The 72,089-nt window shown below is 44.3% G+C and overlaps 1 protein-coding gene and 1 pseudogene across 2 annotated transcripts; one reads left to right on the top strand and one right to left on the bottom strand.

Moving 5' to 3' along the window:
• Nucleotides 1-35,052: 35,052 nt before the first annotated feature.
• On the top strand, nucleotides 35,053-52,474 carry CD83 (CD83 molecule). 2 transcript variants are annotated; one of them, XM_068557836.1, is made up of 5 exons: nucleotides 35,053-35,089; nucleotides 35,182-35,297; nucleotides 47,495-47,705; nucleotides 49,836-49,942; nucleotides 51,325-52,474. In XM_068557836.1, the coding sequence occupies exons 1-5, from the start codon at nucleotides 35,053-35,055 to the stop codon at nucleotides 51,448-51,450; spliced, it is 597 nt and encodes a 198-aa protein (XP_068413937.1). In that variant the 3' UTR covers nucleotides 51,451-52,474. The 2 variants fall into 2 exon arrangements, with proteins under 2 accessions (XP_068413937.1, XP_068413936.1); XM_068557835.1 differs by having other exon boundaries at nucleotides 51,322-52,474.
• A 4,958-nt stretch (nucleotides 52,475-57,432) lies between these two features.
• Nucleotides 57,433-58,089, bottom strand: LOC137773817 (RNA-binding protein 7 pseudogene; annotated as a pseudogene).
• Between the last annotated feature and the right edge of the window lie 14,000 nt (nucleotides 58,090-72,089).

The raw sequence follows: 72,089 nt of genomic DNA, 5'->3' as shown, positions 1-72,089 counted from the left end.
ATTGTTGGCTGACTCTTGATTAAGGACCATGCATCCCATAAATTAATCAGAGTAGCGGTCTATCAGAAAAGCAGCTATTCATTGGTTAAAACATCCTCATTTTATAGACTACAACCACCATTCAAATCCAGTACATGGGCATCATGTGTTGTACACACAGAGTATATCTGAGGTGGCTAAACTTCTACTAAATGAAGATGTGATACATAAAAATACACCCCCACTGTGTTATAAATTGAATCTGAAGCTAAATAATGCCAGCTATGACAATTACCTCAAAAGATTGTTCTGGAAATTAAGCTAGGATGAAGTGTGTGAAAGAGCTTATTGAAAATAACAGTTATAACCACTCCAGTTTAAGTGCCGACTATCTGCTGGTCTCTGGGCCTGGACACTGAACAGACCTCATCGCATTTCCTTCTCCCATTAATCCTTTGACGAGGAATTAACTCACCCCTCATTCAGGCCACACTGCTAGGAGGAGGTGACATCAGGGCTGAACCCAGCATGGCCTCACCCAGATTTCCTGCCCATAAACCTTGCTATGCTCAAGAGCCATACAGCCGGATGATATTGTTATCAGATAAGGTCCTCTGAGAATTTAGAAAGTTACTCACAGGATTATTTGGGAGACCCAAATAGCTTTAACAAATTGCTTAAGGAAGTATGAGCTGACAGTTTCTTTTTCACTTATGAAAACTTCCGACACCACTAGGGACATTTCATCTTTCTGTTGGCCTTGTAGTTGTCATGATAGGAAAACATTTTTGTGTTGGATGATGAAAAGGTCATTATTTAAAGTAAGATTTCTAATTTCAACTCTTTCTATCTTTATATCTCTAGGATATATTAAGTGAAAAAAAAAAAAAAACAAACAAGCTCCTAGAGCAGATAAAATGCTAAACTATATATAATGCTGGGGCTCAGAGCAGGCTGCCCTCAAATATGCCAGAGTGGCATATTGATTATTTTGAGTTAAAGTTACTTAAGAAACATCCAGTGCAAGAAAAAACACTCTGACCACACCCCGCCCCCCTTTCTTCCTGAAATTGGGAAATAAATCTCCCATGTGGAGGTGTCCTCCCTTTTCCAGGAGGATAGAAAGTATCCTTATCACCAGAGTTCCGGAATTCAAGGATAAGAGAGCTTATAAACAAATTTTGTTACTTCTTGGCTAATTTGCTACCCCAAGCACAAGCCCCTTTGTTTTGTTAAATCTTCACAAATAATTGTTTTGTTTTGTTTTGTTTAAAAATGATACATAAACAGCCTGCTTTTCTCATTTCAGAGGTCCTATTTCTATGAGATCTCTGTACACACAAATTAAATTTGTTTTTTTTTTTTCCTGTAACTTACCTTGTATCAATTTAATTATTAAGCCCAGTAAAAGAACCAAGTGGGCTGGAGGGAAATTGTACTGCTCCCCAACGATAAGAAAGAGGGGAAACACACAAACACAGAGTCCTATTTGCTTAATTTTTTATGTAGTAAGATAAAGCAAAAACTAACAAAAATGGTTACTTATGGGGAGAAGGGATAGGTTGGAGGAGGAATGGAAGCCGGATACTCTGAATTCACCTTGGTTTGTTGGTTTGACTATGGACTTATATAAACGTTTTATATAATTACCAAATAAAATTAGGGTGGGTCCTAATCTAGTATGACTGGTGTCCTTATAAAAAGGGAACATTTGAAGTCAGACATGCACACGGGACGGATGCAGTGTGAAGATGAAAGCAGAGATTGGGGGGATGGTGGTGCTTCCACAACCAAGGAAGTCCAAAGATTGCCACAGACCACGGGAAGCTGGAACAGCTTCTCCCTCCCAGCCCTCAGAACAGACCAACCCTGCCACACCTTGATCTTGGACTTGCAGCCTCCAGAACTGTGAGACATTAACTTTCCGTTGTTTAAACCACCCACTTCGTGGTACTTTTTGTTATGGCAGCCCTAGCGAATTAAAGTAGAAACCTATTGACTAAAAGACACTCCAGAGGCAGGTTGACAAAAAGTTCTGCGTGACTCTTGTTTGGATCCTGATTCAGACCAACCAACTCTATAAAAATACTCAGTTGGATATTCGATGATATTAAGAAATCATAGGGTCTTGGGCTTCCCTGGTGGCACAGTGGTTAAGAATCCGCCTACCAATGCAGGGGACACGAGTTTGATCCCTGGTCCTGGAAGATCCCACATGCTGCAGAGCACCTAAGCCCATGCGCCACAACTACTGAGCCTCCGCTCTAGAGCCCGAGAGCCACAACTACTGAAGCCCGCGCGCCTAGAGCCCGTGCTCCGCAACAAGAGAAGCCACCGCAATGAGAAGCCCAAGCACCGCAACGAAGAGTAGCCCCTGCTCGCCGCAACTAGAGAAAGCCTGTGCGTAGCAACGAAGACCCAACACAGCCAAAAATATGTAAATAAATTAATTTTTTTAAAAAAGAAATCATAGGGTCTCTTAGGGATAACGTATTTTGGATATGTTTGAAAAGATTCATAATTTAAAGACATGTATTGGAGTATCTTTGGATAAATTGATAAAATGCCTGGGATTTGCATCCAAGTAAGCCCTCAGGGACAAGAAAAATCAGTGAGTTTAGGTGTAGATAGAACAAGATAGCCAGCAGGTGATCATTCTGGAAGGTGGATTATAGGGTCAGGCGGTAATATGCTGGTAAACTGGCTGGGGAAACGGGAAGCTCTAATTTGAAGCATTTGCCAATGTCTATGGTGTTCCTACCGTGGCCTATTTCAAGCTACCAAGGGTTTAACAGGCAGCTTGCAAAATTCCTAAATAGTTAATATTCAGGTCTTGGGAGCTGATAGTAGGAACTGGCTCCAGCATGGCACTGTTCCATTTTCTCTATTTTTATAAATAAAATAGTCCATAATTTTTTTAAAAAATAGGAGCACAACCTGGATAACATTTATACTCTTCATTTTATCCTGGAGTTTGGTGTTGGAAAAGAGAACTTGGCCTTGGAAGTCCCAGCTGAGTCTCAGTTCTACAATTTACTAGCCGTGTGACCTTAGATAGGTCACTTAATTTTCCTGAGCCTGGTTCCTCGGTGAAGAATACTATCTCATAAAGTTGTTGTGAGGATTACTTGAAGTAACATAAATGGCTTTAAAAATGTCAAATATTGTTATCATGGTAATTATCGTTGTTGACCGTCAGGTCGAAGACTCAAAGGAAGTAAATGAGATTAAGACCTGACAGTAGACAGCTATTAGCATTTTCTATAATCCTTTGAAAACCATTAAACCATTCCTGAGTCATCAGCAAGAACTTTTTAAGGGGATGTTTTGTGAAATCGCTAATAGAGGCATTGGCAGCATGGCAAGGACATTCAAGGGACCATGAGGCCCGTGACAGTGGCAGCAGGAATCCTGTCCACTAGGAAGTCTTGATAAATGGAGTGTGAAAGACCTAAAGGTGGAGGCAACCTGGATTGAAAAGTACTCTCCAGGACTGTGGAGTTGGGTGGGAAAAGAGAGGAGTTTAAAGGGTGAATCCTTCATACAATGCAGAGGACCACACACATTCCAGTGCACGTGGGGGAAGGAGTCACACAGGGGTTGAGTGGAGGCTGGAGGGACAGCAAGGGACATGGAGGTGGGGACAGCAAGCCACCCCTTTGCCTGCGTGCTGGTTGTCTTCATATGAAAGTCCCTTTCTCTCTTTTTCTCGGCTTGGAAATCCATCTCCTTCTCTGATAAGACTCCCACTCCCCGGCCCTCCAGATGGCTCTGACTAACCCTCCTCATAAGCAAGGGTCTGCTCACCCGATGGTGAGGGCAGAGGACGTGCACACTGAGTGACAAACCTGGGAAAGGTTTGGAAGTGACATTCTTCCCATAAGGGCCCCTAACCCTAGGAAATGCCATTTTCCTCTATGAATAAAAACACGACTCCCAGATCTCTACAGTGGATGCTGGATGGAGAACTTTCTAGGGTGGAGGGGTCACGAGACCCCCGAGGCCTAGCTTCTACATATTCACCATCTCTGCAGAGAACAATGGGCTGGAAGGGAGCTCTGCAGATGGCCCCAGCTGCCACCATCATGCTGACCTCAGGAGGCGCCGCTTGCCCTCTAACCCTCTGGGGCATGCGGGGCGGGATATGGGTGAGTAAATCAGCCCTCAGCCTTCCATGGCACTGCAACCCTCCCCTCATTTTAATAAGTGGTTCCTCAAAGCCCCCAGGACAAACATAAACAAAAACAAAACCCCGTAGATAGAACAACACAGTGATAGGAGATGGGTGCTGATGTTTTGGGGCCAGGGCCCCGTTGCCACCCTCTTAAATTGCGATTTTGTGTAAGGCTGGCTAAGGGCCACCCAGAGGCTGCGGATCCCTTAGCAAATGAGGTTCTGTTCATTCATTCCTTCGTTCAAATGAAAACCTGGTACATACCTCCGTGTGTGCACTCCGACACAGATACTGGGGATGCTGAGATAAAAAGAACATGGGTCCAAGTTCTGGGAGGCAACGTGGCACAGTGTTTAAACTTGGGGGCTCTAGAACCAGGCTGCTGTGTGACCTTGGCCATGTAACTTGACATTTCTGTGCGTCGGTTTTCTTATTGATGAAATGAGAGATTTAATAGAATCTCTCTCCCAGAGATGTTGTGAGAAACAAATGAAGAAATAAAATGAAAAAACATTCAGAACAGTTTCAGTCACCTAACATGCACTCAGTAAATGCTTATGCGATGATGATATGATGATAATGATTGATAATGATGATTCTTCCAGATTTCTGGGTATCAGAGTAAATTAAAAAAAACAAAACAAAAAAACAAAAAACAGAAAAAACCTCCATGCAAGTGGTTCTTTCAAAAATCCACATACTGAGCTTCCTTGGTGGCACAGTGGTTAAGAATCTGCCTGCCAATGCAGAGAACACGGGTTCAAGCCCTGGCCCGGGAAGATCCCACATTCCATGGAGCAACTAAGCCTGTGCGCCACAACTACTGAGCCTGCGCTCTAGAGCCCGTGAGCCACAACTACTGAGCCCGCGTGCCACAACTACTGAAGCCCGGGTGCTCAGAGCCTGTGCTCTGCAATAAGAGAAGCCACCGCAATGAGAAGCCTGAGCACCTCAACCAAGAGTAGGCCCCTCTCACTGCAACTAGAGGAAGCCTGCGTGCAGCAACAAAGACCCAACGCAGCCAAAAATAAATAGATAAAATAAATAAATTAAAAAAAAAAATCCACGTACAGCCCCATTGCTGGTCCTGGCATATGACCCCAGAAGTGACATGAGGAGCTACCTTCTCTGCAGCTGAGAGATAACCTGGTTTCAGGTTGGGCGCTTTCCATTCAAGTAGCTCAGTTTCCCAACCAGCACTCACCCCCTCCCCCATTACACTTCCACCGACACACAGAGCGGCCGCCGTGAGGCACCGCTGACCATGCTGCTCGATCAATTTCTCTCCAGGCTCAGCACGTCCAGGGGACCCCAGCTTATCTCTCAGCTCAGCACAGAACACACGTGTGTCCTCACTCATCCAGCGGCTGTGCCCTTGTCCTGCTTTCCTGACAATGACACAGAGCAACTCAGCCTGTCTTATTTTCTGTTTCATTAACACGAACAATTTTCTGTGCATCTTAGTTCCGAAAATCCCTAAAGCTCCTACCCGTGAGGATTTCAGCGGACAAGGGGAGAAATCACACGCTGTAATCGTGCAGCAGTGCAGTCTCTGGAACCGACGTGTGTACCAAGTTTCCACAAAGAGAACCCCACTGACTGGCGGAGGTGAAGAAGTGCCTCCGAGTTGGGAGTCTTTGGATTTTACCAGATGAATGGGTCCAGGGCCGTGTGAAGGACTGAGCCTGTTCAATATGGAAATTAGACATATTGTCCCTTTAACATCTACTCCTCCCTTTGTGTCCCCTGATTTAATAGAGGATTTTACCTGTTTAAATCACCTCCCACCCTAGGGTTTCGGGGATGGCTGCACATACGACCCCCAGTGCTGGATAGATGAGATGGACAGCACTTTATCAGTCACATGTACTCACAGCCTGGGTGAGGACACTGAAAGCAGGCAGGGCCACATGGGGGCTGCACCTGGGAACGCAGTGAATAACCAGGGGCTGTGGGGACAGATCCTGTAGTAGCAAGAGCGCGGGGTGCCCCCTGCTTCCCTGGGAGAATGTGATTGGCTTTTCTGAATAACTCCACAGGCTGGCAGGGAACTGAAGCCCACTACTCAAAGAAATGCATATATTCCCCTTGAAAAGGAGGGTTGTGGGCTCGGGGAACTGAGCTGCAGGAGCAGAGTGGGGAGGGGAACTTACACTGAGACTATTCTAGATCCTCCTAATTTTACCAGATGTCCGGGCAGCACATAATAGTTTTAGGCCTTACATCTGCTAAAAACAAGACAACAGACCCCAAGTGGAGTCACTTATGCTAAGTTCCCTGTCCTCAAACTGAAACTTACTGTTTCATCTCTTCCAGAAATCGAATCTTTTTTTTTTTAAACTTTAAAAATTAATTAATTAATTAATTAATTAACTTTGAGGGGGCTACGTTGGGTCTTCGTTTCTGCGCACGGGCTTTCTCCAGTTGCGGCGAGCGGGGGCTACTCTTCGTTGCAGTGCGCGGGCTTCTCTTGGTGCGGAGCACGGGCTCTAGGCGCGCGGGCTTCAGTAGTTGTGGCACACGGGGTCAGTAGTTGTGGCTCGCAGGCTCTAGAACACAGGCTCAGTAGTTGTGGTGCACGGGCTTAGTTGCTCCGCAGCATGTGGGATCTTCCCCGGCCAGGGCTCGAACTCGTGTCCCCTGCATTGGCAGGCGGATTCTCAACCACTGCACCACCAGGGAAGTCCCCAGAAATCAAATCTTAAACCAGGCAATCAGGAATCCCCCCGGCTCAGCACTAGTTAGGTCATCTGCATGACAGACCCCTGCCATCCTCTAAAGGAAAGTACCTTGCAGTGACCAACCCACTTTGTTGCCTGGTATAACTTCCTTTTTCCTGCCCCTTTCTGCCTATAAAAATCTTTCATTTTGTACAGCTCTTCGGAGCTCCTTTCCACCTGCTAGATTGGATGCTGCCCGATTCATGAGTCATTGACAAAAGCCAATGTGATCTTTCAAATTTACTCAGTTGAATATTGTTTTTTAACACAACACACTTGTTTGCACAAACCAGAGAGTGGGTCTCCTACTTGGGACCTCCCTTTCTCACCACCCACATCCAACCAGCCGTCAAATCCTGTTGCTTCTATCTTTTTAGTACATGAAATGCACTCACTTCTCACTGTCCCCACAAACACCACCCTAGTTCCAGTCACTTCATCTCTCACATGATTTTGCATAATTATCTTCATATTTTCTTCTAGGACTTCTGCAATCTCATCTTGCATCTAGATCTCATATTCATGTGGCAATGGTTCTTATGTAGAGTGCAAGAAATAGATCTAATTTGATTTGGGGTCTCTCCACTACAGCTGCTGGCCCCTGTGGACTTCTTCCTCATTGGAGGACCCAGGGTGGTGAGCACGGCCGTGCTGGGGTCCCCCCCACTCACCGTCTTGGTCTGGCGCTGTCCTGCAGGGCACAAGCTGTACAACTGTCTGCAGCTTCTAGTCTTATCTCTAATCCCGTTTCCCCTCTCTAGAGAGCTTTGGAAGAAGAAACTATGACAATATCACTGCCTATTTGCTTCAGGAAAATCCCATCTCATTGCCTGTGGCTTGAGGTTCTTCATAAGCCAGCCCCTTCCTTCCTACTCTGCCTGCCCTTCTCTCTCCTCTTGCACCTTTTACCTGACTCAACCACTATATACTAGTTCCTAGACGTGCACCTCCCACCTTCGGCCTTTGCGCGTGCCGGCCCCTCCTTGCTGAGCTGCACTTCTCACGCAGACTCACCCTCCAAGTCTCTGGGGAGACCTCACTTCTTCCACAAGCTTTCCTGGCCTTGGCCAAGCTTGGTTGAGCACCTCCAGAGCACGCTTCGGTGAATCCTGCAGTAGCACTTCCATGCTTTAGCATTTGCTCCTCTCCCTACCAGCCTGTGAGATCTTCCAGGACGGACTGGGTCTGCACAACACGGGGGCAGCACCCAGTAAATTTCCGTCAACTGAGTAAGGGGCACCACCCTCAGAGCAAGAGTGTTAGCGCTGTCAGCAACCGAGGGTTTATCACGTGCCAGCTTTTGTCTTTCCTTCAGACAACTCTGTGACGTGACTGCTATTACCATCCTCATTTTACAGAGGGTGGTAAAATGATGGGTCCAAGGTCTCACTGCCAGTAAATAGAGCCAGCTTTTTTTTTTTTTTTAATTATTAGTACCTTTAATTATTATTTATTTATTTATTTCGCTGTGTTGCGTCTTCGTTTCTGTGCGAGGGCTTTCTCTAGTTGCGGCGAGCGGGGGCCACTCTTCATCGCGGTACGCGGGCCTCTCACCGTCGCGGCCTCTCCCGTTGCGGAGCACAGGCTCCAGACGCGCAGGCTCAGCAGTTGTGGCTCACGGGCCCAGTTGCTCCGCGGCACGTGGGATCTTCCCAGACCAGGGCTCGAACCCGTGTCCCCTGCGTTAGCAGGCAGACTCTCAACCACTGTGCCACCAGGGAAGCCCTAGAGGCAGCTTTTAAATCCAGGGCATCCTGATCGCAGACACTTGCTCTGAACCACCACTCCATGTTGACTCTATGCAAACACAGGGCTTAATTTTAAAAGGGTTGGGGGGTAAAAGTGACAAGCCATTCGGTGTCTTTCCTGCTTAGGGTGTGTGCCGGAAGGGAGGGGCTGGGCCAGGAAAGGTGGCCTGAAATGTGATTGGCTAGATGGAGACAATTGATGTTAGCGGCGGGGGGGGGGGGGGGGGGGGGGGGGGGGGCGGGGTGGGGAGCTAACAAGCGGTCACATGTGTGCCTTGGAAAGATCAGCGCAGAGAGCGAGGGAGGGCAGGATGAAGCTGTTATGGAGAAAGTTCCCCTTGAGGTGAATCTGGTGTCAGAAGTGTCTGAAGCACAGATTCTGGAAGTTTCTAGGGCAGACTTTAGGGTTTACACCTGGGCTAGCTTCAGGCTTTAATTGTAAGTTTTGAAGCACAGCCCCAAGAGAGAAGCTGTTCCTTGAAGCCCATGTGTTAAGAAACACAGATGTAATACTGATGCCCAAAACCACTTAGGGGGTGATTCTGTGCAGGTTTCCCCAGCGATTTATTGGACAGGTCTGGAGATTTGCAAAATGGTTTTCATTCAATTCATATTTTGGTTCTTAATCCCCCTTCCTGCCAAATTCTTCACGTTTCAATTTGGTATTTCAGAACATATTCAAATAAGTCATGAGAGCTTAATGGAAAAATCAAAATCAAATTAAATAAATGGGTTAACTGTTCAGCTGCTAGGTTTTACTTCAGCCATTACAGGGTCAGGAAAAACCACAGAGCAATTTAGAACTAACCCTTCTGCTTAGGGAGAGACCTCCATTATCAACCATTCCCTCCTGGGCATACTTAACCCGTCTCAGATGACACGTGGAGAAAACATCTGCTCTTTGACAAATACCTACAAAGAACAATTCAAATTGCAAACCCAAATCAATAGCAGACATACATCCTGCTGCATTTTAAATAGATACAGGAACTCTAGTAGAATTCATTGCAAATCATTAAAGTTTATTTACCAAGCTTAATGCTTAGGGGGAGTTAAATTCCTTAAAATGGAGAGAATTAAAGGGGAAGAGAATCTGAGGGTGAAGAAATGTGTTTCCCTGAACTCATCCTTCTCTTTGGGGTCTCAAAGGTTCTCAAAGATTTTTAAGACTCTTTATTTCTCTCCCACCCCACCCGCTGCTTTACTAGCTATGTTGCTATTCCATCTCATATTACTGCCGCTGGACAAGGTTCTCGAAAAGGTAATTTCCGCTCATTTTGTGAGGCTGTTTTCTTGCCCTTGTTTCACCTCCCATCTTCCCTCTGCTTACTTTGATATGCTGAAGAGTTGTCTTAATTGCTGGTGTATTAGATTTTTCTGCAGTAACAACCCCAAATTTTAATGGCTTATGAAAGCAAATATTGATTTCTCCGTCATGGGACTTTAGGTCAGCTGAGGCTCAGCTGTGTCTTGCCTGAACTTGCTGGACTCCACTGAACTTGGCGAGGCTTGGTTTCAAGCTTCAGGTCAGGTTCAAGTCTGCTCCCTGTGTCTTTCATTTGGAGACCCAAGCTGGAGGAGCAATGGCCACCTGGGGCATCATTTTCTCATGGAAGATGGCAGGAATGCAAGACAGGACGCAAAAAGACACAGTGCCTCTTAGAGCCTCTTCTTAGTACTGGCGTGCTGCCATGTACGCCGCATCCCACTGGTCAGAGCGCGTCATGCAGCCAAGCCCAAAGTCAAGGAGATGGGAAGGCATATCCCACTGTGGGGTGTGGGCAAGGAGCATGAATACTGACTGAAGAATAATATAATCTACTCTAGGTGGGAGGGTGTGCAGTGCAGGATTCTCTCAATTGTTTTTTCTTGAGAAAAATCAAATAGCTCTTCAACTTTTATTATGCTGTTATGCTCTGCCCTTACCTTCAGTGCTCAAGGTTAGTGCATCCACTTCTCCGGGGAAAGAAGGCAGACTGAAATATAACTAGTCAATAGTAATCATGGAGGCACTTAGAATTTATTGTGTGACTACACATGCACGGGCCCTTTATGTGTAATTCACATAGTGAATGCTCTTTTCAGGCTTTGCAAACAATACAACTTTTTATGACTGTACTTAATTTCTACTTCAGTTTCTGTTCAGTGCTCCCATTCCAAAGAGCTGCAGAAACTTAGTCATTTTGGGGTTGGGGCTGGTGGAGTGAGGTGCCTTCATTCACACCTGGTCTCTGGACAGGGATGTGTGTGGCACTGTCTCTCCCACCTCATTTTGATGAGGCCCCTTGGGTCTGGCTCCCCCCTCAGCCACTCCTTCGCCTTTCTCCAGAGATCAGAAAATATCAAGCTGTAGTTTCTTCCTTGATATGCCCCCCTACTAATTTCTGCTCTACTGCTTCCCATCATGCTGGGCTCAAGGGACTTTGAGGTCTTCTGGACTTTGAAGGTTTTACATGTGTTCTCGGATCTTTAAAGCTAGCTGGCTCTCTAGCCATCACCTTCCTTCTCTCAAGGAAGAAGCTCAAGATGGGCTGGGGAGGGGCAAGAAGCAGGGCTCTTTCTGGAACCACACGGTTCAACGACCAACCCTCTTGACGGCTATCAGTTTCTCTCTTCTCTCAACCGATGGGATTTTACCTCAATTCAGCTGGGCTGACCAGGCTGCAGAGGATCTTCCCAAATGCATTGTTTAGGGCATAATTTTACACTCTGAGACCTTCACCTTCATCACAGGTAGAGAATTTGATGTTGAGTCAGCTGAAGTCGCCACTGCCCAAGGTTGACTAAGTTTGGAAGCAGGGGAAGGGGAACTTGTTGAATTTTAAAGCTGGCCCCCGCCTCCCCCAGGCTAACCTGGCTCTACAGACAAAGAAATGTTTTTGAGCAAAAAAAGGGCAAAGTGGGGATCTTTTGGCATCTCAACTCTAGTAGGAAGATCGCAAGGACTTGTGTAGGACCAAGTCAAAGAGCATTTCTATCTCAGGACCTCCCGTCGGGTGCTGGGAGAAGGTCTCGGACGTTGGGGCAGAGTGGAGGTGGAGCATTTTCAGATCTTATCTCTAAGACTACAGAACACAATCCAGATGGAGAGAGTCTGAGGCAAAGTTTCACCCTTCCTAGAACTGGATCCACAAGGGTCCAAGGGATTGGTGGCTCACACTGGACTCAATGATTGGGTTTGGGGTTTGGAAAACAGGCTTTAGTTTGTGTGCCAGGAAAGCTGCGCTTACATGTGGCAAGGTTCCTCTTTTGGGAAGGACCTGGTAAATGGAGGCTGTCGTTCTGTCTTCTCTGATTTCCGCTGCAAGTAGTATTTCTTCCATTTTAAGAGATTTTACTCCATTGCTAAGCACTAGGAAATAAACTTCTGTGATTTAATTAAAGCCATGTTCTCACTCCCCGCCCCCGCCCCGCAATACTGTCTACACAAATGGTTGACTTGGGCAGACATCACGTTCTCTCTATTCTCTGTTAAAACCACATCCTTTTCTTCTCTCTCACTCTTGGTTTCTCTCTCACTTGACATGCGTCGTGGTGGTGTGCCCAAATATTATTCTTGCAAGATAGTATCACCAAGGAACAGGGAATAGGAAATCAGACATTCTTTTTTGTGTGACTGTTCACCTTTTTTCAGCCTGTACACATTTGGAAAGAAGTTGGAAGTTACAACAGTCTCTGAAGTATGACTGTTCACCTGTTACTTAGCTTCCCTAAACCTCATGAAATAATGATAGGAATATTGACTGGGGAATAAAAAGCGAGGGGAGGTCCAAGCTGCATATATGGCATATCCCATTTGTGTGAAAATATATACATAAAAAACTTGCTGGAAGAAAACATACCAGCGTGTTGATGGTGGTTGTCCCTGGGTTGTGAGATTATGGGCAAATTTGAATTTCTTCTTTATATTACTCAGCTTGACTGCTCTTCTTTTTCACTAAACTTGCTTCCAAATGACTTCTTCTGTTTCCAGAATTACATTCATTCTCAAAGACAGAGATTTGCTTTTAACAATATTTTTTAAATGTACAGCAGGCCTTGAAGGAAATTACAAAAAAAGATTTTCAGCACAGTTTTGAGCACTGGCAACTCTTGGCATAATTGGATGAGGAGACTGATTTGAAGGAACAGCATTCGTTTTGTTATATAATTTCTGGCAGCATCAGACATGATGCTTTGATAATTATGTCCATAAATTGAAAGAAAAGATAGCTTTTTCTACTGTTCAATTTTTTTTTTTAAACTCCAGATCAATGTACCATGTGAATGTAGTAATTTAACCAGTCATCTGGAAAATTCCCGTATATGAAGAGTAAATATGTACCTTAAAAACCCCAGTTCATTGAGTTCTTTAATATAAAGCAAGTCTTTCTGCTAAATAAATAAAAAGAGGAACTACACTGTGTTTGAAACTAAATTGTGAAAAAAAATGTGATTCTGAAGAATTGTCTCTGCTCTCAAAGATAGAATATGAAAATCAAAGATTATTGGCTCTCATACATAAAAGTATGTTTTATTAAGAAAAATGAGACATTTAGAACTGTAACATTGGAGTAAATATGAACTTTTCACAGGTTTTACTTCGTAGCTATTTTAACTAGGTAACTTGTGTGGCTCACTTGCATTTTTATTAACATATTTTGGATGGGAAAGGGAAATTTTTACTTTCAATATCTTGTGGAATTGATAATTGAGTATTATCTTTATCAGAAGAAGACAAAACATATGATATTGAATGTTAATAACTCAAAAATATTTATCTGATTGACAAAAACTCAATCACATTTGCCTTCCCAATGAACATTTCATAAATATTTGAAGGCCTCTTGTGGCCACTGTGTGCAAAGCCTTTTGCTGGCCCCTGTATATGCAATAACAGTGTGCTTCTAAGTAAATATTGGAAGCCCTGTTCTGATAAGAATGGGGGATAGTGGTACAGAATATATGTAATTAAGAGTTTTATTGCCTATACTATATTTATATGGTCCCTGTTCTCAATGACTTCATGGTCTTATTGATAAGGTTTCCAATATGCAATTTTTAAATAATACATCAGGCTGAGTTCTAGAAAGTGTTATACTGAATATAAACAGGTGCCAAAATATAGGACACAAAGAAGAAGGGTTCTGAGTAGTCAAGTTGTAGAGGGTCTGAGATAGCCAGGGAAGTTTTCATGAAAGAGGTGGTCTTGAAAGTTATAGCATGCAAGGATCAGGTAGTAATCTGGCTATAGTTTGGATTAGACCTTACAATTTAGATACGGTTGTATAACAAATAACCCCCCAAATCTCAGTGACTTGCATCACAGACATTTATTTTTCTTGCTAACAAATAACCCCCCAAATCTCGGTGACTTGCATCACAGACATTTATTTTTCTTGCTCACAGATCTACAGGGCAGCTGAGATTCAGCTGATCTTGGTTGGACTCAGCTGGGCATGACTCCACTTTGGGCCTCCTTCCTCTGTCTCTTCCTGGGACTGGCACTTCCTGGGGCATGGTCCTCTCATGATTATGGCAGAAACGCAAGAGGCCAACTCAAATCAGGCAAGCACATTTAAAGCCTCTGCTGCATTATTTTCCTTAACATTCTGTTGTCCAAAGCAAGTCATGTGACCAAGCCAAATATCAATGGGGTGAGGAAATACTCTGCATTGATTCTTATGAGAGATACTCCAAGTCACATGGCAAAGGTCATGGATATATAATCCTATATAACAGGGAAAGAGCGAAGAATGGGAAACCATAATTCAATCTGCCACAGTCACATATTTGAAAAAACAGTGGAAAAATTGCAAACAGCACAGATAAGAACCCCCAGTGAAGAACACAGGTAATAGATCATTGTGCTTAGTTGGCTTGAAATGAAATGACTGATAGACACATTATCTTTAAGATTTTGGAGGTTTGTAGTAAGACTAATGCTGACTAGTTCGTCTTCCTGGATAAAACAAATAATAGACCAAAGGTAAACAGGAACTTGAGTTGGAAGAAAATTTTCTCTATTTGATAGCTAAAATGCTGGCAGAAATTATTGGAAGAGGTGGAGTATCCATTTCTGGCTCTTCAGGGAGAGAGCTGTGTCCCGTCTCACAGAGGTGCCTGAACAAGGTGAACCCTTCAAGCCTTTTTCGGTTCTATGTTCCTGTGATGTCAGTGTTACTTCCCCTCCCAAAACCCCCAGCAGTGGCCGAGTGTCGAATGCCGCGTGACAAGACCCATGACGGTCTTTGCGAGTTCTTCTTTTGGTTTCTCTGGCAGGAAGTGATGGAGGAGGAGTGAAAGCCTGGAGGTCTGCTTTGGGGTCATGGTCCTGGGATGGCTAATTGAGGCCAAGCTACCACCCCAGGAAGCCTGGCGGCCAGCCCCTGGCAGCATCCCTGAGCTGAAGAGCGCTGTGTGGGCAACAACAGATGCCTGATTTGTGTGGACAGGGCTTCAAACAAAAACCAGGGTCTACTTTCAAAGTTTCCATAGAGATCTTAGGCTCCTCAGACCTAATCTAGGTGGAACTAAATGTTATTGAACCTCAGTGCACAGCGGGAATGGTTCCAGCGACCTCCCAGGGCTGCAGTGCAGATTAAATGAAACATACATGTAAAGATCCCAGCACCGTGTTCGGCACATACTACGTATTAAATAATCGGCAGCTTTTTAAAACTACCACACCAAAAGCATCCCATTATTTGGAAACAATCAGATGATGTTTTTTTCTTAGTAAAATTCAGTTTGGTGCTACTTAGGCACTGCTAATCTCAGGCAGAATCTCAGACCCGTGGCAGGTCTGAGGCACTGGTAAAAAATTTCTGAGAGGTTCCCAGCAAGGGGAGTCTGGTTAAGAAACTCTTACGAAGGAATGTTTATTGAAAGGCAACATTATCTGGCCTTGGGCCCCCGCTGCAGAGGTGTAGAGGTAATTTGCACAGGCCTCCCTGACCCCCATTGGTTTCCAGCTGCCAGACATGCACTTGACCGACTGGCCTGTAATTTGCTCCGTGTCTTACCCACCATTGTGGGCTCCCTCGTGTTAAGCATAATGGACCGTGAACTCTAGGTACTAAGTACATGAATGTCTACTGAATGATTGAATATATCCAGAATCACCCTATATCCTCAGTACATCCACGTCAGCTCAGGGCTTCACTGACTTTCAAATCACGGGCTAAACATGAACATAAAGTTTACGATTATACCTTAGGCTATAGGAGGCATTCTATCTTCTAAGACCTTCACATTAGCTGAGTTTGAGAGCCAGGATCCTGTGTTGAATTAGCTCCGTAATGAACCACACTGGCTGCCCCTCTGCCAGGGACCCTCTGGTTGACATTTGATTACGCTTGGACAGACCCCTCCCCAGATGTACTGAGAACTTTTATTTCCTCTGCCAAAGCATAAAACTAGATTCAGGGGAACTTCCCCAGAAGAGGCCAAACCTACCTCTCATGGGTTCCACATGAGAACCCACCAGAATGTCACCAGCCCTTGTAAAGTTCGCCTGGTTTCCTGTTCCCCAGCCAGCTGTACCTGTTCACACCACCAGGAGAGCAGGCCCTGCTCTGGACTTAGGCCATCAGCGTCACTGCTTCCTCTGCGGGTACCCAGAGGCTGGACTTCTTGCCTCTGAACTTGCTTCCCTCTGTCCTTGACCCTGTTCCTACACCGGTACCCCCCCAGGTTCACCACTAGTCTGCTATGCCAATCCCCTTATCTGGGAGGATATCCTAGATTTTGTATCTCAACCAAAAGAACTTGAACTCGAGTCCTAACTCCCCTTCCCTCTCTTTCACCTATGAACTTTACGTAGCCATTTGCATTTATAGTTGTGCCTGTGGACGCAGACCCCTGCCAGCACCAAGCAGATCGCATCGCATCAGGAGCGGAGCCGGTGGGCGGCATGGGAAGTGGGTGAGGGCGACGTGGGCCTCTCTGCTAATCCTCTTCTTCCTGGCTTTGGAGGACACACGGTGCAGAGCAGTAGATCTCGGCCACGAGACAAATAGCAGTGTGAGATGCTGGGTGGCCGCTGGCACCCACCCCCAGTTCGGCTTCAGTGGGAGGCGGAGTGGGTGATGGGGAACCGTAGGGCAGATTAGCCTCTTATGACTGGACAGAGGGGCACGAACGTCACAGTTCTGGTCAGAGTTCCCAAGAGAACACTGGCTCCTTTATTTTCAAGAGAAAGCAAAAATCTGGATTTTTTATGTGAAATATCCCAATTTTCAACACCGGCTGGCTTATTTTAAAAACTCTGGCTGATTACAACCGCCCGTGGGCTGCTGGTGGGAGGACTGGCTCCCCCAGGCCCCTCACGAGAGGCAGCTCCTTGATTCCTTGGGGCATCGTTCTTATCCGCCCTTGCCGTGCAGAAGGCCCACGGGTGAGTGGAAGAGCCAGGGTCTGAACCCGCATCTTTCAACTGCAAGTCCACGGTGAGTGGTTTCCCAGCTGTGGAGTATCCTCCACACGCATCCCGACGTGCTTGTGCCTGGGACACAGAGCCTTCAACCAGCGCTCATCGACGCTGCGTCCGCCAGACCCCAAAGGCCTGTCTGGGCTGACGGGTCTTAGCGCTCTGCCACGAGGCTCATGCCAGCACAGCGGGAGCCTTGGGGCCTCCACGGTGGCCCTGGAGCATTCCTGTGTCCCCGCAGGGGTGGGGTGGGCCTGCCTGGGCGGTCAGAGGCAGCTTGGGGCAACTTAGGCCGTGGGAGCGGGATGCCCAGCTCTCCTCCTCCAGCGTCCCTGCTACCTGGGACGTACTCTTCTCTCCTCTTTCTCCCTCAGGTGAGCCTGGGGTGAAGGCCACCTACCACACTGATTCTAGCCTGAACTTGGACCCAGACGGTCTGAGTGTTAGCGCCGCCTCTGCTCTCATCTCCCAGCGTGATCCTGGACTCCCTCTTCACCTCATCAGGCCTTAGCGTCCACATCTGCAAAATGAGAGGCTTCTACAAGTGTATCTGTAGAGAGCCCGAATGCATGTGACAGAAAACCCACCTCAAGCCGGCAAAGGCAAAGACTTGAAATGACTGTTGATGTCCTTAAGTAAAAATAGTAGGGTTTTGAACACCATTTCTGTAAATTGATCTCTTAGGCCTCTCAGCTCTGCTCTCCTCCGTTTTGGCTTCCTTTCAAGGTGACTGCTGGTCACTCCAGGTCTTCAGCTTCCTGGACTCAAGTGCAGTGAAAAAGAGGAAGGTGACCTCTCTCTGAACAGCAGCAGCTGAAGGCTTATGGCGGGTCACTGGCTCAGTTTGCGTTGGGTGCCCGACCCTGGGCCAGTCCCTGTGGCCAGAGAAACACAATATGCAGAACTGTGGTGCATACCCAACCCCCTGAAACACCCATGGGCTGGGCAATCTGGGAGGAAGTCAGGGTATGGCCAGAGGGGCAGAGGGGTCCTGGGTATTCAACTTCATTATTCATTTCATTTTATTTTTTGATATGTAGAACACCGAAATGCTACCAAAAGTCAAAACTATACAGAAAGGAAGGCTCAGAAAAGCATCCCTCCATGCTATAGTTCACCCCATCCCCCCCATGCACCTTGTAGGAAACCAACTACATTACTTTTTGGATTGTTCCTCCTGTGCTTCGTTTTGTAAAGAGAAGCAGATATATGCAAATCTTATTATTTCCCTTATGTCTTATATAAAAGATAGCAGATGATATATGCTCTTTTGTACTTGGTCTTTTCACTTCACGGTATCTCCTGGAAATCATTCTATTTCCACTTACAGAGCTCTTCCTCATATTTTTTAATACCTCATTACCTCGTTGTTTGTGTGTACCATATTTTATTCAACCAATCTCCTGTGCTTGGGCTTTTAGGGAGTTTCCGATATTTTGAAATTATAAGTAATGCTACAATAAATAATCTTGGGTATCTGTATTTTCTTTTTATTGAAGTATAGTTGATTTACAATATATACATATAAATATATGTATATATATATTCTTTTTCAGATTCTTTTCCATTATAGGTTATTATAAGACATTGAATATAGTTCCCTGTTTTTTTTTTTTGGTTTTTTTTTTTAAATTATTTATTTATCTATTTATTTATTTATTTTTGGCTGTGTTGGGTCTTCGTTTCTGTGCGAGGGCTTTCTCTAGTTGCGGCAAGTGGGGGCCACTCTTCATCGCCGTGCGCGGGCCTCTCACTGTCGCGGCCTCTCTTGTTGCGGAGCACAGGCTCCAGATGCGCAGGCTCAGTAGCTGTGGCTCACGGGCCCAGTTGCTCCGTGGCATGTGGGATCTTCCCAGACCAGGGCTTGAACCCGTGTCCCCTGCATTGGCAGGCAGATTCTCAACCACTGCGCCACCAGGGAAGCCCAGTTCCCTGTTTTATACAGTAGGTTCTGGGTATCTGTATTTTTATATTGCTAGAGGTATATATTTGGAGTAAATATCCAGAAGAGGAATCGCTGGGTGGAAGGGTAAATGCATGCATGGGTTTGTTAGATATTGCCAAGTTCCCCTCCATAGAGGTGGTCCCATATCACATTCCCACCAGCAGTGTTCCTGAGTGCCTGTTTCTTTAGTCTCACCAACAGAGGGTATTGTTAAACTTTAGATTTTTTTTTTTTTTTTTTTTTTTTGCCAACATCATGGGTAAAAAATGTTATTCAATGTGGGTTTAATTTACATATTTTGTTATGAGTGAAGTTGATCATATTTTCGTATGTTTGAATTTTATATTTCTTTTAATGGATTGTCTGTTCACGTCTTTTGCTCACTTTTCTATTGGATTTTTGGTCTTTCTTAATTTTTAAAATATTAGATATTGGTTCTTCATGATCTATGCTACAAATATTTTTCTGTCAGATTTCATTTGTGTTTTGACTATGCTAAAGCTTTTTTTTTGTAGTCAAATTTTTCAGTTTCTCCTTTGTAGCATGTAGATTTTTAGTCATGTTAAAAAATATATTTTCCTACCCCGGTTATATAAAAGTTCATCCATGTTTTCTTTTAGTACTTGTGCAATTTCATTTTGCATCTAGATCTTTGATTCATTTGGCAATTATTCTTATATATCATGCAAGAAATAGAGCTAAATTTATTTTTTAAATGACTATCCAGTTAGCCCAAAACTAGTCAGCCCCAGTGATTTGGGGATATGTCCTTATCATAACCTAGATTTCTTCAAGTCTTTGGGCCTATTTCTTGACTTCTCATTTTATTCCATTGATCTGTCTGTCTTTTTAGGTGTTGATACCACACTGTTTGGATTATAGAGGCTTCGTAGTGTGTATTAATACCTTATAGGACCATTCCTCTTTCACAGAAGATTGTTTTCAAAAGACAGGAGTTATTATAGAATATTTGTAGGCTGAGGGAAATGACCAAGTAGAGAGATGAGTCAGGAGAGAGAGGGGAAAATTGTGATGTCCTTGAATAAGCACAAGTGGAGAATTCTGGAAGGAGCCAGTGAATACAGATTCAGAAGTCGGTAGACTTGTTGGTGAGAAGAATTCTCTTCTGACTTTGTTTTCCAGTGAAATAAGAACCAAGGTCATCAGCTGAGGGCGGGGAAAGGGGAGAAGAAGGGGAATCGCTCAGACGGTGCTGAGGGCCCACTTGAGGTTTGTGGTAATAGAAAGCAAGATCCATCTGCATAGTTATGTGTTTTCCTCTAGCCGCACACAATGGCTGGAGCTTGGGAGCTGAGTAGGCAAGGAGTTGAGTTTAAACAGAGTTGGGATTTAGCCAAACAAGCATGACAAATGGAAACAGGGATTAAATAGTGAAGGCAGCACGGGTGCAAGTGAGCAGAATGATGGGCCAGGGATCCAAGTTGAGTAAGGAGGGAAATAAGGACAGTGGGCGAGGGGGGTGGATGTGAAGAAGATAGTAGTGACGATGGGTTAAAGATCCTGAAAGGGTTTAAGAAATGTTGGAGTCTTTGGAAGGGGAGGTGTTGCTCCTGGGGGTGGGTGGATAAAATGGGATAGAAGAAAGATGCCAACAAAGATATAAAAAGACTGAAGGGCCAGAATGTGGGCAGGTTGTCTTTGTGGTTGAGATGGTAGTGACAGAGAAACAGTGAGCCTCATCCTAAAATCTTCATGAGTAAAGGGCAGTGGCTGGGAGGTAGGAGGTGCCTGCAAATGAGAGTGGGGAGAGGGTGGGTTCTCAGTTAATCATTCCTCAAGGACTCACAGAATTTCAGCACAGGAATTTCAGGTCCCCACCACCCCTAGGAGTCTCCTAATGCTCCTTTTCAGTCTGTTCCCCTGGCAACCTTCCAGGGTTGGATTAAGCTGTGGAGGCTGAATCTAAGAGGCTTTACTAAGAGATTTCTCTTTAAGTTTGTAGAGCTTGGCATTCCTTAAAACTCAAAGACAATTTGAGAGCCTTGAGAGAGATCGTAGAGAGCCAAGAGAGATGGTAGGGACACTTTTTGCAGGGCTGGCTCGAGTTGCACCATAGGAAAGATCCTGGGATTCCTCTGCAGTGCAGGCCAGGTGAATGGAGAGGCTACTTGTTGTCATGCAGGAACACAAGGGGGTGAGCTTAAACCCTCCAAGGGTCAGTTACTCTGGACAGCCCACCCTGGCTACAAAACCAAAGCCATAGCTCTTACTAAAAGATCTCCTAAGTGTTGAAAACTATCCTCCTACTTCAAGCATCCTGTTCCATCCAGACTTTCTGAGAATCCCCAAACATCTGAAGTTAGATCCTGGAAAATGATGTGTCCCAGCCAGGTGAACTGGACCTGGGTCACCTTCAGAAGACCAAAGCTGTAATGAGCCCTGGTTGACTGGGTGACCCCAGTGTGGCTTTGGCCACGCACTTGAGGCTGACTGTGCCTGAGACCTGTTGACAGGAAGGGCCCTAGGTCTTCATGAGGGAAAAATAGATAATGTGAGACAGTTAAACTTTAGGGGACCAGGAATAATTAATGGACTTAGGATGGGGTCCATGTGTGAGGTGACAAATGGGACATGTGGAATGTCAGATCTGGGTCTTTGTTGAGAATGAAAGATTATGGTCCAGGACCAGTGAAGATGTTAGAAATAAGATTCAGATGTAGGTTATTTTCAGTCATGTATAGTAATTCGTAAGTTGGCGTAAAGGTAGAAGAGAAGTGCATACTGGACTTGGAGCCCACTGGCTTGTGTTCACGAGGACTGGAGAGAACAGGTGAGAAAAACCCCATCTCTGTTTCCTAGCTGTGTCTCAGGAGGTCCTGTGTGGAGGAGGGGCCAGGTCCTATCAGCTCTTACCCTCAGGCTGTAATTTGCCAATGGGATTGGGTTCCAAGATTGACAGATGGGGCCTGAATTGGGATAGGAGAGGGGGAGGGGGTAGGGTGGGGAGGTTCCAGACACCTCCACCCTCACCCATTCCTGTGGCTTCCTTTGCTCAGAAAGAAGTGGTGCTTGGGGGTTCCCAGCCCTGAACTCCCATCCAAAAGAGGCACCTCAATCCTGTAGAAACACACAGACATGCACACATATACCCACTCCCACTTAGGCATATCCTCCAATCCACAAACCCCAAGTTGTAATTTTTCTCACTCAGTTGCCAGCAGCAGCTGTGGATCCTCTACTCCCTCAGTGACCTGAAGTGAGAGAGAAGAGCCTCATCACCCAGAGAACATGAACCCCAAATGCCAAAGTTTGTTAAGACACGCAGATCAGTGGAGATGCTCTTTGACAAATAAAGGCTCTCCAAATCCCACAACTCGCACAGCTTTTAGAGGGTTATGTTTCTGTCTACAACACCCAGCTCCAGGCTCATGACTCAGGAAGCTCAGGGAACAAGTCTGAAGGCCCCGGATGGGAATCTGTGCTCAGCTGGGGGGGGGGGGGGGTCTTGGTCTTGCCTGACTCCCGCCCAGCTGCCCAGAGTCCTCAGGTCAAGAGTCTGGCCTTGTTTCCCAGCCCGACTTTCCTGTCCAAAACCCGGACAAACATTGTCACATCCCCTGATGCCGATCGTCTACCTTCCTGACCCACCAACCCTGAACACACACACACACACACACACACACACACACACACACTGTCTGCCTCTTCCAACTGGGACCAACTTACTATACTTCAGATGCCATTGAGATGTTGGCTTCTGCTCCCCCAACATCTCACCTCTCTTTTTCCTGGTTGGCAAACTCCCTTTTATTTTTTACAGGTATACTTTCTGGACTCAAGTCCCCACACAAGCCTGCCTTTGGAATAGTAGACAGTTGACTGTGCCCCCATGTTTAACCCTTTCGGTAAGGTCTGTTCTGTTAGCTGGGACACATATGAATGTTAGCCTTTAACTCAGTGACGTCACGGTATTTTGCTCTCGTGTAAGCTACTGTGTATGTGTTTTTAAGGAACTTTCTTCAGCTTGTTTGCCTCTCTGTTATGTAAGTGACCACAAGCAAATTTGAATCCTCTCTTCCCTTTCAGCTTGATGCTCACTTGTGTGGCCTAGAGGGCATTTATGGAATAAGTTTGGTAGGGTACCAAAGTGCGGGCTCACTGGGCTCTTCCTGGCGGAACAACAGAGTGGGCACAGATTCTGGAGCCCCAGCCAGGGACTGTGGAACAGAGCATTCAAAATCTGCAAAGTCCAAGACACATGATTAATTAACACTGGTCTCTTGGGTCAGGCCTATCTGGGCATCAATTCCCTGAGGTAGAGAAATAGAAATATGAATATCACCCATCGGAATTATCATAAGGATTAAGCAGTGTGATGTGCGTGTGTGGTGAGTACCGCTCAGTAAATGTTACTTTCTTTTCTCTTTCTGGTCCTAGTGGAATGTGCTTTCCATGGCACTGTTGATATCGGTTCTAGAAAATGAAACCCTTCAAGAAGCTCAGATGCGTTTGTGCATGAAGCACCGTTGCTGCATTTACCATTAGAGACGGACGCTCTGCCATCTCGGCTCTTCCTGCGGCAGCTGCTCACAGATCCGTTCGGGTGGGGGAGACTTTTCCTGGCCTTCCTCAAAACCATCACTTGTGCAGCACCCCCAGGGCTACGAACAGCAAGGAAATGAGGGAAAGCAAGCAACATCTGGTGTTAAACAAATACCATCATCTTACAAGTGACTCATCTCTGGGATAATGATTCTTGCGTATGTATAGCAGAGGGATGTCAACCCCAGGACCCGATACTAGAGAATAAACACCTGAAAGGCAGTCCTAGGACTTCCTGACAGCTCTATTGTGTCTCCAGCTGAATTCCATTTTGGAAAAAAGAGAAGGTGCTCTCATGTTCATAGCTTTTAGTCACACCAGACAGAAAGCTCACCTCCTGTTCTCTGTTCTGAAGAGCAGAATCCTGCAGACATACAGCATGATAGTAGGTCAGTGTTCGGGGTGGTGCCTGGCGTAGGGTGAGCTTGTGAGCATCTCCTGTCTTGCTCCCTTGCCCAAGGCCAAGACCATGTCTGTTTGTGCTGCTGCTGGTGCATTTGGGAGTTCCTGAGACGTTCCCAGGCATCACCCAGAGAGTTATACATGTAAATGGCTAAGACAGACGTTTTACACCTTGCTTGGTTATTATGGGTGTTATACCCCAAAGAAGAAAAATGTTAATGAATCATTTTGTGACATTTAAATGACTCCTTATTAAGCTGTGATGGGGATGGCCTGCAGCCAAGCGGCAATGGAGAACTTTGTCCTTGGCATCCATTTGTTCAGTCTTCTCTCCTCTTAGCATGATTTTTTTCTCTCTCAACTGAAATCCATCATCGAGCTTCATGTGAGGCAACCAGTCACCTGGCGCTGACCCAGGCCATCAAGGATCCTCTCTGTAAGGTCCCAGACAAGGCTGCTACCACCAAATGTTGTATCCTATGACATAAACGACACCATGGATGTGTTTGTTTTGTCCTGCATAGTGTTTTGAACAAAAATCAATGGTTTGCAACATTTAAGAGATTTCATATAAAGATCTAAATTCTCAGCTTCTCTGGAAAAAAAAATCCCAGAAAGATTTGACAATGCTGGGTTAACATTTTCACATTAGCAACTGTTGGCTGGAGCTGAGTAGTGGCTGCTCCTTTTAGGTGGGCTGTTGCCGTTCAGTTTGCCATGGGCCCCACTACTCCCTATTGCCTCCATTCTCACATGGGTCAAATTTAGTGTCAGGCAACTGGCTCTTTTTATGCATTCATGTTACCTTCATGGCCCTGTAGGTACCTGTTTGCAGTCTCTGCTTTAGACCTTCCAAGCCTCCAGTGATGCCAACCATGTAATCAGAAGATTGGAACTTTCAGTCCCATCTACCTTCCCCACTCCCCGAATCTCCAGGAAGGGGAGAGGGGCTGGAAATCGAGTTCAATCACCAATGGCCAACGATTTAATTAATCATGCTTATGTGATGAAGCCTCCATAAAAAAACAAATGGAACCCTGAATAGCCAAAGGGATTCTGAGAAAGAAGAACAAAGCTAGAGGCATCACCCTCCATGGTTTCAAACTGTATTAAAAGCTATGGTAATCAAAACAGTAAGGGATTGGCATAAAAACAGATACATAATTAGCAGAACTGAGAGCTCAGGCATACACCATCAATTATGACAAAGGAGTCAAAAATATAGTGAAGAAAGGACAGTCTCCTTAATAAATGGGGTTGGGAAAACTGGATAGCCATATGCAAAAGAATGAAAATGCACCCCTATCTTACACCTTACACAAAAATCAATTCAAAATGGATTAAAGACTTGAATGTAAGAACTGAGACCATAAAAATCCTGGAAGAAAGCATACATGCTAAGCTCTTTGGCATTGGTCTCTCTGATGATTTTTTTGTATTCGACACCAAAAGCAGAGGTGACGAAAGCAAAAATAAACAAGTGGGACTACATAAAACTAAAAAGCATCTGCACAGAGAAGGAAACTGTCAAAAAAATGAAAAGGCAACCTACTGAATGGGAGAAAATATTTGCAAATCATATATCTAGTAAGGGGTAAATACCCAAAATATATAAAGAACTCTTACGACTCAATAGCAAAATAAAAATTCAATTAAAAAATGGGCAGAGGATCTGAATAAATATTTTTCCAAAGAAGACATACAGATGGCCAACTGGTACATGAAAAGGTGCTCAAGATCACTAATCATCAGGAAAATGTGAATCAAAACCACAATGAGATATCACCTCACACCTGTTAAAATGGCTATTATCAAAAAGACAAGAAATAACAAAAGTTGGCTAGGATGTTGAGAAAAGGGAGCCCTTGTGCACTGTTGGTGGGAATGGAAATTGGTGCAGCCACCATGGAAAACAGTATGGAGGTTCCTCAAAAAAATACAAAACCAAAAAAACCTAGAACTACCACATGAGTCAACAATTTCACTTCTGGGTATTTATCCAGAGAAAAGGAAAACACTAACTTGAAAAGATATGTGCACCCCCATATTTATTGTGACCTTATTTACAATAGCCAAGACATGGAATCAACCTAAGTGACCATCAATGTATGAGTGGATTTTAAAAAGTGATATATATATATATATATAGATAGATAGATATATAGATATATATACATATATATATACTGGAATATTATTCAGCCATAAAAAAGAAGGAAATCTTGTTAATTATGACAACGTGGATGGACCTTGTTGGTATTATGCTAAGTGAAAGAAGTCAGGCAGGGAAAGACAAACACCGTATGAGCTCACTCATATGTGGCGTCTAAAAAACAAACAAAAAACTCATGGATACGGCGGACAGGTTAGTGGTTGCCAGAGGCAGGGAGTGAGGGGTAAACAAAATGGGTAGAGCTGGTCAAAAGGTACCTATTTCCAATTATAATGTAAATAAGTCATGGGGCTGTAATGTACAGCATGGGGACTATAGTTAATTACACCATATTACATATTTGAAAGTTACTAAGAGATTAGATATCATAAGGACTCATCACAAGAAAAAAAATTTTTGAAACTATATATGGTGATAGATGTTAACTAGACTTACTTTGGTGATCATTTTGCAACATATACATTATATAACATTTATACTGCAATTTTTAAAAAAGATACAACCTTAAATTCTAGTGGAGGAAACAAAATATAAAAAGCAAACCAATATGTGAGATAATGTCATATCATGAGAAGTACTATGGAGAAAAATAAAACGGGGTAAAGGAGGTGGCAGAGGTTGACTCTTTTATATAAAGTAGTTAAAAGAGACTGTTCTGGAAAGGTGATGTCTGAACAGACTTGAATGAAATGAGGGAGGAAGCCGGGCTGTGATTCAGGGCAAGAAGGTTCTAGAAGGACGGAGAGCAAGTCCAAAGACACAGGAAGGCGCATGTGAACAGGTCACTCCAGCGTAGATGTTACTGTAACACGAGGAATTCATCGGATGGCAGGTCTTCTTCACATGGCCTTGGAGGAGTCTGGTGCCTGGAGGAACCCGGTGTGGGAGGAGGCTTTCCTCCAAAGCACCTCAAATCAAGTCTGAGGCCAATGTCTCTGTTTTGTTTTTCTGCAACTTGTACCTGTTGTGAACGGCGTCTCTAAATGCTTCTAGTTTCTCAGAGGAGAAAAGCAAGCCAGCCAGAAAAGCACGGAAGCAAGAGGTCTTTCTATTTATTTTGTTCACTAAGTGAACAAATGAGCACATCACTGGAAAGTACAGGGTGACTAAGAAGTAGTCCAAAGGGAAAAACCTAATGGGGGAATTTTATTAAAAAACATAATTTACATATCCACACTTTGGGTTTCCCTCTCAGCCTCTCTTTGGTTCTCAAAGCCCCTGGGAGAAGCTGGAGTGGTGGAGGGGGTGTCTGAAGTTCCCATCAGCTCGAGGGCAGGGCTGTGGGAGTGAGGCCTCATGACCCCGTGGCCAGTTGATAAGAGCTCTCCACACAGGGCTGTTTGTGGACCAAGAGGCACTTGGCCACAAACCTTGACTCTTGACAGGGCTCAGCTGTGGTAGATTTGTTGGAAGGATTAGTTCAAGAGCATTCTTTTCATTCAAAAACCCTTCTCTTGAAAGGACGTTCAGAAGGCACCCTTGGGGCAAAGGGGAAACCCACCCTTTTCTTTTTATAGGACTTCCTCATCCATCAGGTCAGTCAACACAAGAGGCGAGAGTCTGGGTAGAGAGAAGGGTGCCCAGAGCAGTAACCATGGATTTTGCCCCCTGTCAACTAGCAGCAGTCACCAGGTGAGCTATTCCTAGTCAATCACAAACATCTTTTGCGTATTTGTGATGTGCTCAGCATTTGATAAGTGTCTGACGACTTCAAACACCAAAAGTGTGTTCACTGGCCCCTCCTGTAGGACTTTCCCTCAAAGGGCATGCTTTACTCTCATTTCCTTTCTCTCCTGATCCAATCTCCACCTTCCCTGATTCCTATCCTCACTGTCCGTTCCCTCTTTGTAGAACCGCCCTCGAGCTCTGTACTCCACACCCCTCCCCCCCAGCCTCAGACCTTCAGAGAGAAATTGTGTAGAATTGAGAGACAAAGCAAGGTCCACTTGAAAAAAGAGTGTCCGCCCATGTAAACTTCTTCAGAACAATCTTTGCACAACGTACCTGCTGCTTAGTAAATGTTTAATAGTGAACTAAAACGTCCTCCTTTCCATGCCCATCCCCCAGAGGCCCTGCCCTGGGATGGGGGGGGATGTGAGGAGAACTAAGATAACGTCGTTCTTCAGCTTTCTCCTCTCCTGGCTTCCAAACTGTGCCCAGGTTCTCCAATGTCCGAATTCCAAATGTGATGACCTGCTCTACTGGCAAGACCTCTGAGAGAAATAGAATAACAAGCCACAGTCCTGGTGTAAGTAGTCGTGTGAAGGGAGGGTTTGAGGGTCAGCAGAAGTGGCGAGGGCACTGGCTCTTTTTGTTTTATTGCCCAAGGTGAATGCATGCCTGCCATCGGCAGTGAGAATGTTTTCTAATGATTTAGGGTTTTTCTTTTCTTAAAGTAACGGAGCAGAAACATGAGAAGGTGACAGCTACTGGCTTCAGAAAGATCATATGCACTTCTTCATGTTCATTTTACTTTTCTCTCTCCAGTGAAAGTGAAGATCAAGCCATCTGTAAACTCCGTTCTCCCGTTCAAGGAAGACCCCCAAGGTAGGGCTTGGAGCTGTTCCTTCCCAGAATCACTGCCACTTCCAGTACACTCTGAGATCCTCTAATTTTTTATTGTAATGTGGCCTGTATAACCCGAGAATGCTTCATAAGGAGTGGACTTCTCAGAAATATGTTCATACCTCAGTATGAGGGACTCTTTAGAAAGTGAGGAGGAATACATTAAGGATGAAAAATACATGTGGGAATTCTGGCGGTTAAGCGGGAGTTGCTGTGAAGTCACAGTTTTAGGCTGTTAAATAACAGATTGGGGAGTTCTATTTTCAGCAACATGGTTTTCTGTGTAATACAAAAAAAAAAAAAAACCCACCTTTTGCAAATTTCTAGAAATAATGAATAAATTCTAACCAATATCTAGCTGTACCTGCAAGACAGTAAGGGCAATCTGGAGGGTAATAAATGAAGAAAGAGCTATGAGCCTGCACGAGCTGACGCTGGGGCTTCTTGGTAGGGGCAGGGGTGGGGTGGGAGAGCAGAGGGGTGCAGGTGGGGAAAAGCAGTTGTTTGGGCTTCAGAATTGGCTGGGGAATCAAGGGGCTTAGGTTTTAATAACCAGCAGGCATAGAAGAGGAAGCCTGGGCCCCAGGAGAGGAGAAAATGGGAACTGAAGCCCACCCCCACCCCAATGTAAGGATGAACTACAAACAGTTGCCTACTCACCCAGCGAGATGACAAAGAAGCTTTTTTTTTAAAAAAACAAAAGCCTACCCTTAATTTATTAATTTATAATCATAGAGGTGCCCTCACAAAGATATGGTATTTAAATTTAAATTACCAGAGTGGTCTAGGATACATCCCACTAAGAGATTAATATAAAATGCTGTCCCAGGCTGCTAATACCTTTGGGGCACCTGGTTGAAACAAACATAAAATCTCTCTAGGAGACTACACCCTCCTCCCAGACCCTCTAGGATCCCCCTATGTGAAGCCCCGATTAAAGATTAACTAACAATGAAAAATTACAAAATACATGAAAAAAAATCCGTAAAAAACAAGAGTTAACAAACAAAGCAAAAATCAATAGTAAAACTCCAAGAACTTCAGATAATATAATCATTGGGTAGATTATAAAAGAAACACGTTTAAAATGATAAAAGGTCATCAAAGGATTAATGAAGAACACAATAAAAGAATAAGACACTTTTGGTGCAGCCACTATGGAGAACAGTATGGAGGTTCCTTCAAAAACTAAAAATAGAACTACCATATGACCTAGCAATCCCACTTCTGGGCATATATCCAGAAAAGATGAAAACTCGAATTTGAAAAGATACATGCACCCCAATGTTCACTGCAGCACTATTTACAATAGCCAAGCCATGGAAGCAACCTATGTGTCCATCAACAGATGAATGGATAAAGAAGATGTGGTGTATATATGTATATATATATATATATATATATATATATATGTATATATATATATATATATATATATATATATATATATATATACAATGGAATATTACTCAGCTGTAAAAAAGAATGAAAAATGCCATTTGCAGCATCATGGAGGGACCTAGAGATTATCATACTAAGTGAAGTAAGTCAGAGAAAGACAAATATCATATGATATTGCTTATATGTGGAATCTAAAAAAATGATACAAATGAACTTATCTACAAAACAGAAAGAGACTCACAGACATAGAAAACAAACTTATGGTTACCAAAAGGGAAAGGGGGGGGGAGGGATAAATTAGGAGTTTGGGATTAACAGATACACACTACTATATATAAAATAGATAAAACACAAGGACCTACCAAAAAAAAAAAAAAAAAAAGTATAAGACACCTTCAAAGAAAACCAGACTGAGTTAAATAAGAAATCCAATATAACTTCAGAAATCTTTAAAAAATTATAATTTAAAACTTGATATGTTAAACTGAAGATGCATATCAGTGAATAAATAATAGTGACTGGAAAGACAGGTCTGAGGACTACTTGGAAGCCTGCACAGAGAAATAAAGGGAGATAACCCTTGGAAGAGGGGCTTACTGACATGGAGTGTGGATGGGAGGGTCCAACACACATGTATTAGGTGTTCCAGAAGGAAACAGCAGAGAGAATGGAGGTCAGGCAATATTCCAAGACAATAAAGGAGATTTTCCAGAACTAATGAAAGCTACGAACCTCAGCAGGTTAAATAATACGAAATTCTCTACTAGACACAGCACAGTATAACTGAAACAACACCAAGTAGAAATGCAAGATCTTAGAAGCACTTATAGATAAAAGACGGGTTGCCTACAAAAGAACGAGTATCAGTTTGTCCAGAACTTTGCAACAGCAAAAACAGAACAGAACAGAACAGAATAATATAGTCAAAGGGCTAAGATAAAACAGCCATCTATTTATAACTAAATTATTATTTAAGAATATGGGCAAAATAAACATTTTCAGGCAAATAAAAATGAAGAGCATTTACTACTAACAGATCTTTGCTGAAAGAATTACTCAAGAATATACTTCAGAAGAAACTGACCCTATGAAGAAGCAGTGAGATGTCTGATATTAGATAGATTTGAACAGATACTTCATACATAAAAAAGACTAATTGGGGAGTAGAAACGCAAGGTGGGGTGAAGGTATAGGTCGCAATAGTATGTAAGATGGGCAGGGGATGTGCAGAGGTCAGGCATTCAGGCATTTTGGGGAGAAGATTGGCAACATTGATTAACTTTAGACTTTATTAGATCGACTATGCTTATTAAAAGTTATGTAGAGGTAATCACTTAAGATGAGAAATTCTATGTATAACTTTTCAACCGGTAGAGAACACTATTGAATATAAAAGTGTGGTCAATATAAGATAGAAGTAAGAGAGAAAATAAAGAAGCAGAGAAAAGTCCAATTAAGTATGAAGCATGAAACAAGATGACTGACATAAATTCAAATATAGCAGAATTCAGGAAAAAAGTAAAATTAAACTCTCAAAAGCCAGTTGTATTGGATTAGAAAAATCTAACTGCATGCTTTAAAAAGACATAGAATTTAAGGACAAAGAAATGTTGAATGTAAAAGTATAGAAAGTTACTAGCAAAATATTAACCCAAAGAAAGTGGCGTGGTTATAATAAGAGTAGACAAGACTGTCTTTGAAGCAAAAAAGAAATATTCGGGGAGAAATGGTCACTAAATAAAGATAAAAAGGAACAATTCACTGGGAAGAGATAATTATAACTTGCAGGCACCTAAAACATAGCATCAAGTTATATGAGGCAACAAATTGATAAAATTTCAGATACATGAGCAATTTCATAGTCACAGGGGGATTTTGGGACACATCTCTTTCAGTAACTGACAGTTTAAGGTGACAAAAAGTTAGTAGGGCTATAGACTTAAGTAACACAATGAGCAAGGTTGATCAGACACCCCTGTGGCAAACGGACATTCTTTCCAAGAACCCATGACACATTTACTAAAAAACCACATATTAGGTCACAGAGCATTTCTTGATAAGCAGCAAAGAATCACACAGACCACATTCTTGACGATACTCAACTGCTAGACCAATTCAAACCGAGCCACATATTTGGAATTTTGGAGGAAAAAACCAATTCAAACCAAACCACATATTTGGAATTTTGGAGGAAAAAAACCCTTTAAATAATTCACGACTATAAAAGTGTCTTAATGGAGAGTCTAAGAACAAATTGTTAACATTATAAGAAAGTTCGGCAAGATTGCTGGCTATACAAAAGTAAATTTTTATTCACTGGCAACAAGCAACTAGAAAAACTTAGTTTGGAAAACTATACATGTGAAAATAGCAACCCCAGATAGAAAGGTACCTAGGACTACATCTACCAAAAGGTGTAGAAAACTTTTATGTATGAAATTTTAAAAATTCCTGAAGACCTAAGTAAATGGAAAGATACTCAATATCGATGGATTTGTAGAATCGATTTCTAAAGATGTTAATTTTCTGCAATTTATGAATTGAATGTCTTCCTATTAAAATTCAAGCTAGGTTTTTTTGAGGTTCACAAGTTGATTCTAATGTGTACAAGGCAGAGCAAAGAACCAAGAACGCCAGGCCAACTTAGAAGAGGTAGATCAACATATGAGGGTTCACTCACTTCATCACCATAGTAAGACTTAACTCTAGTGTAACTAAGCAATAAGAAAGCGATGTTAGCACAGGAAGAGACAGAATAGAGTCCAGAAACAGGCCCACACACATATGGAAATTTGTATATAACAGAGATGCTATTTCAAATCAGTGGGGAAATAAGGACTTTAAGCAAGCAGCATTGGAACAACTGCTTATCCACATGGAAAAAATAAGTTAGATCCCTATATCAAACCGTATTTAAATGGATTAAAGACCTACATATGAGAAAGCACGACTTTAAAAGTTTTGGAAGAAAATGAAAGAGAATGTTTTTATGATCTCAGGGTAGGAAAAGACTTCTTAACCACAACACCAGAAGCACAAACCATGAATGAAAAAAATCAGTAAATTTAGCTACATTAAAATATTTTTAAAAATCCTTTTGTACATTAAAGGGATCATAAAGTGAAAAATACAAAACTGAGACTTGGAGAAGCTCTTTGGCACGCACTTTACCAAGAAAGGCTTTGGCCCAGAATTTATAAACAGCTCCAGTGGAAAAGGCCAAATGATATGAGGACACCCAATGGCCTCAAAACATAAGAAATGATTTTCCTCCCTCCTAGTGATCAATGTCATGTAAATTAAACAAAAGGGAACTAACATTTCATATTCATTACATTGGCAAACATGAAAAAGAATCTGATGATGCCAAGCCCTGCCGAGGAGAGTATAAATGGGCACACACATTTTGGAGAACAAGATATCAATGTCTAATAAAGCGGTGGGATTGCTGGGTCAGAAGATCTGAGCATCCCCGGCTCCGTGCAACATTGTTTATAACACTGAAAAATTGGAAGAAAGTTTAAATGCAGGTATGGGATCTAGCAAGGGACCGATGTTTCATTAAGAATCTATCGCATACATATATGTTTATTTTCTGTACCTATTTTTGTATCTTTAAAAATTTCTTAATTAAAACATCAGTTTTATTGGGGGTTATGGGGAAAACGCACTGGCACAGAGCTAGTGTGCCTGTCAATTGGTACAGCCATCTCTCAGGGCAAATGAAAATGTCATGTGACGCAATTCTTTTTAACCCCTTGAATGGACAAAGGTGGAAAAGTTCCATAACAGCTTGCGTTGCCAAGAGTGTTGGGAGAGAGGCATGTTCATGCACTGCAGGTGGGAATGTAGTTTGAGGACACCTCTGTGGAGGTAATTTTGCCAACAGTTAATAAAATCGTAAATTCCCTTTGACCTGGTACAATGTCCTCTAGGTATTTATTCTAAGCAAATACGCCATATTAGAGCAAAGCTTTATCTACACAGAAGTTCATCGTAACAATCACAGTGTTGTTTGTAATTTAATAATAGTAAAAGAAATAACTAATACTAACACCATCTGGATTAGTAACCCTAAACATGTCCAACACTAATAGGTTCTAATTTATGGTACAACTGTAGGATGGAATATTATGTAGCCATCAAAATGGTGCTCTTGAATCTTTTTAATGATGTGGAAGCTCTTGCAAAATATTAAGCTACTATGAAGTAGATTACAAAACAGCACGTGCAGTATCTAGGCACTGAAGCAAAGACACCAGAATGTTACCAGAGGTTACTTCGGGATGGTTAGAGGCAATTTTTATTTTCTTCTGGATTAAAAAAAATCTTTCTCATACATTTTGTGTGTGTGTGTGTTACCTTCGTTTTAATAGGAGAGGTTCTTCTTTGTTGAAATAATTTAAACAGGCTGGGTGATATGGACGGACAACGCCAGAAGGCCGGGGGCCAAGTATGACGGATTTGACGGGTTCCTTGGGAAACCTAGTCTGATGATCACAGAACCTGGAGAAGGGCTAGTACTTGGGTTCACTGTGATGTCACCACTGGCAGCTGGGCGATCGGGAGAGCTGCTCCTCCTCTCGGAACCTTGTTTCGCTTCCGTGCAAAAGCCCTAACAGCCTCGGCTGGCCTGGCTCCCGGCTCTGTTCGGAGGGTCAGCGGGAAGGTGTCCGGCGTGCGCGCGCGGTTCGCCAAGCCGCGGGCGCGGTGCTTTCCTCGGGGATTGCTGTCGCCGCGGCCGGGCGGCGGCAGCAGCAACAGCTGCAGCTGCAGCGACGCGGACTTGGGGCGCGGGGGCGGGGCCGGGGCAGCGGGGGCGGGGCCGGGGGCGCCCCGGGTGGTGGAGGCGGGGGAGGCGCGCCGCAGCTTCCGCCGCCCGCGGGGATCCCCCGGGACTGGCGCCGGGGAAGTCCCGGTGCGCGCCGGTACAAGAGGCAGCGCCAGGGCCCCCAGCCGGCAGTCCCCAGCGATGTCGCGCGGCCTCCGGCTCCTGCTCCTGAGCTGCGGTAGGGCCCGCGGACGCCCGGCGCCCCCCGCCCGCCTCCCCGGGACACCCCCTTTTCTCGCTTGCTCACGCCGCTCTCTCTCCCTCTTGCAGCCTGCAGCCTGGTGCCCGCGGCGCGGGAGGTGAAGGTGGCCTGTTCGGAGGATGTGGACTTGCCCTGCACTGCCCCCTGGGATCCGCAGGTCCCCTACGCGGTCTTCTGGGCCAAGGTAAGCGCGGCGAGGCCGGCGAGTTAGGGTTGGGTGGGTTAATTGCAGACCGGGCAGCCACCTTCCTTGCGCTGGGGACCCTCTGTGGCTCGGGTTCGGGGGCATCTCCCATAGCTGGACTCGGTACCCGGTCTTCCCACACGCCTCTCCCATCCCGGCTCCAAGCTCAGCCGCATCCAGGTACAGGCCGACTTAGATTTAGTTCCGCCGGGGACCTCAATCTTCTTGCCTCTAAAGGTGGCCCTGAGATGAATGATCCAAATAAGACGTTGTGGAAGGCAGAGAACCTCTTATTTGGATTAATTCCAGAGGCCACTTGTGGTTATGGACAGCAGGCCAGGGAGAAAGCAGCTAGTGCAGATTTGGCCTTGGACGGGAGGAAGGTCTCCGGATTTCTGATTTCTGGTGTTTTGTGACTGTGGTGCTCATACATTTGGGGAGGCGGGGAGGAGGCACCTTGAGAGGAAGGACTGCCAGAGAGAAGTGATAGGCTTGTTTCTTAGGTGGTAGTTATCTGTCAGTCATCCCCTTTCTGGGGTACCCCTGGCTGCTCCTCCCTCTGGCCGTCCTGAGAGGTCCAGCAAGGAGGGCGTCTGTGATGGTGCACGGAGGCGTCCCCGCGTGTAAGAACAGTGTCACTGTTCCTACTGTAAGAGAATTGAGTCAAACTGAGGCTTTTTTAAGGTTTCCTCTGAACTGGAACCTTTTCAGATTCTAAGATTGTGGTTCTGGTGGCATTGGAAACCCAAGCAGCCACTGTCTGCTGTCACTGGTTTTTGTTTTTTTTGTTTTTTTCTCCCCGTGCTCCCCGCCTTTAATGAGGTCACTGCCACAATGGCACCTCTGGCTGAAGCACATGACTATGATATCCCAGCCTTACTCTGCGGAGCTCGCTGATTTGTCATCTTACCTTGCAGGAAATCTCTGTGCGTTTGTAGCTTTCCACAAAATGCTGGGTTTTCTTCTGCCCATCATAAAAGATGCTGTAAGAACCTGCACAAGTATCTAGCCATTTAACAAGGCAGCATAGGACCGTTAACCTCTTTGTATGTGTGTGTGTGTGTGTGTGTGTGTGTGTGTGTGTGTCTCCTAACCAGATTGTCAGTTCCCTGGGGACAGTTCTGCGCCACTGCTTTTGTGTATCCTGCATGGCACCCAGTGTTTGCCCTGCTAATTTTGAAGGTGCTCAGTGAATTCACGCTGACCTTTTATGATTATGCACAGTGGAAACGGTGCTGGGGCCTCGGGGCGCTGTATTGTGTATGAAAGTAGGTTTGTTATTATTCCTACTTCATTTCCACCTTATTCACTGTGGGAGCAGAGAATACAGCAATTCCAAAATTGTTCCCTTGTAAAAACAATAGTATGTAAATAAAAATATTGTAAAACCAATATTATTTGAGTACTCACCATCTGCCAAGCTCTGAGGTAAATATCTATGTACATCAGCTGTTCCGATCCTTCCAATGGACTTAAGAGATCAATACTGTTACTGTTCCTGCTTTACAGATGAGGAAACTGAGCCTCAGGGAGTGAAATAATCTGCTCACTGTTACACAGCGGGCTAATCGCTGGAGGTGGGATTTGAACCAAGCAGTCTGGCTCCACAGCCTAGGTTCTTAGAGGTCTATCTTGTTATTTCTGTTTTCTCCCTTAATTACTTAAAGAAAATGAAAGTGTCTTTGGGCTAGCCAGGCAGGGACTTGGTTATCTAAAAGGAGGGGAAAAACATGAAACCACTATCCCTTTCAGAGAGCAATTAAAAAGGGAAAACAATATTAATATCCCCAGGGGAGTAATTACAAAGTACTCACGAAAAAAGTAGGTGAAATTTCAGACTGTAAAGTTCAAACAGTTGTCAAGTTAAATCTTGCACGAGGTCATTTGGAATGATGCAGTAAACCAGAGTGATTAACCTTTGACTTTTCCTTGGATGTCAGCTGATGATGTAACTCTATAATGTATGTGCTTGTTTGTTGAACACAGTTCTTGCAAGCTTTAAAGACCCTGAAGGTCTCTCAAACCTCTGCTAAGAAAAAAAGACAATAGTCTCGTGGCATTCTCTTTTTTCTGTTGGTCCGGTGGAATAGGGTCATTGAAAACTCATACCCTAGTTATTTTTTTTAAGGAGGAAACTGTGATTGAGTAATGGTGGGTAGGAGAGCTATGCTATGCCAGTAAACTAATCAGATACCTTGAAAGTGATATGCTTTATTTTTCAAGTACTTTTGAACAGATCTCAGCGTATTCCGTAGATGTTTGTTATTTTCCAGCCCAGTGATTATACTTTTGCATCGATTGTGCTTGTACAACAAAAATGGTTAGAGTGTTCTGGAAATAAGGCCAGTGGTGAAATTCTGAAATTCTGCGTTTTACAGAAGATTATCTTGTCATTTCCTCCCACAACTTTCTTGCCAAGTGTTTCAGTGATGCGGAGAGGTAGCTCTGAAGTGAGGAATTTAAGCCTGGTGACCACAGCCAGCCCAGCTGGATCATCAGTAGGGTGGTTTGTAAAACCACTTTGCACACTTGTAGGCTGCATGCTGATCAAGTAAGCAGAGAGTCCCTTGGAGTGTGGGGTTTCACCGTCCGCCAGATTGAATCGCATTCTGGCAGGCCTTCTGCATATCACAATTACGGTTATAACGACTCACAATTTAAAAATCCATTCACCACTCAGTTCTCCGGCACCACAGGGCATCCTGCCGCTGTCCAGTTGGCACTGATTACTTACGATTAACAAAAGGACCCATGTAAACCATGTGTTTCTTATCATGTGCCCTTTACCAAAAGACTCAGAGCAGACGGAGTCCATTTAGTGTTTGCAACATTAGGGTGAGTTGGGAGGGAACAGTGTCCATTTTATTCTCTCTGTTTCAAAGGTACAATGACAGGGGACTGGGCCGGGGGTGTAATATAGACATGCCCCAGGGGGTCAAAGGTGGAGCCAAGAGTGGGCAGAGATAGCCCAATTCCTGTTAGCCCAACTCTTCTTTCCTGCGGACTGATGTCTTCCCAACTGGGATCCAAGAACGGGGCCTCCTCTCATCCCTTCCCATATTGTACCTTTTAAGGCAGAGTGAATGATTGGGAAGAAATAGAAAAGTTAATGCGGTATATCCATTCAGTTTAGCTCTTAGGATTGTGAATAGACTGTGGTTGTTGAGGGAGGTAGTTTGAGCTATTCTGAGGCAAAGAGACGTTGGTCCATCACTCTTCTACCAAAGTAGGAGAACGTGGCTGTGGCCTTGGGTTAGATTCTAGCACGAGAGGGTCATAGCCCAGCCCCATGTCTGCCAGGAGTAAGGACACCCGTTAAAGAGCTGCGTCTGTGCTGCTTGCGGATCGGGCTCACGCTCCCTTTAATGAGGCTGCACTGGGTCTGGAAGGAGAGGATGACACTGGATGAATGGGGTGTTCTGGCGCTGCTTGTAATGAGCGGTTACTTACGAGGGCGACGTAGCACCGTCTCGAATTGTGCTGGGAGCCCCAGCACCCTAGGTTGAGGCATAATGAAAGAGGATATATAGTGTCATCTCTGAGTGACACCACGGGGGTGAGGACAGAGATGCGTCACAAGACAAGTGCCCTTTTTAGATGATTTCCAAAGGAAGGGAGAAAGGGGAAGTGAGACCATGATTTCAGAGAATAGATCAGACTTGAACTTTACAATATTTAGGAGAGAGGCAGCTGTGGCAGGTCATGGGCTCTCCTGGGGACTAAAGGAGAGCAGATTCATGGGCTCGCACGAAGCTGCTTGGAAAGTTCCAGGACAGTCGCCACACGGATATTGCTTGTCCTTGATTTGTTATGAGCTGTTATGATGTATGTTGCTCGTCTCCTATTCAGTGGCGTCCTGTTTTCTGTCTGTAGCATCTTGTGTGATAATGAGCCCCAAAGCAAGGAAGTGCTATAGGAGCCTTCGGGGGGGCCTAGGGTTGACGAATGGCCCGGGCAGATGGCATCTGTACAGACACCAACCCTGATGGACCCACGAAGGAGACAGTGCGTGCCGCTCACTGCACTGACCTGATTCTAGAATGACGTCTGTTTTAAGATAGATTTGAGATGTTTTAGGAGAAAAAGGAAACATTTCTACATTAAATACAGAAGCGCCGAAACATTGAAATGTGAAAACAATGCCTGTGTGAGCATCAAAGAAAAATCATACCATCCCCATTGGCACCTGTACTACTTGACCTGATTGAATAACCTTTAGGTCAGGCTATGAAAGGCAAAAAGTGAATTTTCAGATGTCTCCCATATTTACATTTTCCTCAGTTCGTAAATATTTCTATGTCCCAAATGTGTGCCAAGCCCTGCGCCTGGCAATAGCCATCCTAAGACCAATATGGACCTTTTGCCAGAGGACTGTCAAAGGCATGGACACAGGAATCCACACGCATCTTTGGGGACTGAGGGGAAACTAATGATGTGGAAGGGAGAATCATACCACAGAGGACTGAGAGGTGTAATGCCAGCAAGCAGGCTGTGAACACCCCGGAACGCTGAATTATAAGGGCTTGAACTTGGTCCTTTCGGCAGCAAGGAGCCTTTGGAAGTTTTTAAGCAAAGGGGATAACATCGTGAAAACTACGTCAGAGGAAAGCGTATTTCTTGTGGTGAAAGACAGACTATAATTCATCCCAGAAAATGAATCTCAGAGGGAAGCTTTAGTCTTTCACTGTGGTGGAACTGCCATCGGGTTAACTCAGTGAGGCTGCAGCACATTCCTGGGGGTTACCTCCCCTTCTCTCTTGGTCACCAGTTCTGTTGTCCACATGGTTCTAGGGAGGAGTGGGCCAGGCTCTAGAAGAAGCCCCAACCAGAGGAGAATGATGGAGCACTGAGATTTTTGGACAATGATGAGACACAGCAAAGCTGCTAAAAATCTTTCAGCTTGGAAGAGGGTAGGGAGGAAAAAGGCAGCTGAGAGTTAAAGAGAAAAAACTGCAAACACTTGTTTTCCATAAATAAAAGGGGGAACCCGAGTCACATGAGGACTGATTATGTTAGTTCTGTACTTGGTTATGTCACTACACAAAGAAGAGGAAGTTAGAAGAAGGTCTTAGTGACATCAGGGAAGGTTTTATGTAGGGCAGGACTAAAAAGAGATACATTACCTAAAAAGAGGGTTCCTCCATCTGAAACTGTTTCCATAAGTCCTTCCTGGCTACTCTTGGGATAACCTCAAATTTTCTACCAACAGTGCTAGCTCAAACCAGAGCTGAACTAAAGTACTTCCCTAAGACTCTTTACACCTGAAGCATATTTTTAATTTTTGTTTTTGCACTGGGGTATACTTGGGTAAAATTTCTGTGTGTGTCATGTAGTTCTGGTATAGGAGTAAGAGCCCAAGGCTTGTGAATATCACTTGATATTTTTGTGGGGCACCAGCTAGTCTACTGCACGTTCTTGTCGCAATTGTCCGAGAGAAGATAGATTCCAGAAGAACTGGTATTTGTCTAGGATTATTGGTCCAGATGGGGAAAACCTATGGGAAAAGATAGATGCTCATTGCCATAGACAATTCGTGTTCACCTAGGACCAGACTCACTGGGTCAGTTCTGGAGAACAAAGGTCCCGAGTCCAGTCAGACCCTGGTGTCTCTTTCACCGAGCAATGGGAGGCATGTGAGCCTGAGTGACAAAGCAGGACTGGCCTTGAGGTTGGAGCCACGTGGAGATAGCCCCGCATGTGCCACGTTTATTTCTGGAGTGGGGCAAGGTGCTCCTATCAATTAGGAATCTTTCCGTTGTGAAGGCTTGTAATCCAATCAAAACTAGCTTAAAGAAAAGGGAATATATTGGCTTATGTGGTTGAAATAAATAATTTTTAAAAATCAAAATATAGTTCCTACTTCAGTTATGGCTGATGTTGTGGGTTAAATAGTGTCCCACAAAAAAGTTATGTCTCGGTCCTAATCCCTGGTATTTGTGAGTGCGACCTTATTTGGAAATAGGATCTTTGCAGATGTAACCAAGTTAAAGTGAGGTCATACTTGATTAGGGTGGCCCTGAATCCAATGACGGGTGTCCTTATAAGAAAACAGAAACACAGAGACAGATGCACAGGGAGAACACCACGTGAAGGTGAAGGCAGAGACTGTAGTGATGTGTCTACAGGCCAAGGAATGCCAGTTTCCAGGAACACCAGAAGTCAGGAGCGAGGCATGAAACCGATTCTCCCCTAGAGAGAGCACGGCCCTGCCAGCACCTTGATATCGGACCTTTGGCCTCCAGAACTGTAAGAGAATAAATTTCTGTTGTCTTAAGCCACTCAGTTTGTGGTAAGGCTAAATTTGGAGGTTCGTGAATATCCTCAGGGCTCGGTGACTTTCTTTCTCTCAACTTTTCCTTCCTTCGTGTTGGTTTTATTAACAGCCTCCACGTGGCAGTGAGATAGTAGCCGGTAACTGCAGACTTGTCTGTCGTCCCGAGATCGAGTGCAAAGCAAAAGACTGTGTCTCTTCTATCTCAACAAATGTCAGATTACACTTAAGTGGCTTTGATTGGGTCATGGATCCATCAGAACCATTCCCTCTGGTCACGGAGGTCAGGCCAGAGTCAAACGTGCCTTTTCTAGAACCAGATGTAGTGCCCTCCGAAGGACATGAACTCAGAGCCCGTAAGGATGCCCCTCCCGGTCCAGCAGGACCCACAAGAAACTAATGGAAGAAGGACGATTGGCATGAACAGTGAGTGGCCTAATGTTGCCTTCAAAGCCCAGTTCCAAAGGGTATTTTCCACATTATGATGGTGCCTTAGAAATTCAGAATGTTGTGGCTATTTTGGAGACCTTGTGGGCAGAAAAAATGTCTCCCTAGAGCAGAGATTGGGACTTCTAGAACAGCTTTGCCAGAGGAGACTGAAGTATCAGCTGGAAGAAATGACTGAATGGGTGGGCAGAGTAGAAAGCTATTGGGTACAACAACAATTCCTGTTACCAACATTACCGATTATGAAGCACTATTATGTGTTTTCTCATTTGATTCTTAAAATAACCCCATGAGGGAAGTAAGGTAGTTACAGACGAGGAAATCCAAGTCAGAGGTAAAGTGACCCAGCTACCTGATGCTTGACTTCAGGTCTTCTGACTCCAGAGCTAGTGCCCTTGTGTCTTCCTCATTGTTTCTAAAATTCCCTCATTCATTAAATAAATAGTTTTTGAATATTTCCTATGTGCAGGGAACTGTTTAGAACTTAGCTGTGAAAAAAAAAGAGTGGTAACATTTTTAGCGCTTTCTGTGTGATTGACAATATGCTACAATACCCACCTACCTCATCATAGGTATATTCACACCAACTCTGGGAGGTGTACTTACCCTCCCCCATCTCAGGGGAGCAAACGAAGCCCAAGAGCTTCAGGCCCTTCGCCAAGAGCAGAGCTAGCCATGGCGGGGCTGGGGTTTGTTTCCACGTCTGTCCAACACCAAAGCCTGTGCTCTTAATTACGTTGCCTCTGCCATACTCATAACTCTGTTAACAGCCATAAATCCAACTCTGTCTGTTAGACCCAGTAAATTTCAAAGTGGAAAATCATTTTTCCAATAAAACTACACTTAGAAAAAGACGATGTTAATGCTTATACATTCTACCCCCATTATGACATCAACCTCTGAGCCAAACTATTTTGCATGTTATAAAGAGCTGTTTTTATGATGAATGGGGATTATATTGGCACTTTAATTGAGTTGGAAACCAAGGTACATGAATGTTAGTGCATGGGAAATGCAATAAAAAAAAAGCTGTTCGATGTGATTGGAATATATCAGATTAATTTAATACCACCTTTAAATACTAACATCCATTCCTTTAAATATGTTTAATTAAATTGTTGGATTAAATATTTATATGCATATATATGTGCACACATTTTTCTCCTCAGAAAAATCTCTTCCCTTTTCTTTTACTTTCCTATCACATTCTTAACAGATCTCATGCATGATAAATTTGGATTTCAAGGCTGTGGAATCAAAATTCTTTGCAATAGGAATGGAGCTGTTGTCCTCTTATATCCAAAGATGGTAATCTAGGAAGTTAGCATATATTTGGATAAAATTATGTAAACTTCTAAAAAAATCCCTTTTCACAATAGGGATTTGACTGAAATATTGGTTCAATTTCAGCCATATTTAGATATTTATTTGATTTCTTTCTAGTTCAAATTTATCCACCATTAAAAAAAAACAATTCACATGCGTTTAAAATTACTACTTGTATTTGCTTGGTTTAGTATTCGGCAAATTAAAGAGAATTTATTTTAATTTAGGATTTGCGGTTTCCTTAAGGTCAGATCTCCATCTGAGAGAGGGAATATGGTATTTAAATTATTTAGTCAAATTGGAGGCCTTGAGACAAAAGTCCTTAGGCTTTCTGAAAATGAGATGTCTTATATTTTGCCTTTTCTAATTCAATCAGAAAGATAAAATTTGTCAGCATAAGAGTTAATGCATGGAATGTGGATTTTAAAAACATGATTTGGATGAGTGTTTGGAGGAATTCACTTGCCCACAGCCTGCTGTGTCGTAGCCCTCTGCAATATGAGCGTCGCAAAGTGTGCGTTAAATAGTTCCTGTCAGTTACACTCGGCTGTGAATGAATCTGAGGGTTCCTTTTGTTTTAAATGACTACTTCCTAAAATGCTTTTGCAGAGAGGCAATGAAACACTTTTAGATTTGGAATGTTGAGAGTCATTCTTGCCAGTGGTTGATTTTGAGCCAGCTCAGATGTTTATAAGAACTCATAAAACCCAGCGAAGCTGAGGATGGCCCATTTGCTGTTATTCCATGTTCCTCCCCCTGAAATTCCTTCGGTTCTTGAACAGTGCTGCTCGGGCCACGGCTCACTCACCCGATACTGCAGGGTGATGGCTGCTTGGCCACGGTGCTGAAGATGATGATTTGAACTTTTGCATAAAGTCTCTTGGTACTGCTAGCGCTCCACTCGCATCTTGAGCATGTTAACATGAAAACTACAACTATTTTTGCAGCTGTAGGCAGGAGGAAGGGGGAATAGGCTATGCACATACCTGCAGCTTGAAGCTAGAAGGAAGGTTCTGAACTATTTCCACGTGCACTGTGTGAAGTTACAGAAGGTTCCTTTTGTTACGGGTAGCTATCAGGCACAGAGAGCTGTTCATCACTTTGGCCAGAGGCCCCAGGTTAAGCCAGTACTTCTGTCAGTTCTCTGGGTCTTTCAGGAAGACCCAGGGAGGGGCCATTGGAAGATGACCCCGTGAGAGTTGAGGTATCTTGCCACGATCCCACTGATGGCTGTGGTGGTTCAGTAAAGCAGAATTCTGCAAGCTGCTTTGGGGTTCTTCGTTTTGACTTTCCCCTACCTCTTACTTTCATTCTTATGATTTCACCCTGCCTTGGCTTTGCCATTGTAAAATAACCTCTCTGGAGGTTTTGTCAAGAGACCCGTGGAAATCTGACCATCACATAAACTACTTTTTGTTGTTACTGCTGATTTTTAAAATGAATTCTCTTCTGCAAATAGGCAGAAGGCCACTGCCAGTCCGTTCTGATCACCACCATGTACTAGCTTCAGCAGTTCCCAGCAGCCAGCGTGATAAAGGGGCCATCTTTATGTAAATAAAGCACAATAGTTTATATTTCCACCAGCTCCAGAGGGGTTCTCAGTTTTTTTTTGTATTTTTTTTGTTTTTTTTGATCTTGACTTTCAGATAGGTCTTTTTGAGTTGAGGGAGAGGTCACTGGATAGGAGAGAAGACCACCCTAAGGAGAAAATCTGAGGTAGAAAATCTCAAAATGATTGTTGCAGCCAAGTTTCCATCTTTTCGGATGCAGGGATTTCTACAAAACTGAATTCCAGTGAAATCTATTGGAAAGAAATCTGAGTTGAACACATTTGGAGGTTAATTTAGAAAAGAAAAGCAGATTGAGACAGCATCGTGGGGACTGCAGAGATTAAGCTGAGTTAATTAGTTCAAACTGGCCTTGGGGGGTGGGGTGGAGGAGGGAGTCTTGGAAGCGATTGGCCCGGGATGGTCCTGGACACCTGACCCATCAAAAGCTCTGGTGGGAGGGAGCACTTCTGCCAGGCAGCAGAGGAGGGGAGAGGTGCAGGCACATGATAAGCCTGCAATTTTTGGTTCAATCAGACTTGAAAAGGGGAAAACTGGTCTAACTTAGACGTGTTCTAAAATCAGTTGGATGCCTAAGGTTCCTTGACCACACCTCCTTTTTTTGTTTGCTTGTTTTCTTGCTCTGTTTTTGAACACCTAAATGCCCCAGTCTTGATTATTTTGGAAGGAACCTTTCAGCACAAGGACTGTCAGGAAATGGGATTTACGTTCGTAGACCTCGCCTGAGAAAAGCTATTAGTCTCAGCCCAGTGCTAGGAGTGAATGAAGCAGGGTTTCTTGCAGGAGCGATAAATCAGCCACCAGATGTCTCTGCAGGCCACTCCACAGGAACGCCAATAGGACCCCGAGCCGTGGAAGCTGGAATCTGAGCTTCCCGTGGACCTCAAGGTGCATTCCCCGACTTAATAAATGAAGCAGAAACCAAGGAGGGTGTGTGTGTGTATGTGCATGTGTGTATGTCTTCTGTCCTGGGCTGCCTCTGCCTCACTGGGTGTTCCCCCCATTCCTTGGTTATTTATTTCCCTGTGCTGATTGCCTTTTGAAAAGTAGGAGAGGAGTTGTAGGGTCCTCCCAGTACAGGAGATTAAACAGCGGCAGGTGCAGGCGAAGACAGCAGCAGTGTCTGACTGCGGTGTCTTTTCCTAAGGGAGCCCTTTGGTTCAGCCACTATGCTGGGGACAGGGAAGGAATGCCACTGAATCCCAGGCTCCCTGCTGTTCCCCAGCCGCCCAGCAAAGGGCTCGGGGCTGCCCTTGCACATTGAAAACGGTGCTTGGCTTTACTGTTTATGTAAATGAGTTTTAGAAGCTTTAAAACATTTCAGTGGAGGATCAACGAGCAAGTTAACTAGACAAATTAAAAATGTATCTGGGGAAAAAGGGAATTGATGGTGAACGTGATGTGTGCTTAATGGTGGAAGTAGGAGATGACGGAAAGACCCCACCAGTTTAATCGCAAAGACTGTTCAGGGAAAGAAAGCCAGCCAGGTTAGTTTGGCTAAATTTGACATCTACCCCAGTTGGGCTGGTCCATCCTGGGTACAGTGATTTAAGCCGTAATTGCCCTTCCATGTATATCTTGATATTACCACCAAGTGACCTGACACATAAAATCTCCACGTGGCGCTGTTGTCAGCTGTCTTCCTGCCTTAGCAGAGGCGTGAGCGTGGTACATCCTGCAGCGTCACAGATGACCCCACAGGTACGCAGTCTCTGAAGAACAGGGTGACTTCATGAGAGGCATTGCTCATCTGCATCTCTGTGTTTTTTTGTTGAGTTGTCTGGCAATGACCTTAACAGATTTAGAAACGTTTCCAAATAAAAGGCTGGGGTACAAAAATAAGAATCAGTCAGTGGGTGAGTCGGTATCTGAAGAAAACAAGAGAACATTGAATAGAGAACAACCAGCGAGAGAATGTGATTCAGTGTGATTCATACGCTTCATCACATAGTCATCAGTGACACATGATTATCATCAATAGGAACACTCTCTCCTCCATGTAGGGATACAGAGAATCGTCAAATGCAGTCCTGATCTTATTCTAAAAAAGATGGAGCCTTAAAGAATTCTCCTAGATTCTCTCCTCCTCCCCCAGACATCACACACACACGCACACACACACACACACACACACACACACACACAGTATCTTGTTTTAAAACAATTAGCTGAGGATGGATTTTATGAAAACAAGAGGTAGAACCTTGATGTGAAGGCCCAGTGCTTGTAGGTTCTGGCAGTAGAGCATGATGTGGTTTGATTCTTGTTTTTTAAATTTATTTGATTGAAGTATAGTTGATTTACAGTGTTGTGTTAATTTCTACTGCACAGCAAAAGTGATTCAGTTATACATATATATATACATATTCTTTTTCATATTTTTTCCATTATGGTTTATCACAGGGTATTAAATATAGTTCCCTGCTCTATATAGTAGGACCTTGTTGTTTATCCATCCTATATATACTAGTTTGCATCTGCTAATCACGAACTCCCAATCCATCCCTCACCCACCCACCTCCCCCTTGGGAACCACAAGTCTGTTATCTATGTCTCTGAGTCTGTGTATGATTCCTTCTTCACAGCTCACAAATGACAGTGCAGAGAGGATGGAGGTGCCCCAGGAAGACCTGCAGTACTATCAGCAGAGGGCCTCTTCAGAGGCCCCCAGGGAAAGGCTGTATTCCCTGAGGATCCAGAACACTACCAGCTGCAACTCGGGGACCTACAGGTGCACTCTGGTGGATCCAGAAGGGCAGAGAAACCTAAGTGGCACCATGATCTTGAAAGTGACAGGTGAGGTGATCTGCGGCACCTGTTTTCTTCTTACAGTATGTGGGGCACTTTCTGTAGGTCCTAAACTTGATCCCCTCAATCCAAGTTTACCTTGTAATTCAGAAGCTTTGGATAATATCTGTGGCTGAAAGCTAAATTCTACTGCAAGGATGTCATAACTTTCTCTACTTTCTCTTTAATAAGGACAGATCTACCCCAGTCTGACTGGGCTGGATGCCAAATGTAGTCAAACAACTAAATCAAACAACTCTTACGCATGTAAGAGTCCTTCGGAGCCAATAGGAAGTTTCCAAGTCTAATTTTTGGAAGACAGAGAAACTGGGTAGTCTCCCGAATATGTCAGATAACTGTGTAATATTCTGCTCACTGGGGGCTTTCTAACCTGGCCTAAGGGAGCTGCTTCATGTTTCCACCTTTTTCACATGAGAACAGCATTTCTCTCCCACTTTACAGCAATTGAATGTCCCAATACCTCAACTCAAGCCAAAGAAAAAGGGTACAGCAAGAAAGTAGCGTTCCCGTGACAGAAGGCACATTTTTGCTCTATGCAGTAAGACCAGGAATCAAGTGTAAAGACAAGGATTATCTCCTTGGACTTTTTTCCATAACTTTTCTTTATGTAACTTAAAATACGCCTTGCGTTTGACTTTGGCCCAACTCTTGTTAGTGGCTGAGGCTTGAAATGACAAACATGTTGTTACAGAGGCCCTGACTTTGTACAATGGCTACTTTCTCCTTCCACGGAGAAGCGGAAAGGAATCTGACTCAAGATAATATTCCCACACTCACAAGAACGCAATCACTGGTTAGGGGTCAGCGTTTGGATTTGGTTCACTGTCTTATACATACACACACAAACACACACACACACACACACACACACACACACACACAAACAACCTATACCCTTCTCAATCTCTAGCCCTTTACGCTGCTTCGTTTGTCTTCATGGCATTTACCGTACCTGCCGTGATACGCTCCCTCAGTGAGTAGTATTCACATGAATGAGAAACGCGAGCTGCCTGGCAGGAAGGGCAGAGAGGGCAGGCGTGTCCTGCGGGGAGCAGAGAGGAAAGGAGTAGAGAAAAGCTGGCTTGCTTCCCTGCCCTCTGCGAAGGCAGCGCTGCCTACAAGTTGAGCGGTCAGACTAGAGCCACTTGGATCTGGTTCAAATATCAGCTCAGCTGCTCATTAGCATCTTACCTTGGGGAAACCCCTGAGCCTTGGTTTTCTCATCTTTAAAATGGGGATAATATAATATTGATATTATCTACAAAACAGGCTTGTGGTGAAGGTTGAATGAGATATTGCACTGAAATGCTCGGTCTGGCGCCTGGGGTGGGGGGACTGAATGCTCGATAAATGTTAGAACCCTCAGTGGCTCTCAGCCCTTCTCTTCTGGGGTCACAGACCTCTGTGAGAATCCATCCCCAGACCATTGCACAAAATTTTGAATCCAGTTTCAGGGGTCGACAGCTGTCTGGAGGCCCATCCGTGGCCCTGAGGGCGGAAGCCCCTCCTGTCACCCGCACTCGATCTGCTCCTGCCCCAGTCCTCAAGCCAGCTCCCTGAGCAACCTTGCTGCACATTGGATGTCGTGCTTGAGTGGGGAGAAGCTGTCCCCGCCTTGTCCCCTCCTGGGCTGAAGGCCTCCCTCCTCCTGCACTTGCCCCCCTCCCGGGGCTGAGGCCACAGCCTTTAGCAGCCCCCAGGGAGCTGTTCTGTAGCCCCCCTTGGCTGTCAGCCCTGGTGGAGGGGCTTTAACAGGTCTACAAAGATGCATCGACTTGTTCCGTAACAGCAGGGCAGCTCTGCCACCTGCCTTAATCCCTCAGCCTCTCTGAGCCTTGGCTCCTTCTTCTGTAAACTGGGGTACTCAGACCTGCCCCTGAAGGTTCAGTGAGATGCTGGATGTCAGCCCCTTTGCACGGAGCCAGGCACAGGGTGAGTGTGAGTGCCGGCTGCGGCCACCGCCGTCATTACCGATGTCCTTCCCACGGTACAGACGTGAGGGTGAGAAGGGGAGACCAGTAGGACTTTAGAAAGCCAGAACAAAACATTCTTAGCTTTTTCATCCTGGTAGAAGAGTCCTGTTCAACGGCTTCATATTTTACTTATTTCTTTTTAAAGGATGCTCTAAGGGACGCAAAGAAGAGACTTTTAAGAAATACAGAGCTGAGGTTGTCCTGCTGTTGGCTCTGGTCATTTTCTATGTAACACTCATCATTTTCACTTGCGTAAGTATCTTTCTTCAACATCTCTCATTATTAAAGGATCACCTGGGTTACCAATCTAATGCGTTTTGTAGACAGTGTGAGTCATTTCATAATGGCAAGAGACCTGTTCTCAGAACCCTGGCCTTACTGAGGCCCCCAGACTGTGAGAATCTCTCTGGGAAGCTCCCAGCTTGTTTTCCATCTGGTGGCTCCACACAGAGCCTTGTGAAGAGAAAGTGAAGTAAGACAGTGATGGAAGTTTGTGAAATGCCAAATGATCCTCCTAAAGCACCAGTAGGCCTTGTAGATACGGTGGAAGAAAGTTGGACCCTGCCCATCCATCATCCGGGCGAGGTGCTGTTCTTCCTGTAGGCAGGTGAGCAAGCCCGGCCACCCCGGTGATGGATCCATCTCCTTGGTCGGCCCTTGAACTCTTTTCTCTTAGAGATTCCCTCTTATAATTTTGGTACTTCCACCACTTTTTTTTTTTTTTTTTTGGTACTTCTGGTTGCTATTTTAGACATCACTTTTTAAGAATTAATCCTGAGAAGCCAGAGGTACACAGGGTGTGGCCTGGGGTAGAGGACAGCTGGCCAGTACTTGGGCGTCCTTGACATGCCCTTGACCTATTGGTTGCAGACTCCAGCCTAGACTCCTCCCTGCCCCCCAAGCCTCTTTGTGTGTGGCTGGTCACCTGGGTTGACCGTGGTCGTAGGGGAGCGGGGCCAGCTCTGGGCCTGACCCACTAGGAAGTGATCTGTCCCATATGTCTCAGCAGGATCAGGAAGTGCTGGCTATTTGGGGACCAGGACATCGGTCACCCAGGAGCTATTCCAACGCTGGTTCTTGTTACTCACTGGCCCCTTCTGTTCACTTGTTTGACTCTGGCCAAACACTCATCTCTCTGGTTGCTATTTTGGACGTCAGGCCATCAGAAGACTCCAGTGATCGCCTACTGTGTATAAGGCATCATGCTAGGCACTGGAGGGCATGTAAAAAGGCATAAGAACTATGTCCTTCCCCCAGGGAACTTACAGCTTGGTCTTTAGAGTTATTTGCATATAAGAAGATAATTAGCATTACCTGGCGGTAAATTTTAAAAATGAGTGACTCTAGTTTTTTGTTGGCAAATGCCTGTTTCTTTGGGCACTGATTTTCCATGCAGGAAATCCTAATGTTAGGGTCTGGAAATGGCCCCAGTCTGTAACTCCTGGTTGAGGTTTGGAGATACCAGAGAAATAGCGCAAGCCCACTGTAGAGTGAGTGACGTAGCCCGCATCACGAGGGCTCCCACATGAGCTGTCCAGTCTCCTAATGAATGGAGTTTAAATCCAGGTGACAGCTGAAGCATTTTTCCAATTATTCACTTCTCAACGTATCTTTTTGATTTTATTTTTCAGAAGTTTGCACAACAGCAGAGCATATTTCCCGACTTTCTTAAACCTGCCACGGAACATGCTTTTCTCCCAGTTACCTCCCCAAATAAGCATTTGGAGCCAGTGACTCTTCACAAGACAGAACTGGTGTGAGCAGGGTTTCTGCAGATTGTTTTTCTAAGGTTGAAGTCTCCGTGGTGTGCGTCCACGTCTCACTGGACAGGAGAAGCCTGAGCCCCACACTGAAGACACCATCCTTCCTGTGAAGCCCTTCACTTGACTGAAACATCCAAAAGTGGATCCCACCCCACTGTTTGTGAGCAGGGCCCTGAAAATTGTGACATGACCACAAAGCATGGGGCCGCCTACAGGGTGCTTTCCAGTGCTGCTTCTTTATGACCTTCTTAGCGTTTTATTCAGCTATCTGGTCAACCTCTCGGACAGGTTTTTTTCAGTCTTAGAAAAGCTATGGTGAGATGCAGCTGGAAAAGGACCTTGGGAAATATGAATGCCTGGAGTTGGCCCTGTGTAGACTCTTGAGGACAGCTGTCCTCTTCCACATCTGGGAAACATCTCTGAATTTGCTGTGTTTTCTTGTCTAAGCCCAGATGTTTTATGTCTGGGAGAAAGTGACAGGCTAAGCTGAGAGACAGAGGGAAATATTTAGCAAATAGTTTCCCGGCATGAAGGCCCTGCTATTACCAAGGAGTACGATGTGTACACAGAAACAACAGGTCGATGAACTGTCCCCAACAGGGCCTTTTTATCTGGGAAAGGCATCCATAAAGAAGCAATAGAGAAGAATGTCACAATTATTTTTATATCTGTGTATACTTGTCAAAGAAGGATTTGTGCTTCTTCTCCTTTTGAAATCTGTTATCTTCAGTTAGATATCGTTGTTAACTGACAAGCAACCTGCATATGGAGGGTGAGAAGAAGTCGGAAACTGTGACAATAGGAGGGAGAGCTATTTAGGGACCTGATGAAAATGCTGGACCAATTGTGCAAACTGGATGCTGGCCCCAGTTGTCCCACTACTTAGCTGTCTGATCTTGGACAAGATCCTTATGGTTTCTACTTTCTCAGTTGTAAACCAAAAGGTTGATGTATGAGTTGATTGAAAAAAACGTATGTGAAAATTCTTTGAAAGAGTATAAAGCACTATCCAAATTCCAAACTCCTTTGGGTCGTTATCCTTATTATTGCAGTGGTGTTCTGGGCATGAGAAAATGCTTTTCATTTTTTATGTTTTCCATCGTTCCAAACAAAGAAGGCTACAAAGGACACTTTCCCATAGTCTTCTGTATGAATTCCTTTGGGGAAGTGAGGCCAGTTCAGTGGTCTGTTCTTGAAGCACCGGCCAAAAGTACTCCAAGATACGGACACTCAGGAGCCACCAGGCCATGGGGAGAAGGGAGTTCTCAAATGTTGCATTGACGTTCTGGCAATTGTTGCGTTTCTCTTATCAAACTTGGCTCTTTCCCTACTTATTTTCCGAAGAGAATATTGCCCATGCTAATATTAGGGAGTAAAAGGGATGCCAAGTTTAGTGTTTTTGCCTCTTTGTCATAGCTTTCATGTTATTAAATGTATGCATGTGAAGAGGGAGTGTTTTTCTCTTTTATATTTAAAACTACTCGTAAGACTTTAAGATGAGTGCTGGGATGTCTGTAAACTAGTTTGAGAACCAGACCCAAGATAAAATTCTAGAATTGAAAGCTTGGCTGAGTCCTTCCTCTGAGTGTGTGTGTGTGGGGGGGGGGGGGCATTTATGGCAGGTAGACGTCTGTGAAATAGCATCCCCTTCTTCCCAAAGATGCTCCTGAATCCATCCTCGAGTTGTCTTGCCACCAGGCAGTACATGATCAGCTTGACCACATGCATGACCATAGGTGAGAGGGATGGAAAGGAGGAGGGTTTCTACTTCAGAAGGATGTGTAAAGTCAGGGGCTCTGTACCTGGGATTCACGGGGTTTCACTCAAAATTCTCAAATAGTTCCATTACCCCCCCTACCCCAATGGTAAGAACAATCTAGTGCAAGTGGTTGGTGGTTGTAATAGTTATAAAAGCATTATAGGTGAATCCACTTTGGAAAATGACTCTTTGTGAAGATGAATGTCCATAATATGTCTGTAAAAGCTATAGATTCCCTTTCAGTGGAATCAACTCCATCCCCAAATGCTTTACCAAAAATGCTGGTGAGACCATTGACATGGTAACGAAGAACTCAAGAGTTTTTAGCTGGTTTGATGCCCAGCTTCACCACTTAGAAGTTTTACCACCTTGGGCAGGGGATTCACCTCTCTAAGCCTCAGCTGGCAGTACTTTAGAATAAGAATAAAAATAGTATCTGCTAATTAGGCTTGTGTGAGGATTAAATGAGATAATATATCTAAGAGCCTAGCCCAGTATCTGGCAAATAGTAACATTAGAACAAGATTGACCTGAGAACAAAAAAGGAGAAAAAGGCAGCAGAGAAAGTGGCAAGGACAGTGAATATTTGACAAAGTGCTTTTGTTAAAAAGAACAGAATTGACTTGGTGGGAGAGTCATGTTGCTTTCAGAGGATTAATACAAGATGAAACTAAATGCTTCATGGTCGTTAGAATTATAGTACCTGAGAGGCCAGGGAAGGGGGTGCCCTTCATCAGTTTGGATTGATTTAAGCTAAAAATAAATGATGGAAATTTGAAATCAGGTAGACTCAACATTCATACTTAGTCTTTGGTATAAGAAAAGGTGTGTGTGTGTGTGTGTGTGTGTGTGTGTGTGTGTGTAAGAGAAACATGAGAGAGAGAAGGGTCAGGGTGGGAAGGGCAGAATTTATCAAGGACAGTGGCTGCTTTTCCACTGCCATCATTGAAGCCTCTCAAGGTATTTCAGAGGAGGTAGATGATCATCGACCATATCTATTCTTTGTCTCTGTTGCCAGGGAGAGCTTTGTTTTCAGAGCCCTGCTTTGTCTATGGAATTAGATCTATGGTTATAATAATTTCACCTTGGGATGTCCCAAGACACAAACACAGACATGAATATTAGCTCCACGTTCTCCCAAAGGAAGGCCTGTGGGTTTTGTTTTCATAGTAATTCTTAGCAGATTTCATCACAGAAAATACTGAGCCGCACTCACAGAACCCAACAGAGCCTGATAATTTGCTGGGGTTGCAGGAGGAGAGATCGCACAGCAGCCTGTGGACGCAGAGAGTCCTTGAGACTCGTGTTCAACCCCACAGCACAGTAAGATTGGGGGTCTCAGAATGATTCAGTCTGGTTCCCAGACTCTTTCCTCACTGGCGACTTTATTTGGCTGCATTACCTGGTAAATCGTTTAATACTCCATCTTTCCTATGTAAAATAGCCAAAGGCCTAAAAATCTTAGGATAGGAGCTATTTGCTTAATTCAACAACAATTGTCTCTCATAGTTTTTCAACTGATGTTTGAGACCCAGATTTGATCTAACTGGTGGGGAAGATACAATTAATCAGTTCTTTGATCAGAGACTATTACTGCTATTTATTATCGTCTCAAGACCAGATGGGTTTCTTCTCTAATTTTCAACTTTAAATTGCATAAGAAATTAAAATTCTACCACCTGCCTTTCTGTGATATCTCTGTGTGTGGGTTGAATGGATGAAATTAAGCATAAGGTTATTTGCTGAGCATTCACTCTGGCACTCTGTGTAATACTCAAAAAAAGCAAGGTACAGTCCTTCCTTTCAAGGAGCTCATAATCTAGTGGAAGGAGAAATGAGCTCAGAGCCATATGCACAGCTACGTGTTTTACTTAACATTAGGGAATTATTCAAAGATAGTGGGAACACAGAAAAAGGACTGGTAGTGTTCCCATTCATCTAGGAGCACCTTAGAAGGACTTACAGAACTAATTCCATTTGAACTTGGACTTGAGAGATAAGCAGGAGTTTGAGTGCTAATAATGGTCAGGGGTGGTGGGAATGGCAGAGGCACAATCTCTAAGGTAAAAAGGTAGAGAGCACACTTGAACGGAGGATTGTATGAGAGTTTCTGTAGGCATAGGGCACCCACAGCCCAGACCAAGCAGGAAGGAGGCGATGATGGAAGACGGACAAGGTACTGTAGAGAATTTGCACAGCGGGGCAGTATGGAAAGATTCTGAGTTGCGGAGCCACAGAATTAGATCCATTTCTAGGACAATAACCAGAAAAGTGAAGGATGAAATGAAAGAGCTGGAGGAGACAGGAAGCAGGAAGGCCATCCAGGAGGCTGATGGAAGCCCAAAGAAGCAGAGCATCAATGGAAGAGAGAAGGAGGGATGGAAACAAGCCGGTTCTTACATGTTGTCTTCTCAGTTTTCAGTCTTGGGTTTTCTTATGGTCCTAGCTGATATCTCTCTCCCCTTATCTCCATATCTATCTCTCTATCTATCTACCTATCTAGGTATCATCTATGTATCTGATTTTTTTTTTTTTTTTTACTTAGTTCTCCTTTCCTCTCTTTAAATAATGGAATGGAAAGAAAGAAACAACCCCTTCCATCTTGACCTCTACATAACTTACGGAACTTAGTAATCTTAGACCACAGAAAAGGTTCCCATGTGTCCCAGATGTCCCAATAGCTAAGAGGGCTCCGAATAATTATAAGAGGACAGTCATAGACATTACATGATTAAACCTGGTTTTATACATCCTTACTCCCAGTCCTGCCTCAACTTCCCTGTCCCAGCAGAATATTCCTTGTTTTCGCTGTAGATAATTTGATATCACATTTGATCAGCAATTGGCTGACTGAGGAAACATCTGTGCTCTTTTGGTTTAGTTTTTCTGTGTTTACAGTGATATAGCAAACGTTTGCATCTTTTTTGTTTGGTTTCGTTTCGTTTTGTTTTGTTTTCAATATATTAAAAAGCAACATAGTACAAATGTTGTAGTTAATATTAAAAAGGATCCAAATTTTTCAAGGAATGAATTTTTATAAACAAGTTCTACAATGAAAGGGAAATGGCATATTGATACATAAAAGTTTTGTTAAACAAGATTTTAAAATTTTTAAATCAAAGTGTTTTAGACTAAATTCTTTCAAATGTTCAAACAAAAACAAAAAAAAACCTGTACAATCTCCATAATAAAATGTGTCCTTGCACTTTGAAAATGTTAAAATTTTAGAAATTTGAGTGATAGAGGCAGCACTTAAGGGTTTTGTGAACCTTTTTTTCCCCAAAAAACAATACTTTCAGTAAAACATTTTACTATTTTATCTGACTATGCATTTACATTTTTGATTAGCCAACCCAACAATTTTTTACTATGTATAAATAATTGCTAGGTGTTTCAGCAAATTCTAGTTGTAAAAGTGACTGGAGTCAACATTATTTGGTAGATTACTATAATTTGCATTTACATTTTTGTTCTTCCAGAAAAAGATTTACATTAACACTGTATTTTTACTGTAAAAAAATACATTTAGAGATATTTAACTTCCTGAGTGACTTCAGTCATACATCGAACATGATTTAATGAGCAAATTCTAAAATTTTATAATGAAATAGCATGTGCAGATGTATACTTGTATGCTCACTTTACAGTAAAACTCAAGATCATGTCACAGAACTTACACTTAAGTTCTCTAAGAAGTTAAATAATATGATTAATCCCCAAACTTGACCAAAAGGTTTTCTCAAATGTTAGTAAATTGAATTACTGAATTTACATTTTCTCATTTATTAACAAAATACTGAGTCATTTCAGACTATCAACTTGAATGTTTTCCATTATATACACCAAAAATCTGATTCCCTAACAAGAAATTTCTTGCAATACAAAAAGATAACAGATAATTAAAATATTTGCTTCATAATACAACTAATCCATAAAATACATCCCTTCCTCAATTGTCTAAAATGGTTAGGAATTGGGGCACTTTCTTTATCATAAAACCCTTTCCTCTTCTTAAAACCCTGAGGTGAAAGGTTATTTATGTAATAAAACTAGAACCACAATTCTTCTCATTTCTGTATTGGACTGCAATTACGTTTTAAAAATTTTATAAAGAAATGTGGCAACTTGTAAAGCTGCTCTATAGAGGTTTTTAAAGAAAACATTCCCAGAAACAACTTAACAAAAGAGCCTAGAATGACCCTATGAAAACATCCCTTTAACACTTGTTAGTGTCGAGATGAGTGCCATTTTCCATCGCTACCACTGTCTCTTCTGTTATCATAGTCATGGCTCCAGCCATCGTGATTTCTCTCTTCATAGAAGAAATCATCTCTGCTTCCTCTGTAATGATGGTTGGACCCGTGATCAGTGTAATGCTGTTCACGGCTATAATGTCTATCCACTATGTAGGGATGAGAATTCTGACTTTTCGCTGTGATAATGGTGTATCTTGGCGCCACTGGGAGGTTGCAGACTGGTTAAAAGCATGATTATGTGACTGAACTGATGGGGAAAATCCTGATTGATCCAGATGTGGAGAACCAAATTTCCCTCCATATGACATCTGTCTCAAAGCACTGTTCATCACTGCTCATCTCGGAAAATTTTCTGAAGAAGAAAAAGATCTTTGAATTATCGGTGTTGACGGAGTCATGTTATCCCCCGTCCTTTCGTACCTGCTAGGAGATGTGGAAGTAGGGCTTGAACTTCCAACATGATGCTGGGGATATGACAAACTGACCTCCTGTGAGGCACGGCTACTTCCTGATCTAAACTGAATTTTGATGGGCCTTCCAAAAAGTTTGATTCCGTTAAGCAGATTCATGGCATAAGGAACAGATACTTCGCGTTTGAAATTCACAAATGCAAACTGCTTTGGTTTACCATCCTTATCTTTTGGAATTTTCACTTATAATTATTACTGGCCCAGCCTGTCGAGTGCTGGGACGGACCATCCCACTTGCGCCAGGAAAACGGGGATGGCCACTGGGCTGGGCCGGAAAACGAAAGGGAAAGCACGTTTGCATCTTTCATTGGTCCTGTGCCTTTATACTTTTGTCCAACTGATTACATGTTACCTAATTGCTCCTTAGTGATTTTTAAAAATAAAATCTTCCAGCAGTTGACTAACAGACCCTGCTAACCAAGCGTTAAGATAAAACAAAAGATACCTTGAAGGGATCCTAATGGATTGTGTGTGGGTATCATGGGATGAGTATGAATACGTTTTAGAGAAAAGGAAAATGGTGCCTTATGACAGTGTTTGTTGCCCCAGAGCTTGATGAATTACACTCGAGCCCCATTCTCTCCTTCAGAGACAAGGCATTTCACTTGCAGACACATCTTTTTTTCGATTCCACTTCTTTATTTCATTCTCCCCAAGGGATCTCAGGCAAGTGCACAGTTAGGCAACAAAGACTAGCAGGAAAACATCATCTAGGTGGGGTGTATTCGTTTCCATGGTTCCTGAGAAGTTAGAGTGAAGGAAGGAAGTGAAACTTGGGCACTGAAAGCAAATCTTCTATTCTTTCCTCCTTTCAATGCATAAACACGTACAGAATCCCTCTGGGCAAGGGAGACAGAGCTCACTTAGTGATTCATTTAGATTCTGCCTGAGAAGGAGATATTGTTTTAGTTTTCATTATAAGAGGGGCCGTTTCTTCAAGTTGACCATTTTTCCCCCTCACTCTTTTCCAAAGTAGCCTGTTTACAATCTACTCTTGTAGATTACAGTACTCAGTAGAGACAAGTAGGGAGACATTCAGACCTTGAAAAGCTTCAAGACATCCCACAGAGTTGGAATGCTTTTCTCAAAGGGAAAATATTCTGCAAATGTGTATGTACTTGCCTATGTGCCCGAAAGAGCCAGCTGGACAGACCATAAACGGCTCCCATTCAGGAACAACAAAAGCCCATGTCAGAAGTCAAGGGACAGGGGGCTGAGAACTAATAATAATTTTGCACTTACACAGCAGTTTTCATCTGAACACCTCAGAGTGCTTTATAAACATTAATTAAATTGCCCCACAGCCCTGCGAGGTGGCTGTGTATCACTGTTTCCAATTTGCAGGGGGTGGAGGGAGGAGAAATGTGTGCCTGGAGTGAAGTTGGAACCAGGCCATGCTACAGTGCACGTGGATTGTGGACTCAGAAAAAGCAGTGGGACCTTTTCCTCTGTGAATTTAAGGCTATGGTCACGTCTCACGGTACCTGCTGGACCAAGAAGGAGATGGTCCGGCAACAGGGCTGTCCAGGGCGACCCCTCTGCAGGACCCACCTCCTGCCTAAGGCAGCCACTTGCACTGGGCTTGAGGGGCTCTGGCACGATCTCCCCGACAAACTCATTGCCGTTATTACAGACGCATCCCTTCAGTGGGACTCATGAGGGCAAGTCAGGCTCACCTGAGGTGCTGGCTCTGATTGCTTGAAGGTGTAGTCAGGACAGCTGCTTGGAGAAGGATCGTGATGGGTACTCAGCAGAAAATCCTGTGATTGATTATTATCTGCCTTGCACTTGGGAAAAAGTAGGTGTGGGTTGAATTTTGTCCCCTGAAAAGATATCTTTTTTTAACAAAACTAATTTTATTGAAGTATAGTTGATTTACAATGTTGTGTTAATTTCTACTTTACAGCAAAAGTGATTCAGTTATATATATATATGTTCTTTTTCATATTCTTTTCCATTATGGTTTATCACAGGATATTGAATATAGTTCCCTGTGCTATACAGTAGGACCTTGTTGTTTATCCATTCTATATACACTAGTTTGCATCTGCTAATCCCAAACTCTCAGTCCTTCCCTCCCCCACACCACCCCCTTGGCAACCACAAGTCTGTTCTCTATGTCTGTGAGTCTGTTTCTGTTTCATAGATATGTTCATTTGTGCCATATTTTAGATTCCACGTATAAGTGATATCATACGCTGTTTGTCTTTCTCTTTCTGACTCACTTCACCTAGTATGATCATCTCTAGGTCCATCCCTGTTGCTGCAAATGGCATTCTTTCATTCTCCCTGAAAAGATATCTTGAAGTCCTAACCCCGGTACCCATGCATGTGACTTCACTTGGAAATCGGGTCTTTGTAGATGTAACAAGTTAAGATGAGGTCATACTGGATTAGAGTGGGCCCTGACTCTGAAGGCTGTGTCCCTGAGACAAGGGCAATCTGGACGCAGCCACAGAAAAGCGTGGCGCATGAGGATGGAGGCGGTGATTGGCGTGATGTGCCTACAAGCCAAATGACCAGGATTGCTGGCGACCACCAAAGCTAGAAGAGGCAAGGAAGGAGTCCTTCCTAGAGCCTTGGCAGGGGGCGCGGCCCTGCTGACACCTTGTTTTCGAACTTTGGGCCTCTAGAATTATGAGAGAATAAATTTCTGTTGTTTTAAGCCACCCGGTTTGAGGTGCTTTGTTACAATAGCCTTAGGAAATTAATACAATAGTCTAAATATTGGAAGTTGCAAATGCAGGATCATTAAAATGGTCGTTTATTTAAAGACACATCCCACCATTGTAATAAGCGAAGGAAAGTTTTCTGGAGAGATTGGGCTGTGACGCTGGAGACGAGGAGAGGGTGAGCACATCGTAATGATGGTGACAATGACATCACTGTGGTCCTCTGACCTGGCACGCGCCACTTAGATGTTTTGGCGTGTCAGTCCTGTTGGAACATGTTGAATTATAATTGTGGAAATTCATTTAACGCATCCCATTTCTTCATCCCTATAATGACATAGAAAGAAAAACAAGGAAGGCATCCAGAAGCCAGATCAAGGATCGCAAAAGGCAAAAATAACCTACAAATAAGAAAAAGGAAAAATAAGATCCAAACACCGGGAAAATTAATCTGATGTGGGTGAAGTTGCAGACATTTGGGGCAAGAGATCATCTGTTGTATTCATCTTTAGTCTTGCCCTTTGCAGGCTCCCTTTAAAAAATACAAACAGTCCTGGGATGGGCAACACATAGAAAACAATACAATCATGTCAGGCTTTGGAGTCAGACAGATGTGAATGGAAATCCAGGCTCTGTCATTTACTATCTCTATGGTATTAGAGAAGTCACTTGACCTCCCAGTGCCTTAATTTACTCATCTGCTAAGTGGGTGTAATGATATTCTCATAGGTTTGTTGTCAGAATTAAATGAGTTAATATCTGTTTCAAAGCCTGCTCTATAGTATGTACAGTATTATCAGTAGCATTTGCTTCTGCTCAATAAATAGCTTTCCTTCCTGTGAAGAGTGGATAAGGTGGGAAAGGCAAGCTGGAGAGGGGGCAGAGGGAGAGGCTGGGGGAGATGACCCAGTTGAAAGATCCTGCAAAACGGAGTCTGCCATTGGACTGCGGTTTGAGGAGAAGTTGCTTCCTTCTCCCTGTGGCCTCAGGGTGGCCCTTCCCCCAAGATTCTCCTCTCCTCCTTGGCTAGAGTCCCCCAGAGCTGGGGGAGTGACAGAGTGCCCACAGTACACTGCCGTGGGCAATGGGGCTGCTTCCTTGTCTGCCTTTGCTCTCTGAGCAGGGCCCACATCCAGGGAACTGGAGCTGGGGAACCCCTGGAGGCGGCTCCAGCTGTCAGCGGAGTCCTTTCCTCAGGCTGGGAGCCAAGCAGTGCCAAGAAAGGAAGCAGAAGTTGTTCCTATCAGACTGGGCCAAGAAGTCAACAACCTCACCTTCTTTGATAGTGATCTTTGAGCCCCAGTTAAATGGGTCAACTCCTATTTACCCAAAAAGAAACAACCTTGCCAAACGGTTCATCATCATCTTTTTTTTTTTTTAACAATTGTGAACAAGTTTTGAGTGTAACTTCTTATTTCCCCAGGCTCCACACAACCAAAGGCATGAGTGACAGCCTTAATCAAAATATAAATATGTTAACGTTGAGTTCCCCCACCAAATACGGCTGGTAATAAACACAGACCCAGACCCTGTGGGTCCTGAGTGGCCCACAGTTGCGCTTGGCCACCATCATGTTTTCCTCTTGGGATGGCCATGCCGCTCTCACTCTGCCACCTGGTGGACTGGTTCTGCAACTGCATTTCCCATACCTGTGGCTTAGGTCTCAGGAGACTGTTGCTTTGTTGCTGTTCCTGCGGCCACTGGGTCCATGAACATGGGAAAGGCCTCTCTCGTCAATAAAATCTCCCTAAATAAGAAGTTAGCTAATTGCAATTTCTTTCAGTTCCTAGAATTGGGGCACTTTCTACCTCCCAATGCTGCATTCAGAAATATCTTGGCCCCCTACCATTAGCCAAAACCCCTAGCCGGGCCCAGGCACTTGTCAAAGACTCTCTCCTTTGACCAAACTTTCGTCAACCTCCTGGGAGCCCTCGACTGGATGAGGCAGGACCTTGGGCTTCCTTCTCTGTCCTTGTAGAAACCAGTTTGAGCAAGAATCCTATAAAGTCAATTTAGTGAAAACTCCCCACCTTTGGTGTCTTGACTACCTTTGATATCACGCTGGTATCAGCAAGAATTCTGCCGCGTCAGCCTCACAAGAATTCCCCTACCCACGATGTCTTTCCTTAGAGTTTTCCATGCACTGACCCTCACCCTGCTCCTTCACTACAAATCCCCACTGTCCTTGTGAGAGTCAGCGGTAAGCCTGGTCTCTACCCCCTACCACAACCCCCTGCTGTAGTAGCCTTACCGTCGCTAGCAAGTGTCAGAAATCTTTTTTTTTTTTATCTAAAATGTGATAATAAATGTTCTATTACACTAAAAAGCATCAATCACTCTAGCCAACATGAAAAATATGGCAAAGTTCACTGGAAGAAATCATTTTTTCTTTAACACATTTCAGCTGTCACTGCAGGAGGCACCCCTGTTCACCTGGGCATCCCAGGCTGGGGCAGACTTTTTTTTCCTCTTTGAGACTCTTAATCGCAGAAAGGCCCTGACCCATCAGATTTAAAGTCTCCCAATAATCTCTCCCAGGAGGACTACAGAGGTTGGCAGTCATATATCTTAGATTTGGGAGGGCATTCGTAATTTCAAATCACCTTTCTCACAGCCAACAAATAAGTCCTGAATTTTTGGTTTAAATAAAATTATTCTGTGTTTTCTGCTTTGGCTCTAGGTCTCCCTCCTGATCACCCCAGCTGGTGTCAGCGTTACGTGCCTCGGGCTCATACCGTCCCTTTCAAATGTCCAGCCGTCTCCTTCAGCCTCAGAGCCTGCATCTCTGTCACAAACTTACCTTAGGATCACAGCCGACTGACTGGCTGTGGCCGGCTAGGCTTGCTTTCTCAGCTCCTCGGGACTAGACAGGAGCCCCAGAGAAGAGGAGAGGAAGAGATGTGCCTTTGTTCTCTCTCTCCTCCCTGCCTCCCTGCCTATAACAACAGGCCGCTGGGCAGGTGATGCGCTGATCTGGCTATTGTTTCCTCCTGAAAATCCAACCCCATTATCCCTGATACCAAATCCTTGGTAAAGAGAGGGCCAGGCTGAGCCTCGAACATGAAGACAGGAAGTGAAGGTAGCCCTGAGATTCTGGGCGTAAGAAAGCACCAGTTAAGAGATGGAGAGAAAAGAGATCGTATGTGGCGCATCTCTGCTGGGAACGGGGACCGGACATGCGTGAGGAGCATGAGATCTGCGCCAGGCGCTTTCCGTCCATTAGCTTTTCCCACGTTATAGATTAGATAACTGAACCTCAGAGAGGTTAAATAACGTCCCCAGATGCCGTAGCTCAGGAGTGGAGCCAGGATTCAGACTTGGGTCTGCAGATTTATTTGACTTCTACGCTCCAGCTCTTTCCACCAAACCCTGTTCCTCCCATGGGGGGAAATGCGTACGCTCCTGGGGACAGGGATGCAGTCCTCCCACATCTTCTGTAGGAGAAGCCTGGCTGCCTTCGGTCAACCACCCCTCTGTGCCTTGGATCTTGTTACCATTCATGCCGTTTCTAATAACATATTCGTAATAATCTCTGAGGTGACAGAAATGGCCCCAGTCCGCCGACATCTGGAAGGGCTCAGGGCTGCCATGACCACTGGCACAGGCTTCAGGCTCAGCCGGTACCTGCTGTGGACCTCGGATGCCTGGAATCAGATCCCCAGGCTGGGCAAGGTACGAGCAAAATGGCAACCAGGCCTGGGAGGGTTCCCTGAGATGCAGCCATGAGCTATGGCCCTTTGGTAAGGCCGATCTGTGAAGCAAGCCCCTGGGGAGTAGATAACCCAGCCTGACAAGTGACCCTGACAGAATTACAGCAGTAATATTTTCAGTTGGTTGAGCTAGTCTTGGCCAATTTCTCTAGAGCATTAGGTGCAAACGTAAGTCTGCTGCTCTACATTGCACATGCTTGCGTCGGCCTCTCCCCCTCTGCCGTTTAAAGTATTTACCCTGTGGCTTGTACAAGCCACATCTTTCTCTTCCCCAGTGAGAGTGAGAGTCTCCAGGCTTCCTTGCCCGCCGCTGGATGTGCAGCGAAGCAGTGAGGACAAGAATCTAGTTCCAAGCCCATGAAGCCGGGCTAGCATTGGATGACCTCCTGCACCAGCCAGCCTGTCTTTCGGGGATTGAAATGGATTTTCCTCCTTTCTGTGTGTGAGCACAACCCGAGGTACAGCTCTGTTACCAACGCCCATCTCAGATGTGCATTTACAGGTGAGCAGTGATACTCTTAAAAAGATAAATGGGAAAAGTTCTTTAAGAATGCCCTCTGTCACCTCTGCAGATGAACAGGATGTCTGCTTACATTTCCAAAGAGTAGCTTTTAATTTCTCCATGCCTTTGTGTGTGTGTGTGTGTGTGTGTGTGTGTGTGTGTACAGGGCTGGGGGTGAGAGGTTTCTGAAGCTGTGAGAGAAAGTGTGTAAAACTCCAAATTCTTCTCCACATGGCCAGCCTGAGATCAAGGCATGCAAAGTGCTTGCCTCTGGTGCAAGATTTAAGGAGGTGACCAAAAAGTCAGTACTCAAGATGTGTTAATGTCATACATTTTAAAAAATCAAAATTAATGCAAAAAATCCACTGTGAGCAACATATCAAAATTTAAAATAAACAAATAGTTGACACTGATTTTTCCCTTTGTTTCAGATTGCAATATGACTTGATGTGGCACTTCTTTAAAAACTTTTGATGTGGTGTTCATCATGGATTTTTTTAACATTAATTTTAATTTTTTAATTATTGCATGAAGATATTATTTATCTTGATTACTGAGTTTTTCCTGGTGTCCCTTTAAGTTTTGCAAGCCAGGGGAATTGCCTCTCCCTGGTCTCAGCCCCCTTCAGACATGGCCTGAATCAGAGGCAGGGCTGTTTTTGAGAATAGCTGAAGATACTAGCTGGCATTTATATTCAGCCTCCAAACTGAAAATGAGTTGTTGAACTCTTCCTCTAGATGGTAACTGTTTGAGCCCAGAATGGCATTTGGATTTTGTCATTGCCTTGGTCACAGCTAAAGTCATCCTGAGTGCCAAGCAGGAGTAAAGGAGGATTGGCTCTCTTGGGGGTAGTATCAATTCTGTATATACCATGGATGCTCCAAGAACTGTCCAGGCCACGGGAGGATACAACGAGGCTCTTGGTGGAGGCTCAAGTTTAATTTTTATGCCCAGTCCTTGCTGATGATATTTGTAGAGGAACCTCAACCTACTCTCCCAAGCTGCCCAGTTCATTGCTCAGCTGGGCACTCCGAGCCCTTCTCCCCGCCCCCCCGCCCCCGACATCATCATCCCTGGCGTCCCCAGTAGCCACAGGCTGTGTGGGTATCACTTCAGTAGCTGCCTTTTAAAGATACGGCCCGGTGCTTCTGGAAAAGCTCGCTATTTCATAATTGTAAAATTGACCTCTATTCCACAGCTCTACTACACACTGGTGTATTTCCTGGCAAATCCATCTAACCCAAAATTAAATAACATTTCCTGGCAAGAGATGGGCCAGTGGTTGAAAATATCATAACAACAGCTCTGCTCAACTTGCAATATTCCTTTACATTCAATATCTCAGGTCTTTCCTGGGTCTATTAACTGGCAAGTTTAAGGGGCAACATTGTGGGCTTGGAGTCTTGCCATTTGGAATAAGAGGCCAGCGAGAGGCCGCCTGACTCTGGTTTTCAGTTTTACTTTTTCCAGTGTATTCTTTCCCATCTCAAACCTGCCCCTCCTCCTCCTGTATGCTTTCTTTCAGGAGTCGACGTCGGAGCCTATTCCCAAGCACACAGGCCCAATTTTACCTCCTTAACCATTTAGATCCCATCCTGCTGCCAGAAGGATCCTGTTAGAATGTTGATGTGATCATGTCATTTTACTGTTTAGAACCCTCTGCAACAACTCCTCCTAGCCTGGAAGGTAAGGTTCAAGGTTCCTATTTTGGCTCTGCCCACCTCACTGGGCCCATGGCTCACTGTTCTTCCCACCCGAACACTTGCAACCCTGGCTCAACCCCTGGGCCTTTGCACATATCCTTCCCTCTGTCACACTCCAGCTTCCTGTCTTAGGGTAACTGTAAGGCTGCCAACCTTCTTGGAATGAGAGACCAGGTGGCGGTGGGGTCTTAGGGTCCTACATGTGGACTTTCACTTATTGCCCTGATGTCAGTAGGGTACCACCCCCCTGTCCTCCCACATACCTGATGGTCTTGATTCTAGAGCCTCTCATGTACATCATCTCATGTACATAAGACCCCTGTACCTCCTAGTGGTTGGGGATGGGGACCAATTGCCTGGCTGGACCAGCTAATGAAGTAGCCTGGAAGATCTTGCCTCTTTCACGACTGGAAACAATCAGTCCTCTTGTTTTCACTTTCCTGCCTTCCTCCCATCTTCAATGACACTCAGAGCCTCCACTGCCTGAATCTTTCTAGCGTTCTAGAGAGCAGATCGTTATTTATCGTTGATATCCCTTTTCGGAGGCACCTAAGATACGGTTTTCTCAGATTGGCTAACATCCTTGGTCTGACTTCATTTTACTTATCTGTAAAATGATAAAAATGTTATCTCACTTTCAATTCCATTAAAGGAGTTGAATGAGCTAATCTCTCAGGTGACTTCTAAGACAGGACTATCTTATGATTAGTCAAGGAATTTAGATTTGTGGGCATGTTGGATTTCTCTTTCTTTCCTAGTTGACTGTGGTTGGAGGGAAATCAGACGCATCGGCTCCAGGAGAATCTGGCAAATTAACATACATTTGTTTTTAAGTTAAACTTGTGCAGTATCTGTTTTTTTTTTTTTAATGATTCCCCATCTTAGTAGAGTTTTTGATTAACTGACAGACAATGATACTTTGGATAGTACGTTGGATAAGAGAGCTTGTGAAAGGAAGCAACCAGGGTTTCATGCTGAGGAGGAGCCGAAGGACCTAGAGAGGCGTGAGTGACATCACCCCAGGCGGAGGGAGTAACCTGTGTCCCCTCTGTGACTTGGTGGTGTAAGGTTCAGGAATAGATGTTATTGGACCAATTAAACAGAGCCCTTAAAAAAGACCTAGTTTTCATTATGCTTTCCAAGAGTGGGCCGTGATTTTGATTTAAGTACCCACAAGCCACAGAAGTCTGAGATGCATTTCGACTCAACATATGTAACTGTTGCAGGGTGTGCAGGGGATGGCCCTGGACTGCTGCCCTGGGAGTCACTTGCGGTCACTGCTGGCAACAGCCTGTCACCCGGGCACTGCTTTCCTGGCAAGCGCGGACCAGGGTGTAGGGCTGCGATGACTTTGGAAGGGAGAAGGAGCAGATGTGCCCCTCCGCTGACTCCTCGGCCTGCCTTGGGACTCATCTGCACGTTGCATGGGGGCTCTGATACCCCAAGGCGTATGGTTGCCTTTGGTTAATTGTTATGAGCACGTGTAGGAAGAATTCTGGGTGCAATTGCCAAGTCTTTCATTAGGGCCAGAAATGGAAAAATCTTTCAAACAGAAAATGAAGTTTGGTTTGGCATTCTGATAGATCATTAGCTAGCCTGAAAATGTACACTTGGCTTTGCTGGTAGGCTGGAGGAAAGGAATAGTAACTTTGCAGGGTTTAGACATGCTGCCCGTGGAGACCAGCCTCCTGTCCCATGGGCCCCACAGAGCCCTGGGTCTGGCTCTGCTTCAGACCAGACACTCATGCCCCATCTCCTTACCGTTGGGGGGAGGGTGGGTACTCCCCAGAGTCTCATTTACCTGGCATGGGCATTTGGCTGTTACACTTGGTCTTTTCCATCTTGGTGCTCCCTGCGGCTGCGCTGGCTCCGTCTAAGTGTTCCCCCCAACGTGACTTGGCCTCACTTCTGCCTCCTGCCCCCCCTGCACGGTCTACACCGGGAAGTTCAGAGTGGACACTGCTGTCATTTCTTCTTATGTCTAAGTCCCTTCTTGACAAGCTGGTGACCCTGGAGGATTTTGTCTGGTTTTCTTTTGTTTTTTTGGTTACATGGCTCCCACATGCATAGTTTACCCAACTTCTGACGTGACTAGATTTCATCCCATGTGGAAAGAAATGTAGCAATCTTTGGACTTTCACAGCTGGGTTTGGAAGCAAGTTGATATCACTGATGACGTGTGGTTTACACAGATTTATGTGACAAGCTTGTCTGGCCAGCCATACCATCGAGGCCACAAACCCCGGTCCTTTCCAAACTGTAACCAAAACTTATCTGTATCTCAAAGTGTCATAGACTCGAATGAGGGCTGATGCCAGAATGAGTTACGAGTTGACTCTATGTGAGGGGAGAAGAGGGGGGGAGCAGGGAAGGGCAGAGGGTGAGATATGGGGGCCTGGTGGGTAGAGGAGGTGCGGGCTGACAGCTTGAGTGATGAAAAGGGGGGATTCTAAGGAAACAAAATAGACTGTTCAAAAATTGATCTCTGGGACTTCATGTTGGCATAGCTCATAGGGGAAGTGGAAAAGGACAGGGGCTGGATGTGCCTTTAGGGTCCTTCTCTGGAGGCTGAACGCTGACGGTGCTCGTCACCTACTTTAAGACTTGACCCTGAGCCTCAGTTCCTGCTGTTGTTGACACCATGAAGACTAAATGGTCAACCGTCACGGATGCGCACTAGAACTTTTAAGAGTCTGTTTCAAAGTATGGAGTAGAGCGGAACTGTCCAGGGGTCACTGAGTTCCCCGCGGTAACTGGAGGCCAGATGTTAGAACCGGGCCAGTGCAGGAGGAAGGGGGTCATTTGCCTGTTGACCAGTGTGAATAGAGCCTGGGTGAGTAATATAAGAGAAAATACTTTAGGAAGAAATCCAAATCAAAGCCAAGCAGGCCATCCTCAGGGGGAGGGTATGTTGTATTTACTGTACCTTTCAAACTGTGGCCTCAGATACCCATAGAAAGTACACCACCAAGAGTAAGCCTTAATTAAACTGCGGACTTTGGGTACTTATGATGTGTCGATGGAGGTTCGTGGGTTGTAACCAATGGACCACTCTGGTGGGCGATGTTGGTAATAGGGGCTGTGTACATGCAGGTTTATGGGAAATATCTGTACCTTCCCTCAATTTTGCTGAGAGCCGTGAAGTGTTCTAAAGAGGTAAAGTCTTAATACAAATTTAAAGTAAAAATGTGTCCTAGGAAGCAGACCCTAGATGTTGATCCCATCTGACCAATAAAGAACAGACCGCCACACTTGGACCTGGGCATTTAAACCTTTATTAATACAAAGCATTTCTTTCTTTCTTTTTTTTCTTTCTTTTAAAAGAATCAATTTATACGGTGGCTCAAATTGGTTTGAGATTATTTGAAGCTGTATGTGAACATGTAGTAAGGCCCCTTCTTCCAGATGTTGTAGTTGTGTGTTTGATTTTAATAATTCTAAATACAATATTTTATGTTCGGTCCTACCATATCGAATTATCTTTGATTTGGCCTATTTTTCCAGCTTGCCAAGATCTTTTTGAGACTGAGGTCTGTTTTCCAATATGTTATATGTTATCCTCAGCTTTCTGGAATTTGATATTCATGTTTGCTATGCTTTTATTGACAAAAAGTGTTGAAAGATAAGGTGAGGAACAATTTCTGTAGAATTCTGTTAGTGATCTCTTTCCAGCTTAATATATCAATCCATTAATCCAATCTTTCTGGGTAATTTTAATCAGTTGGCTATTGATCACCTAAGTCAATATGCCAGATACAGAGTCTATTCCCCTTTAACGGCTAGTGGTCATGCTGCCCGGACCATGCCCTTAACATCCTTCCCGTCTAGACCACATCCCTTCTGAGGAAAACTTCTTTACTTAACCTCCTACCTAGGCAGCCTTGCTTTCTATCCTGTGGTCATTGCCCCTTGCTGGCTCATCCTGACTCAAGAGCAGCAATCCCGTCACCTTTGGCCTCATGCGAAAAGCTGGACCAATCATATTCTCTAATTGTAAAATCTGAACTAAGGAAAATGAAAGGAATTTTATACTTTCAATAAATCTAGCAGTGAAAAAAAATAGCCTGAGGTTGCGTTGGGGCTGAGGAAAGCCAAAACTTGCCTCTCTCTGGAGAGAGAGGTGATGACAAGCTTTGGAAGCTTCTTTTGTATCTTAGATCATTCTGAGAACTTTAGGAAAGCTGTGGACTCTCTCCTCTGAGAAATATATAAATTAACGTATATACAGCATTTTGCTTACAGTTTCAAGAAGTTTATAGACCTTTTCAATCTTGGACTAGTTAATCCTAGAAAAAAAGGTAATAAATCTGGTAGGTATTGAGGCGTTGAAGAGGATGTGCAGAAAAAATTCGGGGTGGAGAGAGACAGAGACCCCCAGACCTGCCTCATTTCCTGAGGTCTCCAGGTCTGATTTCCAGTCGACCTGACCTTTCCAATAAACCCCAATTTTCTTGCGATTCATTGAGTGAGTCTCTGTTTCTGCAACTAAAAGTGCTTTACTTAAACAGTCAGGTCATCATCCTCCCAGTCACACAAGCTATAAACCCTAGAGTCGCATCTCTAACTCCAGACATCCCTTCCCAAGGGATGCCTCACCTTTCTTACTGTGCTGATACCCCAGGCCCAATCCAGCCCTCCTCTCTCACTTGTTTCCTAATGTTTTCTATGCCTCCAGCCCAGATTGCTCCCCAAACTGTACACTCAGGTATCCAGTCACCTACTGGACATCATTACTTGGTTGTCCCATAGATATTGCAAATGCCATAGGTTCAAAACCCAACTCATAGTTCTCCTACCACTGAAAAGAAACAGAAAACAAAAATAAAAACAAGGCATACAAAATTCCTCTTTTTTCTATTTTTGATCGACAACATCCATTCGAAGAAGCCTAAGAAACATCTCTGATACCCTTCTCTCTCCTGGCCTCAATCGTGTCAACCACTGTATCTTGCTGATTCTGTCCTCTGAAGAGCTCTCACACCTGTGTGTTTCTGTCACCCTACCACCATGATCCTTATCCTGCCATCCTCATCCATCACCTGGAGGAGGTTTGTTGTAAAATAAAACTCTAATCTGTCTCCCTGTTTCTAATCTTTTTAATTAATTATTTATTTATTTATTTATGTATGGCTGTGTTGGGTCTTCGTTTCTGTGCGAGGGCTTTCTCTAGTTGCAGCAAGCAGGGGCCACTCTTCATCACGGTGCGCGTGCCTCTCACTATCGCGGCCTCTCTTGGTGCGGAGCACAGGCTCCAGACGCGCAGGCTCAGTAGTTGTGGCACACGGGCTTAGTTGCTCCGCGGCATGTGGGATCTTCCCAGACCAGGGCTCGAACCCGTGTCCCCTGCATTGGCAGGCACATTCTCAACCACTGCGCCACCAGGGAAGCCCCCTGTTTCTAATCTTGACCACTCCAACCTGTCCTCCAGCTGCAGCCACGAGATCTAAGATACGATTCTAAGACACTCCCACCTGAAGCTCTTCAATGGTTCTGCATAATTTCCGAGATAAATTTCACATGCCCTACAGGACCGAGGAGCCTCCACGTTGTCTCCTGCTTCTTGC

The sequence above is a fragment of the Eschrichtius robustus genome, chromosome 12 (genome assembly GCF_028021215.1).
Source record: "Eschrichtius robustus isolate mEscRob2 chromosome 12, mEscRob2.pri, whole genome shotgun sequence".
NCBI classification, from domain to species: Eukaryota; Metazoa; Chordata; class Mammalia; order Artiodactyla; family Eschrichtiidae; genus Eschrichtius; species Eschrichtius robustus.
This window is presented reverse-complemented; position numbering and strand designations above follow the sequence as displayed.

Excerpts from the sequence above, each read along its gene's own strand:
- CD83 (XM_068557835.1), top strand. The coding sequence starts at position 35,053 with ATGTCGCGCGGCCTCCGGCTCCTGCTCCTGAGCTGCG. Across the intron at positions 35,298-47,494 it reads ACGCGGTCTTCTGGGCCAAG|CTCACAAATGACAGTGCAGA; the intron begins GTAAGCGCGGCG and ends CCTTCTTCACAG. Across the intron at positions 47,706-49,835 it reads CATGATCTTGAAAGTGACAG|GATGCTCTAAGGGACGCAAA; the intron begins GTGAGGTGATCT and ends TTCTTTTTAAAG.